Source organism: Vigna umbellata, chromosome 8 (genome assembly GCF_029865625.1).
Source record: "Vigna umbellata cultivar VRB3 chromosome 8, Vumbellata_1.0, whole genome shotgun sequence".
NCBI classification, from domain to species: Eukaryota; Viridiplantae; Streptophyta; class Magnoliopsida; order Fabales; family Fabaceae; genus Vigna; species Vigna umbellata.
The window spans coordinates 29,811,347-29,883,152 of record NC_142172.1 but is presented as its reverse complement, the minus strand read 5'-3'; the positions used below and the strand labels follow the sequence as shown (position 1 = coordinate 29,883,152).

The 71,806-nt window shown below is 31.2% G+C and overlaps 6 protein-coding genes and 2 long non-coding RNA genes across 11 annotated transcripts; 3 read left to right on the top strand and 5 right to left on the bottom strand.

Moving 5' to 3' along the window:
* Positions 1-4,127: 4,127 nt before the first annotated feature.
* LOC148194436 (arginine biosynthesis protein ArgJ family) lies at positions 4,128-10,463 on the top strand. 2 transcript variants are annotated; one of them, XM_088096472.1, is made up of 17 exons: positions 4,128-4,360; positions 4,520-4,624; positions 4,770-4,893; positions 4,965-5,038; positions 5,440-5,484; positions 5,664-5,714; positions 5,810-5,878; positions 6,046-6,104; positions 6,357-6,426; positions 7,184-7,264; positions 7,344-7,430; positions 7,684-7,806; positions 8,314-8,376; positions 9,113-9,190; positions 9,269-9,414; positions 10,029-10,095; positions 10,216-10,463. In XM_088096472.1, the coding sequence occupies exons 1-17, from the start codon at positions 4,295-4,297 to the stop codon at positions 10,255-10,257; spliced, it is 1,350 nt and encodes a 449-aa protein (XP_087952598.1). In that variant the 5' UTR covers positions 4,128-4,294; the 3' UTR covers positions 10,258-10,463. The 2 variants fall into 2 exon arrangements, with proteins under 2 accessions (XP_087952598.1, XP_087952597.1); XM_088096471.1 differs by having other exon boundaries at positions 4,131-4,360; positions 10,029-10,099.
* Positions 10,464-10,957: 494 nt separating this feature from the next.
* Positions 10,958-13,191, bottom strand: LOC124839792 (uncharacterized). Its single transcript, XM_047315718.2, has 3 exons — positions 12,672-13,191; positions 11,703-12,032; positions 10,958-11,549 (listed from the first exon to the last, which is right to left on the bottom strand). The coding sequence occupies exons 2-3, from the start codon at positions 12,015-12,017 to the stop codon at positions 11,163-11,165; spliced, it is 702 nt and encodes a 233-aa protein (XP_047171674.2). The 5' UTR covers positions 12,018-12,032; positions 12,672-13,191; the 3' UTR covers positions 10,958-11,162.
* Positions 13,192-17,037: 3,846 nt separating this feature from the next.
* Positions 17,038-17,695, bottom strand: LOC124839793 (putative histone H2B.3). Its single transcript, XM_047315719.2, has one exon. The coding sequence runs from the start codon at positions 17,603-17,605 to the stop codon at positions 17,186-17,188; it is 420 nt and encodes a 139-aa protein (XP_047171675.1). The 5' UTR covers positions 17,606-17,695; the 3' UTR covers positions 17,038-17,185.
* Positions 17,696-21,251: 3,556 nt separating this feature from the next.
* LOC148194435 (uncharacterized) lies at positions 21,252-24,209 on the bottom strand. The gene is made up of 2 exons (XR_015781414.1): positions 22,766-24,209; positions 21,252-22,694 (listed from the first exon to the last, which is right to left on the bottom strand). It is a non-coding gene; the product is annotated as an uncharacterized LOC148194435 (long non-coding RNA).
* A 2,730-nt stretch (positions 24,210-26,939) lies between these two features.
* LOC148194434 (uncharacterized) lies at positions 26,940-29,555 on the bottom strand. The gene is made up of 2 exons (XR_015781423.1): positions 29,408-29,555; positions 26,940-27,193 (listed from the first exon to the last, which is right to left on the bottom strand). It is a non-coding gene; the product is annotated as an uncharacterized LOC148194434 (long non-coding RNA).
* A 794-nt stretch (positions 29,556-30,349) lies between these two features.
* LOC124839790 (uncharacterized) lies at positions 30,350-34,470 on the top strand. 3 transcript variants are annotated; one of them, XM_088095836.1, is made up of 5 exons: positions 30,353-30,552; positions 31,506-31,730; positions 32,102-32,198; positions 32,799-32,928; positions 34,090-34,470. In XM_088095836.1, exons 3-4 carry the CDS (start codon positions 32,108-32,110, stop codon positions 32,921-32,923), a joined length of 216 nt encoding a protein of 71 aa, XP_087951962.1. In that variant the 5' UTR covers positions 30,353-30,552; positions 31,506-31,730; positions 32,102-32,107; the 3' UTR covers positions 32,924-32,928; positions 34,090-34,470. The 3 variants fall into 3 exon arrangements, with proteins under 3 accessions (XP_087951963.1, XP_087951962.1, XP_087951961.1); XM_088095837.1 differs by lacking the exon at positions 31,506-31,730 and having other exon boundaries at positions 30,350-30,552; positions 34,108-34,470; XM_088095835.1 differs by lacking the exon at positions 31,506-31,730 and having other exon boundaries at positions 30,359-30,552.
* A 1,901-nt stretch (positions 34,471-36,371) lies between these two features.
* On the bottom strand, positions 36,372-40,202 carry LOC124839789 (soluble inorganic pyrophosphatase 4). The gene is made up of 9 exons (XM_047315714.2): positions 39,980-40,202; positions 39,142-39,286; positions 39,012-39,040; positions 38,253-38,318; positions 38,065-38,172; positions 37,274-37,339; positions 37,070-37,190; positions 36,827-36,908; positions 36,372-36,648 (listed from the first exon to the last, which is right to left on the bottom strand). Exons 2-9 carry the CDS (start codon positions 39,275-39,277, stop codon positions 36,606-36,608), a joined length of 651 nt encoding a protein of 216 aa, XP_047171670.1. The 5' UTR covers positions 39,278-39,286; positions 39,980-40,202; the 3' UTR covers positions 36,372-36,605.
* Positions 40,203-54,048: 13,846 nt separating this feature from the next.
* On the top strand, positions 54,049-57,117 carry LOC124839791 (ras-related protein RABE1a). Its single transcript, XM_047315716.2, has 8 exons — positions 54,049-54,367; positions 54,903-54,975; positions 55,050-55,150; positions 55,912-55,977; positions 56,191-56,288; positions 56,394-56,456; positions 56,543-56,635; positions 56,810-57,117. The coding sequence occupies exons 1-8, from the start codon at positions 54,295-54,297 to the stop codon at positions 56,891-56,893; spliced, it is 651 nt and encodes a 216-aa protein (XP_047171672.1). The 5' UTR covers positions 54,049-54,294; the 3' UTR covers positions 56,894-57,117.
* The last annotated feature ends 14,689 nt before the right edge of the window (positions 57,118-71,806 follow it).

Below are 71,806 nucleotides of genomic sequence, written 5' to 3'. Positions count from 1 at the left end.
CTTATTTCATTTGAATATGTGGATGATAAAGTATGAGAGAATTTGAAATATGATGTGTATGAAATAGTTTGATTATGAACGAGTATTCCAGGGAGGAATATCTCAGAAAGTGGTTATTGATTGGTAAAGTATGAATGTGGGCAAAGCTTAGCGGGCGTTCATCCTGATATTCCATGATTACTCGTTCTCATGTAGAGAGGAGTAAGTCACGTGTGGGAATGGCAGGAGGTCCTAGTCCATAAGGTTAACTTGGACGGAACGGATCAACCTCGGGTGGCAGTTGTTGAGGGTATCCCAGTTACTACATCACCGGATGTACGAACGTCGTAGCTACACAAGATTCATACAGTCCGGACAGTCAGAGTCAAGTGGTCGCCCTTTGCATGCCTTGATGAATTGAGTGTTGTTAATTTAATTATGATTGTTATATGTTGTTATGGAATGAATTAAATTACATAAACTTATCCTGTTTATCATTTTTGCCTGTGTTGTGCGTCCTGTCGTTGTCCTATTGCAATGATCATCTGTGTGGATGTGAGCAGAAGGAGAAGAGCTGCTGGAAGAAGTATTGGAAGACGCAACGGAATTGAAGGCCGAACCTTGAGAGCGTCTGGTCTGGTGTTGGCTTTACCTTTTGTAAAGACCGGGCGGCACTAGTATATTTTGGTAAACGTTCGGTCTAGCAGTAGCTAGCGTTAGTTTTTAAATCTCTTGTTATTGTGTAAGGCCGTTCGGCCATAATCGTATCTCGTTCTATGTAGAACTGGTCTGTAGTATTATTGAAATGTGATGATTCTCGTATATGGTTTTATACTGTATTTTTGGGATGTTACATAAAGTAGATGACCTGATGGTTTAAAATATGAATTTGATTTATATGATATTTTTTATTAATTTTTATTTATATAAAGTAGATGTCTTGATGATTTAAGAAAATAAAATTTATTTATAAGACGAATTTTTATTTTAATATTTATTTATTTTTATTGAAATAAATTAAGATAAAGAAAAAGAAAATTAAGAATTGTTTTAGTTGTAATTTGGTTTGTAAGAAAAGTTAGTAAAAGTCATTAAAAGATTTGTGGGTAAAAAAAAGTATTGGTTATTTATAATTTATAATTTGGTAAATTTTTATTGAAACAAATAGGGTTAATAATAATGAAGTTAAACAAAGTAAATATATATTTTAAAAAGTGAAATTATTTATTGAAATAAATTGACTTAATAATATTTAGAAAAGCAAAATTTGTTTTACTTCAACTTTTGTTTTTAAGAAATGTTAGTAAAAATTATTAATAGAGGTGTAAGTTAAAAATAATAAAGTATTGATTGATTTTAGAAATTAATTTTTAAAAATTAACAAGTGTTTAATTATTAAAAGAATGGTAGAAAATTTTTTAATATTATTTGTATAAAATTTTGTTATAAAGTTAATTAGACAAGCTTTTGAAAAATGAAAAACGTATAAATCAATAGAATTTTTATTTATTGAAGAAAGAAATTATAAAAGTTGAAAACACTTAATTATGGGCGTGGATCCTTTAATGTTAAAATTGTGAGAATAATGATTTCTTGTGTGTTCTTATGTTTGTCACTATGAACACTTCCTTAGGTGTTCTCTTTCTTTGATATCCATTTTGGTTCCGATTCTAAACGATTTTGGTATATCTTTTATGTTCTTTTTTGTGGTTGAATTTGACCAAAGTTGTGGGTTTTGTTGTGGTGGTCAATAATCTTCATGTCTTAGTTCCTCAAACATATTATCATACACTTTCATGACCACATTTAACCTATAGTGTAGACTGATATACATGTTGAAGTTGTAGTGAACATGTTTACAAACTGCTAAGACATAAGAACATGGTAGATGAGGTTTTTGAAACTTCCCACAATTACACCACATTCATCCAACCTGACGACAAATTTACCTAGAGGTCAAATTTTTCTTGGGTTGACCATCTCCTCCATTCTTAATCTTGTGGTATTTATATCAAATTCAACCACCTTATGTGTGTTTGATTTTGAATAACCATTTTCTAGCCCCTTAATAGCAATTTCAAAATAGAAATGACCATCATTTATCATTGTAGTTATTTGCTTCCCTCTTTTTGTTAAAAAGTTGCATCTGGTGTATGTGGCTAACACTATGGAAGAAATTGGTAAATTTCGTGTTTTCTTCATGACTGAATTGATTACTTCGATTAAATTAGTTGTGAAGTGACTCCATCTTCTATCTTCATAAACAAGTGCTCATTGATGTCATGGTATTTTGTCAATCTAACTTGGTGCTTCCAAATTGGTTGCCCTTATGATGTTGTAATAATAGTTACATATGGACTCAGTCATTGTGTATGCTACACATATGGTTAAAAAAATTATAGTGATTAAATTTGGGGAAAATAATGAAGATTAAATACAATTAAACGTAATTTTGAAAAGTAAAGTACTTACTCATATTGACAAGATCCTTCTTTAGAGTTTGATTCTTAAATCTTCTAATGAAATGTTATACAATATGTCAAATGCAATACACATGCACTCAAGTTCCTTCACTCAATCATTCCTCGATTTTGTGAATGTTGCATTGATGGAGTTATGACGATCTAAAATTAAACACAAGTTATTTTAGGTATAAAATGCCTCTTGAGTATTTTAAGGAAAAAGAACAAAAGAGTTGTTGTTTCACTTTCAAGCAAATCAATTAAAGTGTCTTGTTTCTCCCATCTTGTGCAACAACCACTAGAAGAGTATCCATGGTTTGAAGGTCCATAAGAGTATTGTGAAATAAACTTGATTTTGCAGGACCTCCTCTCCATTACTTATTAGTTGTGTATTTAATTGGTATTTGAAACCAGGAAGAAATGTTTCAATTTCTTACATTAGGGTAGACAATTTGTTAGAAGGATTCATCGAATTGTCGTAGACATTTTCAATTACTTGTTGCTTTGACAACCTGGACATTGTTGTGTACCCCGTTGAAAACTTGATGGCAACACCTTTATGGGTGCAAAAGTCATATTGGTATAATTACAGCACCTAACTAGTTCTTATGCCTTCCGAAGTCATTTCATTGTATTAAGTGAAAAAAATACTTCAAAAAACAATGTTTATCACATTTTTATAACATTTAGAATACCCCAATTATGGATGCAAAAGTCATAATGGTGTCATTATTTTCGCTCTTAATTATGGTTCTTAGTGGCATTTTTTACTAACTTTTATAACACTTAACTTAATTCTTAAAATAAATACTTATGAAAATAATGTTCATCATATTTTTATAACATTCAGAATATCCCATTATTATGAATATATTATAATATTACTATTATACCATAATATAAATTCGTATTTACGGTATAATCGTACAAATTTTTTCGTTATTTGTGAAAAATAAACGTTTGAAATTTATTTTCGTTCTTCAGTTTTTCAAAATTTTTATCTTCTGGTTTGAGTGCTTTCTTTTGTTTCTTTTTTTTCCTTTGCTCTTCATTGTTTTCTTTTGTTTGAAATAAGCAAGCGTAGCGTAACTGCTGTCAGAATAAAATGAGATTCTCAACTTTGCCCTGGCTGGAAAATCTGCGCAGCCATCAAGCACCTTTGAAGCATCCCCATCAAGACCAATAAAAAGTTCTTTTAAATGAATTAGGCAGTATTTTATATATATTTTTTAAATAACTTAAAGTGAGAATTAGAATTAATTTTTTTTTCTAAATTTTATTTTAATTTAATTTTTTAATTTAAAAATATGTGAATATAATTTTTTTATTAAATTTATTTAATATTTTAAACATATTTTATAATACTTGATTTGGTTATCCTATTCGATATATTTTTTTAATATTAATTAAAATATATATTTAAAATTTTAAAAAATATTAATAAAATTATTTTAAAAAATTAAATTTATACAATTTTAAAATATTAAATTAGTTCAAAATTTCTAACTGTAATTAGTTTTAATTGTTACTAAAAGTTAAAGGTATTTAACTTTTTTTTATCAAATTTTACTTTAATACAAAAGCTTTATAAGATTTATATTGTCATAATTTTTAATTTATACTTTTATATTTATAAACTGAAAAGTATTATTTTAACTTCAAAATTCTGTTCATGTCACTTAACATGTGTTGAGTAGAAGTTCTTTTACAAAATTCCGGTTCTGAAATTTATTTTACCCGCTGTAGTGGAGATCCTCTGCCATCCCCAAACTCTGAGCATTAGCTACATACAGTTTCTCATCAAAATCAAACCGCTAAGGCCCTAAAACCCTAAAACCTTACACCACTAAAAAATGTATTCCTGCATTCCTCAGCACCTTTTCCTGCACTTTCACTTCGCATCTTCCCCAAACACCATGGTCACTCTTCACTCTCTCTCTCTCTCTCTCTCTCTCTCTCTCTCTCTCTCTCTCCCGGTCTTCTGATCATCGATGCTCGTTCCGTTGATGATCTTCAATGTACATTCGATTTCCTAGACTCTCCGAGAAAACTCATTTTTCAATTAACCACTTTTTCAGGCGTTTAATTCCTCCGCACGCGATATAAGGATTCGTGCTGCTTCAACAAATGCGAATTACATACCGGCCGCTCCAATTTTTCTCCCCGAAGGACCTTGGAACCAGGTATCTTTCTGACCACTGGAAATTTTTTGTAAGACGCCACAGTGTTACGATATTACTGTTTTTGTCATTGTAGCTTGAAGTCGAAAATATTTGACTCTGTTTTGTTTATTCGTATCTGAGTGTTTCATTTTGAGCATTTGTTCAGATCCCTGGTGGAGTTACTGCTGCGGAGGGGTTCAAAGCTGCGGGAATATACGGAGGTTTGCGTGCCAAAGGAGAGAAGCCCGATCTTGCGCTTGTCACGTGCGATGTTGATGCTGTGTCTGCAGGTTCGTTTTCTGAGAGATGCTAATTTTGCGTTTTGTGTGAACTGATCGTTATCGAATTGAATTTCTTTCAGGATCTTTTACTACAAACGTGGTTGCGGCTGCTCCCGTGTTGTACTGCCAAAGGACGTTAGATATTTCCAATACTGTAAGAGACTTTTTTTCCCTAGCTTGTGCTACGTTGTTTTCTCAATAAGCAGTTTCATTGTCTATAATTATCAGTGGATAAATTTCACCATAAATACTTATACAAGATGAAAAAAAGTATTCAAAAATAAAGTCTCACTTATAAATTAAAATTTCCCTTTGCACTTCAAATTTTTCAGAAGTTATATAATAGAGTTTCCTCAAAAGCTAATACAAAAGTACAGCGATTTCTTATATTCTCTATTTCTGTATGTATGAACGGGTTTTTGTGTTAGGGAATGGGTGTTTGTGCTTCTTTCGGCTAAGACTCCTGTATCATAACTTGTTTGCATTGTTACACTTTTGAAACTCAATATACCTTGCTTGATTTCTTACCAATTTATCAGTTTTGCAACTTTCCAGGCTCGTGCCGTGTTGACTAATGCAGGTCAAGCAAATGCAGCTACGGTATGTCGTCAAAACTTTTTTCTGTTTTGTGAGCCTGTGGGTAGTATTAAATAATTAGTGTACTGAAGTGCAGTCACGTAATGGAATTCATGAATGTTTTTCCATGAACTTAGTTCGTTTAACTTTTTTCCTGAAATTTAAAAATAAAAAATAGTGGTTGAGGCCTTTCATGACTTCAGGGCAAAGAAGGTTACCAGGATGTGGTAGAATGCGTGGAAAGCCTTGCTAAGGTATCCATCCTTTCATCGTGTTAAACTGATTTTGCTTATATTGGGCCTTGTCCAAAGAGTTTTTTCGGTTTGCTGCAAATGTTCCTTAATTGTAGCTGCTGGAAATAAAGCCAGAGGAAGTATTGGTTGAGTCGACTGGTGTAATTGGTCAACGAATAAAGAAGGTAAATGCAGAGACTGCATATTGGTTTTATATTGTATCCTTTGCGAGATTGCTTTATGTTACATGGACTAAGCATTCACGAAATTCTCAACGAGCCTGTTGAAAAGTATTCCAACAAACTTAAATTCTTTTGTTTTCAATGTTATATACTTTCCATTTTATTTGCAGGGAGCTCTTTTAAACTCACTTCCCACACTAGTGAATTCACTGTCATCTTCAGTTGAGGGGTAATTCCTGTGTTTTTGTGATTTATTTAGTTTTTGATTTTTATAGTTAAGATACAATCATGTCAAGAAACTCACATTTTTTTCAGTGATCATTAAATGACCTCTGGATTCATGTAGTTTTCTTGTTGGTTCCTTCTTTCACCATTTTGGTTTCTTATTCTTTGAAAAGTGTATAACTTTGAACAAAACTTGCTGTGTCTAATTTTCCTTCATTCAATAATTTATTATCAAATCTTATTAGCTTGCGTACAGGGCAGATTCTGCAGCTGTTGCAATCACCACGACAGATCTTGTTAGCAAGAGTGTGGCAATTGAGACTCTGGTATTACTTGTTACCCTTTTTGCTCACCTGTTTTAAATTGACAGAACTAGTTCATATTTTATTTTAATTACTCATTTGGTCCATATGGAGACACAATCTTTACATTCTAGTCTCTATGCTTACAAACTACTCATTTTAGTCCCTTGACACATTTTTAACTCATTATTATAGTCCCTATAACACATTTTTTTTTTATTTCCCAAAACTTTGAACATAGATTAAAAATATTAAAATTTTAGTACAGAGATTAAACATAAAATTATGCATGTGTGGGAACCAAATAAGTTATTAAATCTTATTGTTTTATAAGCACACATACATACATATGTATGTATGTATGTATGTATGTATGTATGTACGTATGTATATATCACACACAAATATGTATATTGATAAATACACACATTTGACATTAGCATGCATGGGTGTATTTAATCCTACGGATAAATCATAAATTTGCCTTGTTCAATTCACTTGGATGAGTTGTGGATATCTATAGGGTCAGCAGCCTGAAAGTTATAGGGCTAATGGGAAAATGACCAACAATTTGACTTTTGTGGAGATTTATACATTGATATGTATGATAACTCACTATAATTCTGAGTCTCTAATTTATAAGACAGAAACCTCCGCTCATGCAGTTTAGGAATTAATTTCGTGAGACATGTCTAGTTAATTCCCAAATTCTATTTTTCTAATTTGGAGACTGACAAAAAGTGCAATAATCTTATTCTACTTATTGTTGTGGGGTGGTTAGGTTGGAGGAACTAAGATCAGAGTTGGCGGAATGGCAAAAGGTTCTGGAATGATCCACCCAAATATGGCTACCATGCTTGGGGTATATCTAATTTGATGCTTCTTTCTTATTTGGAATATATAGATTATCCAGTTCGTTCTTTGAACTATATCTACTCTAGGTAATAACAACTGATGCTCGGGTAAGCAATGCTGTTTGGAGAAAGATGGTGCAGGTTGCTGTAAGCCGAAGTTTCAACCAAATAACTGTATGTGTTTTTATCACTTTTTTGGATATAAAGAATTCAGTTAATTTATTTTCATTAGTTTCCCCAAATTAAAATGCTAAAAACAATTGGCTATAATTTCACAATTCAAACTGCTAGTATTGTATGTCAAAATAATTCTCCAAATTTAATGAATTAAAATTTATTTCTTGCAAGGTGTGTATCTCCCAAGCTTTTGTCCCCATTTTGTGGATTGTAATTGATTTTTATGTTTTTTTACAATGTTTTTCTACAGGTAGATGGAGATACTAGTACTAATGATACTGTCATTGCTTTGGCTAGTGGGTTGTCTGGGCTAGGCTGCATATCTTCTCTGGACAGTGATGAAGCTATTCAACTTCAGGCATGCCTAGATGCGGTAAAGTTGACCTTAGTCCAGTTTCATTATTTTTTCATCTAATAGTTTTATTCTTTTCCTTTGAAGAAATTAATCTAGTCACGTACTTAACTTTTGCCGGAAGATTTTCCTTTCTAGTAAAACTGGCAAATGAAGTACTATGACCATTGTGCTGGAGGTAGTGTCACAGTTCATTTGGAATTAGATATTCGATAATATGCATGGGGCAATGTATGCATTATCACCGTTCCTTCTTGTAAATAATATAGTCCCCTGCTCCCGTTCATTGAAGAAAAAGGCCTGCAAAAAGGGCTGAATGTTCCTTCTTATTATCCTTTCTTTTCTGTAGATCTTGTTCCATGAATTACTTGAAGCATTTAATTTATTCTTCAAAAGTGATATGGCAGCAAATGTGATGTTTTAAATTTTTTTTCCTTTTAGATCTTGTTCCATGATTTACTTGAAGTAGGCAATTTATTCTTCAAAAGTGATCTGTCACCAAATGTGAAAATTTCTTGTTATTTTCAGGTAATGCAAGGTCTTGCCAAATCAATAGCTTGGGATGGAGAGGGAGCAACATGCCTCGTTGAGGTATGCTTTTTGTGTCAAGGATATTTGTGCAGCATGACTGTTGATTTAGTGCTGCTGTGTTCTCTTACACATCCAGTATTAATTCTCTACATTTCTCGTGCATGAATCTTGATTGAAAACATCTTTACTCTTTAAGAGAACTCTTAATCGGTTTCATCCAGCCTCCTTGTTTCCAAAGAACCTCGTGAATTTAAAAATTTGTTACTAACGAATAAACATGCCAGGTTTGACTAAGCTTTTTTCAAGTTGGAGACCAATATGGAAAGTGTTTCAACTTGTATAGTTAATTACCACTTTTTTCGTTGTGGATCTGAGACTGTCTGGATAGAACCAACTGTCATAACATGGATTTATCTTTGAGACCGTATTAGGATATAGCCTATGACAACAGGAATGAGAAAAGAGACCCTATAGCTGTAAAACAATCTCCCCAAGAGACAGCGGAGAAATAAGATTTGCCATTTAACGACCAAGTAGATTTGAGCAATTTAAAAGGAAAGAGAGGGAGGCCAATTATTTTTATTCGTACATCTGCTATTGCTTCTTTTCTGTAAGATAAACAAGCCATGCTGCTGATTTTATGCGTGGTCACTTAAATATTCCATCAACTCTTATCGTCTATTTTTCTGTATAATTTGGTAGACGTGTTTTTTATTTTGACGTAGTTGCTTATTGAAAATGTGGACTTATCTTGCTTGACATTGTTAGTCGTCGTCAATTCCATCTTATTTTGCAGGTCAGTGTGACTGGAGCAAACAGTGAAGCTGAAGCTGCAAAAGTTGCACGTTCAGTTGCATCATCTTCACTTGTAAAGGCATGATGGTTGAACTAAAGATTTCTCTTACCTTTGCAATCTGGCTATATATAATGATCTAACATAATCTTTCATCAGGCTGCTATATATGGTAGAGATCCCAATTGGGGTCGCATTGCTGCTGCAGCTGGTTACTCTGGGGTTTCATTCCATCAAGATTTACTTAGGGTGGAGCTGGGGGATATTTTATTAATGGAGGGTGGGGAACCACAATTATTTGACCGGTAGGACTTCTTTTTTTTGTTATTTTACTTGCACTGACAAATTAGTAAAAAAGTTGACACTTTATCCCCAACAAATTACTTAGTAAATCCTTAACATGCGCAGACACCAACGATTACCTTTTTCCTCCAATACCAGTTAGTAAATGTGCAATCTCTGATGCTGTGGAGGGTATCACTTTTCTTGAACGTGAATCATACAGTCAAATTATTAATATGCTTCACATAATAAAAAACTCAAGAATGAAAGCTGGGTAGAATAACATTTTAGGATTTTGTAGCAAGAGATTGGTGTAAGAATTGAGTTTTATTTTTCTGATATATCATTGCCAGATTGTCTTCCAGAAAGAGAATCGTTTATTTCCTCATCTTATCAAAATAGTAATTGTAATTTAATATTCTGATTTAGTTGCTAAAATGATTCTTATAGCTAACAAATGTCGATCATGTACTTTATTCATCCATCCTCCATCCAACTAATACCTGATCATGAACATTTTTATGAGATTTTTTATATATACGGGTCTTCTTTGTCCTTGCAACATAGAATTTGCCTATGCTTGCATTATGTGTTGTGCTTCATTATACAAATCTCTTAAAGCTTGTAATCGTGGCAGGCACGCGGCAAGTAGTTATCTCCGAAAAGCAGGGGAGACTCACGACACAGTGAGAATTCAGATATCGGTCGGTAAGTTATATCCCTAAGGGTAGTAAACTGTTTTCGTTTTCTTTTTTTAATCATATGGAATTAAAACCCACCTATATTATTATATATACTGATTGATATTCATTTCCTATTTACAGGTAATGGACCAGGACGTGGACAAGCTTGGGGCTGTGATTTAAGCTATGATTACGTTAAAATAAATGCTGAGTACACAACATAACCAAATGAAAATCCGAACACTAACATTTACTTAGAGATGGGGAGTGGATTATAATGTAGTTAGATATTATTTAAGAATTTTTTTTAATATTGATTTCATTTTGGGATATTATTTTGAATATACGATATTGGCTTGGATGATCTTTTAGATTTGATTTGAATTTTATATTGTGCTTATTGATAAATAAACTCAGTAAAAAATTTTGCAGTTTTTTATTGAAAACAAAACCCTACATTTTCTATAATTTTATTTGAATCATTTTTATTTTTTAAATATTTAGGACATCATTAAGATAAATTTATAATTCAGATTTGGGGGCAAGCTTATGAATAAAACATAATACATTGTTTCGAGTTAAAAATACATTCAAAAAATTAACTTTTAGATGACTGAAGTCGGAGAGTTCCCTGCAGTGAATAAAGTTTTTTCCCCTCGTTTTTCGTCTGACTTTGATTGCAGTGCATGTCTGGATATCAACTAGAATTGAATAATCTAGAAGTGAATACCAAGAAGACCGATGTATGATGTTTGAGGTATGTGTTGGTGCTCATAATGGAATCCCGAATTGCTGATTGGTAAATGAAAGCAATGGCTATGATGAACCATGTGGCCACTGAAAATAAAAGCTATCTACGCAAACACATCTACTCTCAATGGCGTGTGCAGAAGCTATAGTCATGTAAATACCTGCCGTGTAAATATCCTTCCAGCCATGTTACCTAAAAGCCTAATTAGTTAACAAAAAAGGATATGTATCGTTCATTATACTGCTTCCAACGGCCTTAGTCAATCTATTCATCATACAACAAAACAGAAAATTATCTTTTTAGGCAGCAGTCTCGATACATGATACGATCGATCGAGTTACAGCGCTTCTCCAATAGGCCAGTGAACCTCTGTAATTGCTTTTAAGTAGCTAGTTGCACAGTAGGAATCATGCTTAACTACTTTAAGGTCAGTGGAAGCTTCAAACACTTCTTCACCAGAATGCAGCCACCTGTTTCGATACTGTTTATCTTTGCTGCTGCTGCTGCTTCTTCTAGAGTAACTTACCTTCTGGCTCTTCTTTCCATTTTTCTTTTCACTCTTCCTCATCCTGGGTTTCTGATGTTTCTTGTGTTTAACAGTATGTGATGACAATGTCGGTACCGGATCATACACATCAGGGGCCCATTTCACAGTCAATTTAATTTGAGATCCCCTTTCTTTTTCACGGCTACCCTTCATGGCAGATACAAGTTTTGCAGGAGCCTGTGGTGTATATAGCAAAGAAAACATCGAAATAAATAACCAAAAATAAAAACTGCTTATAGTATACTCCCAAGACCATACTGCAGCCTAAAAGCGCAGCTAGCAGAAACCGGAACAAACCCTTGTAAAGAAATTAGAACATTAACAACTTACTGAGCAGTAGTTTTGACGAGATTGCTTAGAGAGTGATTTATCTGTCTCCTCATCAGAACAGCTTGAAGGAAGACACATATCAGGATAAGAAAACGTTGAACAATCTTTCAAGCACTTAATCTCTAATTTGGTTTCTTGCGTTTCAAAACCACCACTTGAATTCTCCTCCTCCGGGTAAAAATTATCAAAACGATCCACCTCATATGCTTGTTCCAACTTTAAAGCATCTTGTATATGCAGTGACTCAATAAAGGTACCTTCAAGCTTACTTATGATGTAGCCTGGTATATTACTAACAACAGCAGGCGTGCCCATTAATTGTATTAGGCTCTACAGGCAACAACAGACAAAACTGATGAATAATAAGCAAAAGAAAAAACACCACCAATAATCTACATACACAAGCATTAACAAATAAACCATTCCAAACACATTTTGTGCATTTATTCTCATGAATGCGTAGAAATCAAAGAGCTAAAAAAAGATATTAATCAATATCACGGCGCAAATATTAGCTGTAACAATGAAGTAGCAACAATAGAACAAGGAAGGATATTAATAATTGGAATGAATAAACATGTTAAGACTTCCGGCTAAATCTACCAGTCCCATATGTAACGTTTTCATATTAGAATGGCAGCATGACTCATTTAGTGAAATTAGCATTAAAACATAAAAAGCAACATTGTCCATCAATTCAAATCGGCCGAAAATTTTGTCTATTATAAACATAACAGGAAATTTCCAGTTTAAAATGTAGACTACTATTTAAATGCAGTAAAAAATAAAGCCAAATAAGGTGATAACGTTTTATACTATATATTATATAGATATTTTAAAATGAGCATACATGAGACAATCTGTATAAAAAGGCAGATAAAACGCCAAATAAACATCACTATTGTTCCATAAACACAAACAAACATGCCCCAACACGTAGCCAGTTTTTACGAAATCTAAATCAAGTACCTAATGGACGGCGATTACAGCTGCAAAATTTTATGGTCTTCGAAGTCAATACAACAGTAACAGAAACAACGGTCAAAAACGTCTGGATCCCGAATTTCGTAAACAAAAGATCGACGAAGAAAAAACTGAGAAAGGCAGGAACAGAGAAGAGAGAAAGAGAAGGAAGAAAAGTTGTTGTTAACTAAGACTACAACGCCGATCACTTTTTTCAAGATGCTTGAGACGACTAGCGGAGGATCCAGCGTGGAACATGAGGAAGGAAGGAACGAAATGGCGTAGAAGGAGTCCAAAGGGAAGCGAAGGCATCGTGGAAACCCTAATTCTTACACCGAAATTGGAAAGGCTCTGTGTGATATCAACTGCAAGGACATTCGATTAGAGATGGATGCAGAGAGGAAGAAGATTGGAAGAAAACGCGACAGGATGAGTGAGAGAGTTATTTGTTAGGAGAGATCTGGGTAACGTGGAGAGGAAAACGCGTAAAGATAAATGGATTTTGGAGAAGATGAGAAGTTGTATTTATAGTTGGTGCTAGCTTGGAGGGAATTCTATTGGATTGGTCTGAAGAAATCTACACCTACACGTTTCATTACCTTTTTAGACCAATTACCCTGTCAAGCCCCAATTTTGACTCTCTGGTACAGATAATTCCACTTTTTTTATTTATTTCACTTCACTTTTTTTTAGCAATACTATGTGCGTAACCACCCAAAATAATTAGTTTATTTTAAATCTTCTTCGTCAACGACAAAATTCACTTTTTTTTTTTATTATGTTTAATTAATTTATAAGTCTTAGTCCATTATATCTAAGATTATTTTATTATTGTTTTGAAATTTAAGATCGAGATTAAAGGTATAAGAGTCATTTAGGATTTAAAAATTGTATTAAGCTCAACATACACTTTATCTATCTCTTTATTTATTGGTTTTTAATAGATTTTTTATTAATATCAGATTAATTATAGTTAAATGGTTGATATTCACATTTTTACCTCTAAGTTGGTCAATATTAAAATTAATTGTCTTGAATTACGACCATCAATTCACTTACATGACGGTTTGGTCTTGATAATGACTTGTTTATGAAATCGAGTAAAGGTTGATCATTCGATTTGTGACTGAACGGACAATCATATGATACAATTATCTATTTAGTGTACAATATAAGATGTTAAACTTAATATAAAATAGAATTATAATTATTTTATTTTCTTATTTTTCATATGTAAAAAGCTAAAAAGTTATAAGATTGATATAAAATGATATTTTATATTATACAAATAAGATTTTATAATTAATATAAAGTAGATTGTGATATGTTTTTTTATCTCAATTTATTAAAAGATATAAGATTAGGTAATCAAAATAAAATAGTATTTCAGTTAATTATTTTTTAGTGTTGTTCCATGCACGTTTCAATTGATAGTTTTGTCCTTCACTTAATAAAATCTGAAAAAGTGTAATGATGGTTTATTAATTTTTCAACCACCAACAACCCTTAACCTTGTACTTGTACTATAAGTTTGTGCATGCACCTCCATCTCATTTTTCTAGTGTTTTATTTTTTTCTTTTTTGTTTCATTGAGTTTTATTTCTTAGAGGTTATATTATGAAAGTAGTGATACATTGGTGGTAATCATGGTGGTCTTGCTGTGGTGGTTCTTGGAAGAGAAAGGTGCTGGAAGAGATTCGCGGGTTCGAGAGTCTTTCACGATACACATTAGCACCCTTAACCGGCGTTGGAATCTCGGTTAAGGGTCGAACGCCGATTATGTAGTGATGCAGTGGGAAGTGCGGCTGTCGAAGTTCGAAGTTCGACACCCCTCTAACTCACTATGAATGGAACTCGGCGACTGAAAGTGTTTGCGCTAGAGTTCTAACCCTGTGCTAGCCATTTTTTGCAGAACAACCAACAAACTATAGATATATGTGCAGTGAGTGGGAGATTGGGATTGAGATTGATAGCAATGCGAAGAGAGAGGAGGTGAAGAAGGTGGAGAATGAGTTGATGGTAAGGGAGAAGGGAAAGAAGATGAGAGAAAAGACGATCTTGTTAAAGAAGAAAGCGGAGGAGGAACAAGACCTGTGGTCGTTCATACATGAGCTTGGACAAAGCAATTAAGAAGGTGTTGCTTAAGCAGAAGACATCATTCGACTGAAGGTTGTGTCTTTTTTATAATGTTGTTCTGTAAGATCTTCTCCTTTAGAACATGTTGCACTATGATAGAAACAATTGGGGCGGTTTGGAACGCCTTATAGAACTACAAAATATCTTCTTGACATTTCAAAGTGCCATTCATCCTAACTTAGCAAAGATATATTTAAAGACTTGTTATCAATTAATTAATTCTCAATTTATATATTTTTTTATATAACTCGATATTTTCACACAATAGGTAAAATGGACACTTTTATATCAACCCATAAACGAGAATCATTTTGTATGCTCCAGACTTTCAACATAATCACTATAAAAAATTCAATTAGTTTACGTGAGATCCGATGACCCTGTATGTTGGCGTATGATTTAGTAAAGCCTTCTGCTTATGTCTTCATTCTGCTACCATCCACGCAATTCGAAGTGCGGCTACCATCTACGGTAAGCACTTCGCCGAGCTTCCAACGCCCGACACTCATTCAACCGTCATTCAAGTGTGTTAGCCTCTCCGTCGCGCTTCCAACTCGGCAGCCACTCAAGCACCCATGAAAAACGAGATTCAACCAAAGCACACAGATCTAAGTATAGCATCAATACCATTTTCATACAATGTAAAAACAAAATTTTAGGAAAGAAACACCTACCTGGACGCTAAGCCAAACAACCACAGAGAGAAGAGGAAGAAGCACCATTGCACCTCACCAGCACTGGATCGACAACCACGGAATGGAACATCAATGGACAATGACGGCTATGATAAAGACTTTGCTGAGGGAGAGGAGAAAAGTGAGAATGAAGTGCGGTAAAGAACTCTGTAATGAGAAAGGGGCACAGGAGGTGTAGGGTTTTTGGTCTTTTAATGGAAACAGAATCTAATGCACGCGATCAAAAGATTCTTCTATGTTTGAACTTCTGACAGGGATAAACATAAAAATTTCAAAAAAGTTGAAGATGCAGGAAGATAGAAGTGAGATGGAGGAAGAAACACTCATTATCTTTTTAGTTGTAAAATTTTATAACTAATCCATCATATTAGTAGGAGATCCATGATGACATTGATTCATATTATAGAAGGGGTTGTCCTAAAGAAACTGGAGCATTACATCATCATGATTCATGAAGAACATAAGAATGTTATTGAACAACAAACTGATGTTAAACATCATGAATATGTTGTTCAAGAATAATATAAAGTAGATAAATTTTCTAGAAATTAACATAATACATCACTTTTAACAAGATAAATCGATCATGTTGTATATAGATTGTGATAGAACTAATTTAGTATAGAAGTTGAATATATATTTTTTATTTTAATAGTTCATTAGTTGTTTCAACTTTATATCTAATTATTTTGTTTAAGACCAATGGAAAATTAAGTTGGTTTCCTATAAAAAAATATTAAACAATTTTTTTTCTTATTGTTTACGATTGTGTTAAACTCTGATTTGATGCCATTATAGTAATGCTACATCTACTTACAATTGACTTACATTATTTATTAATAATATCATTGATTTATTTAATCACAATACAAAATGATATAAAATAAAAGTTATACTATCTATTTAAAAAAATATAACAATTTCATTTAAATTTTAAATATTTAATATATCCAAAATTTATTGAAAGTACTTATATTTTTATAAGTGTCTTATTTATTAAAAAAAAATAGATAGAAAAACTCAGTGATTAAACATATCACCCCGTTCATAATTTAAACTTTTGTAGTGTTATAAATCAACCTATATGAATTATGAGACGTGTCCTCTTTTTCGGGGTCCGTTAACCAAACAAAGCAATTCAAAGCCTCAAAATTGTTTGATTCAGTTTTCACTTTAAGAGAATAGGCAATTATTTTTTATCATATAACTGTGATCCCCTTATTTTATTGCAAAACAAAATACTTCGTATTTTCACTATTCTAAGACACACCTACACAAAAACCTATCAAACCGAGCTCCAAGTATATAAAGTAACAATTTTATTATAGTTTGTTGTTAAAACAAATTACCAAATTAAGTTTTCCCAAAAACACAACGATCACTACACCAAGCGGAACTTCTCTGCAAACCATAAGGAATCAAGAGAAACATATAATCTACAAAAAGGCGGTTCATCAAATTAACAATTAACAAAACAACAATCCAATTAAGACCTAACAATCGAATCAACGTTTAACGCAATAAAATCAAATCGAAAAAAGTTCACACATAATTTCGAAAGTATAATTATTCAAAGTAAACTTTCCATTAAAAACAGTTTAGATCATTACATGTACGAACTAAAGCACAAAAAAAAAATTGATCCACATGAAACCCTAGATCCGCGAAAGAACCGCCTAAAAACCTAAATCAAGAACTAGTAAATTTGGTAACGGCCTTGGTGCCTTCAGAAACGGCGTGTTTGGCCAATTCACCGGGCAGCACGAGGCGCACCGCAGTCTGTATCTCCCTTGAAGTAATGGTAGGCTTTTTGTTGTAGCGCGCCAAACGAGAGGCTTCCTGTGCAAGCTTCTCGAAGATGTCATTGATAAAACTATTCATTATTCCCATGGCCTTGCTGGAAATGCCGATATCGGGATGAACCTGCTTGAGGACCTTGAAGATATAGATCTTATAGGTCTCAACGCTCTTCTTCACGCGCTTCTTCTTCTTGTCGCTACCGCCCTCCTTCGAGATCTTCTTCTCCGCCTTTGGTTTCTTCTCCGCTGGAGACTTCTCCGCCGCTGGCTTCTTCTCTGCCGGCTTCTTCTCACCCTTTGCGGGCGCCATCGTATAACCGGGAAAGTCGAAAAGTTGTTGTGATTTCGTGGGCAAAGGAGGGTGACCGAATTGTGATGCGATGAGTGAAAGGGAAAGAGTGGAAATATATATAGGGATAAGAGATGGATTCTTATTGGCGAAAAGGGTTTCACACGGATCGTCGACGTGTCCTGTTAGATGTTTGCTTTTAGTTCTGTTAGTCAACGGCTGAGATTTCACCGTATCGTTTTCTGCTTGAGGAATTCGCTTTGGATTTTACCACTTGGTAGGAGTCCAAACTGTGGCACGTTTTCAAGTTTTTGTTTTTATGTTTTTATTTTTGTTTTTGGGCTCGGGATAAATATCGAAGGCTAAAAGGCCAGCCCGAATAAAGCCCACGACAAAAACACAAATAGGCTTAATTTATTTTTATTTAATTTTTATACATATATTAAAAAAATAAATTATTAGCAAACAATTGTCATCCTAAAACCCCTTATCCTAACCCTCAAAGATTAATTATCTCTTATACTCTGTGCAAAATCATTCCAAAAAAAATACAACACTTAACAAATAAATCAAATTTTGCCATGTATGGATATTTCAACATCATTAAAGCACCAAGTTAAATTAAAATTTTATTTAATTTATAATTTTTCTATTCAAAACTTAATTATATATGTTATGATAAATAATTATTACAATTTTTTAAGTAGATAAGAGAGAGAAAAAAAACTATAAATCAATCAATTTCATGGAATTTCAAACTAAAGAGTTCCATGAAAGTTAGGCATAAATCATCTATAAAATTTATATGTTAAAACGTTCTCATGTGTTTTGAAGTTTAACCAAATAATATTAAACGAAATGAGAATCTGAAGGTGCTATAACTAAAATAGAATAAGCAAAAACATAAGTGTTTGGTTCAAAATCCCTAATCATCTAGCAACATAGGAAAACACTTAAACATATATGAAATGTAGAACAACCAAAACTAAAACATCCAGACACAACACGACTCTTAAGTCAAAGCATCTGTGATACTTATGTTAAACGCGTAAGCTATAATATACAAAATGGTAATTAGTTAAACTCTCAAGAAGTGATAAACTGTCGAGGCAATGTTTTTTTGCTAAACCCTTTAAAAGTTTCAAGTAAAAATCCAAAAACATGTAGAAAACAAAAGCGTGTTAAACGCTCTAGCTAAAGAAAGCAATTTCTTAAAAGTGCTTACAATAGACTAGACGATACCATGAGCTAAACCCATCATTTCGTCCAACGATGAAGCTCTTATTCAATGTTTGATATCTTAGAAAAAAAGCTTAAAATGATAAACACTACCTCGATAGTAAAAAATGTAAAAAACACTTTGTTCTTATGAATAAGCTTTAAATGTCATTAAATGTTCAACGTTAAAAAAAAACAAAAGTAATAATAGAAAAGATACATTTGTTCCATGCACAACTACTCTATTTTATGCATACACGTATTCACCTACTTTATTTGAAATATATTTGAAGTGGACTTAAGAGACAAAGAAGACATTCACGAAATGTTCTCACCATTAGAAGTCGTGCCAGAAAAATAATACAGTCTATTTTTATCAAAGTACTGAAAAAGCAAGTCTGCTCTGACAAGTTGACTTTAACCAACGACTGTTTCACACGACAAGACAAATAAGACACAAGATTCAAGACAAGAGCTCAGTCTAAAAGATAACTTTGAAAAACCCTTTAAAAAGAAAATTTTTCGAAATAAGAATCAAGAGGATAACTTATAATGAAAATATCATCCTATGAAGAGAAGAAAAATCATTTAGAGAAAAACACAAAGAAACTCAATCTCAAAGAGAATATTTGAGAAGATAAAAAGCAAAAGTCAATAAGTACTCTCAAGCGTCATTGTAATATCAACTTACGATTTGTAAGAAGAGAGAAAAGAGATAAAAAGCTATTGAGTTTATAGACTGTATTGTATTTAACATATATCCTCTCTGTGAGAGTAATCGTCTAACAACTTGTAAGCAATCGATTGATTGCAATTCTGAAGATAATTAAAACACTTATTGTATAACTCAGGCGATTAAGGATAACTAGGCAGTGTATGAGAGTGATGACAGGATTATCTAGTGGAAACCAGAAGAATGTGAAACTCAACTAGACGGCGTATCAGGGGTGATACCAAAAGCGTCTAGGGATACTAGGAGTGATGAGAATATTGCACAACCAAGAGTGGGTAAAACTCAACTAGCCACCATATCAGAGTGATACCATGATTATCTAGGGATACCAGGAGTAGTGAGATACTCAGTTGTAATCTTGTGAAAGATTATAGTAAAACCCTCTATGGGTAGAGGAGACTGGACATAACTCAGTTAGACTGAACCGATATAAAAATCTTTGTGCATTTATTATTTAATTTTATTTCAATGTTTATCTTATTAAACCTGTAGTTGCATTTTCATTTTAATGCAAAAGCTTCCTATATTAAACGATTATTTATTAAAGAGAAAGTCTTTATCAAAAAGAATTCTTCATTTCTAAGTGATTAAGTGAATTCTTCATCTCTACTTATAATGGAAATGCATGCGTTCGTACATGCTCACGATGTCATTTTTCATTTTTGTCTCCTGTGGTGGGTGAAGGAAAGTGATTTATAAAATCAAACTGGTTTCTTCTATTCAATGATTACTTCTCGTACTTCTTTCCTTTTATGTTTATATATTAATGTATACTAAATTGAAATAAGAAGTGAGATAACTAAGAGAAAAAAACATTCATGTATAGTATGAACTGACTAGATAAGACAACCATGAGCAACGAACCAACTTAGATGCCATTGATCGAATGATCAACATCATTCTCCAACTTACCAAAAATGCTTAAGAGTAGCAATTCGGCGGTCATGTTGATCATTCATTTGGAATATGATTGATCGATTCAGTGTCCGACATGACTAATTAGAATAAAAGTATTGCAAATGAGCCAAGTAATTGTATTAAGGTATGATTTAGCCATAATTAAGTCGATGGAAAGTAAAAGTCCATTACAATTCGTATAAATAGGAAGTTTAGGTAAGATAATTCATTACATTGATTATTCCATCTAATAACATTGCACGTAGACACTTACTAATTTAAAATATAAAAGCATCTTCTGTAGATACTGTTAATACCCAATTTCGTCCGGGTAGTTAAAAATATATATAGAGTTAAGAAGGGGTAATAAGATAAAATAAACGGGCAAAGATAAATTTAATACGAAGTCTCAAAAAATGATTTTTGTTCCGTTTTCCTTTTTTATTATTTTTGTTCTTTTGTTTTTACTTTGTTTCGTTTTTATTCATTTTCTCTCCTGTTTATATTTTATTTTGCTTTATTTTATTTTTATTTTCACTTCGTTTGGTTTTATTTTATTTTGTTTTTTTCTCTTTTTTCTTTTTTTATGTTGTTCCATTTTGCTTTATTTTATTTTATTTTTTATTTCTGTTTTTTTAGGGTTTATTTTTATGTATTTTACTTTTTTTTTAATTATTTTTTATTCTGTTTTTTCCCTTTTAATTTCGTTTTTATTTTTATTTTTATTTTTTAAAAAAAAGTTCAAGAAAAGGTTACCTTTTATGTAAAAATTTGCACTGCAATGTTAAAAAAAAGGAAGTGAAAGAAAAAGAAAAGGGAAAAGTAAAATCCCAAGGTCAATTCTTTCCCTCTTCCTAAAGCCATCAGTTGCAATTGCAGTGAATGCTTAGAATGTGTTTGCGTGGTGGCAGCGTGAAAAAGTTACTTGTTTTTCTTGCTGAAATTCTTAAGCGGCAACATCAGCCATTTGCCAACTGCAAAGTGGAAACATGAAAAAAGAAAAGAGAAAAAATCTCGCGCCAGTGGAGATCCCAGAGTGTACAACAGAAAGGAGGGGCTTTGGTTTTGAAAAGGGATAATCACATTGGAGAGGGATCACGGACCACCATCACTTAGAGAGTGAGAGACCTCGGACCAAAAAAAAGAGAAGAAGCAACGAGTGTTGTGTGAACCTAGCTGTCCACCCCACTTCACTTTCCGGGGCCTGCAAGATCATTTCGGTTTTGGTTACTGAAAGAGAAGTTCGGCCGAGGAGAGCAAATGGGATTAAAATCCAAGAGGAAAGGCATCTTGAAGCTGGGAAGGTAAGTCTTCATGTACTTAAGCTCTTTGGTCATGCTCCACGTATATATGCTTTCCTTAGATATACTTTCCTTATGCGTGCTGAGTGATGAATGATTGATGTTGGATCAATGTATATATTTGCGTTTGCTTCCCTTTTAACCAAAACTGCACCCAAAATGTAGTTTCGGTGCTTTCATCTATTTAACTAACAATAGAAGATTGGCATACACTTCCCTAACATCAACACTGCATACCCCTTTGGCACCCAGAAAAGCTGCAAATAAAAGCAAACAGACGCATTTTCATAAAGTAAAGCAAATCCCATGCCAATACACTCAAAGCATTCACCTCCTCAGAATTTCCCCACATCATAGGAGCCTATCATTCCCCAACTTACATCCTCATTCTACTCACGGTAACAGTAGAGACTCCAACCTTTGTCTCCTTCTCTCGCCTGCCACCATCAACCGTTTGGATTCTCCACACTGCGCTCACCTGTAACTGCCTCAACAAACATAATCCATCACCCACTTCACCATCCAGATTCACCCATGGCCATATCTTGCCACCGTCACTCCCAGCCACACGCCCCTGCTAAGTCCATTTTCTTCTCCGTGTAACACCCTCTTCGAACTCCATATCTTTCTCTGCTTTCATCTTCGATTCCTTCGAGTCACCAACGCCTATCATCTTCATCTTACTCTTCATTCATCATTCACCTCTGACCACTCTCCATGATCTCCAACACCCGTACCCGTGATCACCTCCAACACCCATCATCTTCATCCTAACACCTTATCCCACGGCCAACGCCCACCATCTTCAACCCTTCTCTGCTCATCACCCTCAACCACACTTCCCTTTCGCGCACAATTCACACAACAAAGTCACACCCACCGAAACCATTTTCTCCGTCACGCACGTCCCAATCCTCTCATTCAATCTTCAACCGTCATTCACCTAACAACTTCCTTTCATCTGCAAGAGACAAGAAACCCATTACTTCATCACAACCGGACCCATTACAGTGAGAAGATGAAGAAGAGAACCTAGGTGTGTTTCGCAAGGGTTGTGGGCGATGGCAGCCGCGAAAAGAAGAGGGAAAGGGCTTCCTCTGTTTGCAAGCGAGGAGGGAAGGAGGATGTTGACGTGGTGACCGGAGGCATCTCTGGCGACGACCGGTGACGTTAGTGGAGCCCTGGCAAGCGCGGTGGCCGAGCTCGCCCAAGAGGCGATTCACGAAAGAGGAGACGGTCTCTCTTGCGAAAGGGAGAAGAAGAGGGAGAGAGGAACCGGATTCTGGGGCCGGCGACGATCCTGATGGCGAGTGGCGGTGCTGGCGACGCCCTGGGTCGCGTCTCGCAGTGGCGTTCGATGGCGGAGGCAGCCGTATGCGCGCGAAGAAACGGAGAAGGAGAGAACTTCCCGCGCGCGAAGAGGAAGAGGAAAGATTTGATGGCGGCCCCGGTGGCGCCTGGTCGCCGGTGACGCTTTAGATTGAGCGGGGGTCCGTCACGGTGGCCGGCCGTTTGAACGGAGACTGAGGCAGAGTGGATGGTGAGTGCCTCTAGGTTTTCTCGTTCAAGGAGAAGAACTCGAGCCTCTGGGTGCGTTGGAAATGAGTTAGGATGTGAGAACCCCTAGGGTTTTCCAGATCTGAGAAGTGAAAAGGGCCTTGGGCCTTCTGATCCAAAAAAAAAATAATAAATAAAATAATAAAACATTTTCTCCTTCACGCACCCCCCGTTTTTCACCCGCGCACTCCCTATCCATTCTCTTGGCCTGGCCTCAGACCTATCCTGGTCCTAGAAAAAAAAAAAAATGAAAGTTCTTTTCTCACTTGTACCCTCTCATTCTCATTTTCGCACCCTTATTTTGCTTGGGCTTAAGCCCATTCTGTTTATGCCAATAAAATTAAAAAAAAGGAATTGGGCCTTAGCACACTATCTCGGGATGCACCTCTAGTTTCATCTTTACACCCCTGACTGATACAAAGTTGAAAAAAAAGGGTTTGGACCCAAGCTAAAGAGCCTCAATTTCACTCTGCACCTCTAGTTTTTATCTCTGTACCCCTATTCATGTTGGGCTTTTCTCTTGCTTTATTTTTTTATGCTTTGGTTTTCTTTTTTAGTTTTTATTGCATGTAACTCCTTGTATGATAGCCCACACCCCTTTGTTTTATTTATATCTATTAGACTTGTTGTTTCGTTCTCCATAAAAATTACTAAATAAAAAAAAATGAAGAAAGATAAAATATTAAAATTATAAATATTTTAAATTAACAAAATATATTTTAAAGGTTAAGCACATGTGTGATCGCACGCATCGTTCTTGTGCTAAAACCTTTTCTTCTTCTTTTCTAAAAAAAAATAAACAATAAAATGTTTTAAAGGTTTAGGCACATGTGTGATTGCACGCATCGTCCTTGTGTTAGAACCTTTTTCTTATCTTCTAAAAAATAATAAAAATGTTTTAAAGGTTTAGGCACATGTGTGATCGCACGCATCGTCCTTGTGTTAGAACCTTTTTCTTATCTTCTAAAAAATAATAAAAATGTTTTAAAGGTTTAGGCACATGTGTGATCGCACGCATCGTCCTTGTGTTAGAACCTTTTCTTCTTCTCTTCTAAAAAATAATAAAAATGTTTTGAAGGTTTAGGCACATGTGTGATCGCACGCATTGTCCTTGTGTTAGAACCCTTTCTTCTTCTCTTCTAAAAAATAATAAAAAATGTTTTAAAGGTTTAGGCACATGTGTGATCGCACGCATCGTCCTTGTGTTAAAAACCTCTTCTCTTTCACTTCCCCAAAATCCAAAATCATTTCAAAACAAATTTTCAAACAATTTCCAAGCAAACTTCTCAAACAGTTTCAAAAGAACTACGTAACCCTGATTTCTCATTTTCAATGAGAATACGTAGGAGCAAGGTCAATCCTTGTCGGACCCAAAAAACTAAAAAATATATTTTGTTTCTTTAGAGTTTTATTTTAGGGGATAGTTAAACATTTTGAAAACCACATCATATTCGCGTATTTAGTTAAAGGTACTGCCTTAGAGCAGGCGTTGTAGGGTGCTAATACCTTCCCTACACGTAACCGACTCCCGAACCCAAAATCTGGTTTTTCCTAGACCATGCCTTATCATTTTATGGTTTTTCCGTAGTTTTCCAGAATAAACTATGGTGGCGACTCCAAATCTCTTTTCGAAACCCGTTTCTTTTTTGGATCGTCGTCCCGTCGCGATTTCGATTGCGACAGATACCACCCAAACAGTATTGGACGAACGAAATATATTAAAAACTAAACAAATTAAAAAAAAAAAGAATGACTAAAAGACCGAAACATTAAGAAATTGTGAGTGTTTGATCGGTCTTGTAAAAACAATAAAATAGTAGTATATGATAGATCACATAAGATATCAGCACTAGTATACTTAATGATAAACATATTAAAGTTAAGACCCAAATATTAATTAAACAAGTTGAATCTAAAAAAATATTTATTTCTAATTATGAAGTTGGATTTTTAAATTAATATATATATATATATATATATATATATATATATATATATATATATATATATATATATATATATATATATATATATATATGTATATATATGGGGTTTGCTAACGCGCGTACGCCTGTTTTTCAGTTGGTACATTTTAGCAATGTGTACCGGTTTTAGTAGACAAAAATATCCTTATATACCATGGATTCTAAGTTTTAAGGTTAAGGGTATTTTAATAATTTTCATTCTCAAAACTAAAAAAAAAAAAAAACCCGAAACCCTTACTCACCTCTCATTCATCTCAACCCTTTCTCTTTCATCTTTCTCACTCCAATCTTTTCTCTGTCATCCCTACTGTAGCCCCAATTGAAAAAAATCAGAAACACTTGCCTTTAAACAATTTGCCTTTGTAAAGAGTTGAGTCATTGACATATTCACCTTCAGGCAAAGGTTCATTCAAGATCTCTTCAATTTCACCATCTTCACTAATCTCTCTAATTTCATCATCTGCGTATGTTGAATCATCATCTCTAAAAAAAAACTCTCCAGGCCAATTACCAATTCTTTGGGATGTCATTATGCTTGTGAAAATTAGATAAAATTATATACGACAAAAATTATAAAATGAAAACTCATTATAAAGTCATTTTTTTTAAGAAATTGTTTAACAACGAGTGTTTCTGATTTTTTCCAGACCAATTACCAATTCCTTTGATGCCATTATGCTTGTGAAAATTAGATAAAATTAGATAAGACAAATTATAAAATAAAAACTCATTATAAAATCATTTTTTGTAAGAAATTGTTTAACAACAAGTATTTCTGATTTTTTTTTTCCAGGTCAATTACCAATTCCTTTATACTTGTGAAAATTGGATAAATTTAGATAAGACAAAAATTATAAGATCAAAACTCATTATAAAATCATTTTTTTGTAAGATTATTTAACGGTAAGTGTTTTTGATGTTTTCAATTGGAGTTACAATAGGGATGACAGAGAAAAGATTGGAGTGAGAAAGATGAAAGAGAAAGGGTTGAGAGGAATGAGAGAGGTGTAAGGGTTTGGGGGGTTTCTTTTTTTTTTTTTTTAGTTTTGAGAATGAAAATTATTAAAATACTCTTAACGTTAAAACTTAGAATCCATGGTATATAAGGATATTTTTGTCTACCGGTACACATTGCTAAAATGTACCAACTGAAAAACAAGCAAAACCCATATATATATATATATATATATATATATATATATATATATATATATATATATATATATATATATATATATATTTGTTTTATTGTTGATAAAAGAATTGTGAGAGATGTTAAAAGAATATGTAGTATATTAGAACTCGGTAAAATAATATCTTTTTTCCTAATATCTTATTATTAGGACTAATTGCTCGAGATAATGTAATATCTTAGTTTTTTAAAGTTATGTTACTTAGTTTTTTTTAGTTATGTTACTTATTTTTTACGCATGAAAAAACCTTCAAGTTTTTTTAATTCTTCTTTCATTGTCCAATCTTCATTATTCCTGCACTTCCGATTAAAAATGAAAAAAAATCCGCGTTTACATATATCTATAAATAAAATTCATGACGAATAGTTTATATCCACGAATATTTATTATCCGCGAGTTGCGGGTAGCAAATATTTTAATACCCGCATATAAACGGGTGATGTGACATCCCAATTATATACATCATTCATATATAATAAAGACGTCATCATGCATAATATAGGAAAGCAGTCAAGAGTAATTTAAGGATTACAGTCATCCTCATAATAGTACGGAATTGACAACAAGAGTATTAGAATTTCTCCATGAAAATCACGGAGAATTTAAAACTTAAAACGCACACGAGTTCTTCCAAACATTAAGAATTTCGAAATAATACTAGCTAATCTAAGCTGCAGCACTTCCGTCTCCATCAAGGGCTGCTTCCAAAGTATCCTCTCCGTCATCTGCTCCCATCCAAGTGGATGATCATCGCCAAAGAAACATACCCAAACAGCACATAACACAAACAATGCAAGGGTGAGCTAGATATAAAAGCATGTTATACATACAACACAGTTAATTCATGCAATCAAGAACAATTAAAGCATAATCATTGATCCATATTTCACACACTCCCATGACATGTAAACATTCATCCAAACATAGTAAACTGACATCACGAGACTTGTTACTTTATACCCCGACTCGTCCGGACTAGAATGATTACCGAGCTATGGCGGGTCTTGCACTCGTGGTGGCTTTATGAAATTTGGGCACTCCCGCCCTGGCACTACCGCCTTGTGAAACTTTGGGCACTCCCGCCCTGGCACTACCGCCTGGTGAAACTTTTGGGCACTCCCGCCCGGCCACAATCACGAGGTTAATCCGTTATCACTCACCTTGGATCATATGGAAGCATCCAAGACTAGGACCTCCTGCTACTCCTCACCACATGTTCAATCCTCTCTACATGAGAAGAAAGACCATTGGAGATTCAGGATGACCCCCAAAACTGAGCTACCATGTAATCATTCTATACAACCCCAAAACACCACCATGTATCCTCTCCTTGAGGATCATGGAATTACGTTCATGAATCATACTGTTACTTTAAACCTTAACCCAAGTCATGAATAACCAGATACCTCCATAATATCACATTAAATCCAACGTATTTCATACATTCACATAAATCCCATCACAATATATCTTTTCCAAACATTTTGCACATAATTCAATTCAAGAGAAATGAACTTAAAACCCATCACCATTTGCTGACCATTGGATGGGCGAACACTATTCACCGAGCGTTATAAACCGAGCGCACTGTGCCAATTGAACGAACGCTCAGAGTATTAACACAACTTGGACGAACGCTAAAGCCGAACGCTGAATCACTAGGCCGAACGCTAAAACCGAACGTCATATTGGATTCAACACTATTGGCCGAACGCTGATTGATACTTAGGACGAACGCTATTTCTTAACAGGCCGAACGCTATTTCACTGATGACACCATTAGGCCGAACGCTTAAATTAATACCTAGAACGAACGCTATTACCAAAAGGCCGAACGCTACTATGCGAACGCTATAAGATTCAATAGGTCGAGCTACTATGATAATTGGACGAACGCTATAAGATTCAATAGGTCGAACGCTAATATTGAATATCTAAAACGAACGCTATTAAATCCATTCTGACCGTGCGGTGCTTAATCCACTCCAAGGAATATTGATCCGAACGCTATGATTTCTAATACTCCAATACCGAACGCTCACATCACAACCATAGGCCGAACGTTCAAGAATTAACCTAAGAATACTACTCAATGTCGAACGTTCATAATCACAACAGTAAAAAGCCGAACGCTCACATCATAATCATACCAAGGCCGAACGACTAAAATTCCAACTTATAATACTAAATAAGACGAACGCTCACAATCAGATTTAGATGAAGGCCGAACGCTCACAATCAGAATTAAACGGCCGAACGCTCAAGATCAATTAATCAGGTCGCACGCTTAACTACCGACACCAATTTCAACACTTTGACGAGCGATCAAAGATTAACCTAGACAAGACCGAACGCTTACTATTTACACAGACAGAAACAAGGCCAAACGCTCATTAATTCACTAAAACCGAACCTTTAAATTTGAAACCTAAGAATCCATATCAAGGACGAACGACTTCAATCGCTAATATCCAATACCGAACGCTCAAGATCACTCTCTGTAATTACTGATTTAGGGACGAACGCTCAGGATTGAAATTTAATTTTACCAATATAAGAACGAACGTTCACACTAATATACCAAGACCGAACGTTCGGGATTACTTCATCAGAATACAATTTTGAGGACGAACGTCTAAATTACTAATTCCTGTATACAGATGGGACGAACGTCTAATATATCACTGTAAACGAACGAACGCTCGTTAACACAGAACCGAACGCTCAGGTTATTTTGGCCGACCACTAATTGGTCGATCCATTTGGACGAACGTCCAATTTGGAGCCAAATTGGACGAACGCGCGATCTGCAGAATTCTGCAGAATCGTACCAGATTTCCAGAAAACCCAGAAATCCAAATTTTTCATCCCTTCCTTCCCAGATTTGCATCAAACACAACATATATCATCAATCAAACAAAAGATCTAGCTCCCCTTACCTCTTGAAGACTTCCTTTGTAAAATCTTTGGATCTATCTTCTCCAAGACTTGCAGCACCAAGCAATTCCAACACTCTAAGCTTCACCTCTTTCACAAACTTTGCAGCAAGAACTTCTCTCCCATTTCAGAACCCAACACCCCCTTTTATCTCCCACGTCTCCAGCTTTTGAAAGGTGCCAGCAAAGAGAGTAAAATCCGGACGTTTGCTCCCCTTTTGCTGCAGTTTTTCAACATCCAAGCTCCCCATTTTTCCAAATAAGACAAAACCTACCTCCCTCTATGTCAGCTAGTGTCTCCCAGCATTTAATGCTCCCCACCCCTTTAAGAAAAACGAGGCCCTTACAAGTGATGTATGGGTATTATACTATCCGTACTCGTAAAAAATAAAAATAAAAATAAAAATTTAATTTATATTTTATTAAGTTAAATTTAATTAAAATTAATATTAATTTATATTTTATATGATTAAATTTAATTAAAATATATTTTATATATTTTTTATAATTTTATTTTAATAATTTATAAAAATATATTTTTTAAAATATTTGCGAATATATGTGAGTATCCGTGAGTTTTAAAATATTCAAACAGGTATTTTTTCAGACAGTGAAAATAGTGAAAATTTTTTTGTCGAATCAGGTTAGGGTAGACACTATCCCCACGATTGTTTTCATCCTATCCCGATAGTGTAAGATTCGGAAAATCAATCTGATAATGTTTATAAGTTTCTTAATAAAATATTTTTTTTAAAATATGAAGAATATGAAACATAAGTATAGGTATTGTTGTATAACTTAATTGGTAAGAGTTTGTTGTGAATGTTAAAGATTACACGTTCAAATCCTAAATCCTAAATGGTGCAAATAATGCTGGAATTATTTTTATAAATGTTTTATTTTTTATAATGAGTCAGTGTATAAATTAAATACTTATTAAATAGCATTATAACTAAAACTCGTGAGTTGACGTAGTGGTAAGGCTGTTTGCTATGTTCTGGGGTACGAGTTGGAAGAGAATCTCTAATTTTCCTTCACCCGTTCGTTATTTTTTTTTATTTGCCCATTTGTGAACCCTAGGTTACGAGAGGGAGAGAGGTTTGAGGCGCGAGAGCGAGAGAAAGGAGAGCATCAAATGCTCAATCCAGGTATGGGAAGTTAACTCTGTCTTTGTGTGCTGAGATACCTGATAATGATGATTTCTGTTGTTTTATTATTTGCCGATGTGAGTTTTGCCGTTCGCATGTCTTTGGGGATTAATTGTGATATAATGTGGTGTTGTTCAATTGTTTCGAGCCAGAAAATGTATGATCTTGTTCGGTGTTTGACTACATTGGTTTATTACACGGTGATTGGAAGCTGTGTTGCTAAAAATTAGAATTTTGAGATATGCTCTGTAACAATCAGTTTTAACGGTCACTCGACTCTCTTTGGATTGCTGGATTTCTTAATGGATGGTCTATATAAGCTATTGTTAGGGGATGTACTCTGATCCTGTATAAATATTGCGGGTTTGTGACGTTGCATGTTTAATTGGTTCAACTGACCATATCTGTTTAAATTTACACTTGAAATTAGATGCAGTAAATCTGTAAATGCTGAATTGCCATGTGATGTGATGAGACCTTCGTTTTAGACTAATCTGTACTTGCTGATTCTGACTCAAGTTTAAGTTTAATTGATTCCAGTGGTGGCTGTGAACTTGTACAGGTTATGAACTTACTTTTTGCCATTTATTACATATGTTTGCATGCATTTTGGTGTTCGGGTTTTGATGCTATATGATTTGTATGGTAGGGTAATGAAAATTAAAAAGTGCAGGGACTTAGTTAAACCATTGGTCAAATTAGGAAATCATATCTGAAGCGGTACATGGATTGTTAATGGTATTATGTTCTGTAATGAGACAGTTTGAATGCTGATGGTATAAGTGGATAGTGCTCGTTCTTATTATGGTTAGAATAGGAAGGGAGGTAGTGTGGTGTTTGGATGTTACTGCTGTCAGATTTAAACATGTTGAACGGGTACTATGGTATAGTAATATTGCTTGGAGTAATATTGTGGTTTAACATGGTTAGTTCTCTCTCTGTATTATCTTCAGGTTTTTGGGTAACATCAGAGGATGAATAAGAGAGAACTGAACTGAAGCTCCCTGCAATTTGATGTTTTTGTCGGAAAATCTCGAAAACATGGGAATATGAGTGCACTGTGTTCTCTCTCTGATTTTAAACCATTTCCTGAAGTTAGTGATTATTTTCTTTAGGGTCGAGTTTGAGTTGAATTCAATGTCGATCTGATAATCAACATTGAGCAGTGTACAATTTAGGTAATAATCATGTGTTTGGATCTTGGGCAACTGTCTATTCGCTTGTCTTTTGGTGAAAAATCTGTTGTTGATATCAACTCCAGTGTTTAATGTGTTAGATTTTTCAGAATCTCAACGTGTCCTCTGCTTCCTTCAATTTGCTCCTTATCTGGCTGTAGTTATTTCAAATGCTTCTAGATGATAAAAATGTTAATCCAATCATACATTAGTTGAGATTGTAGTCTTTCACAATAAGTTTATACTTGAACAGTGTGCTATAACTTTAACTATTTCTTGCAGCTGTGTTATATTAGAAGTGGTGTTGAATTTGCAATTAACCAGTTGCGTATTCATATTTTAACTTCAATAATCATTGTTTCCATTTCGTTCAGTTGAAAATGAAGTTTCTTGATTGGTACTTGAAGATTGGGTTTGTATCTGCTTTGGTTGGGGCTTCTATGGAGGTGTTCATGATCAAAACTGGCTTCTGTGTGAGAACTTTCCTCTCTTGTTCTCTAACCTCTCTTGCCCTGCATTACCCTTTTCTTGATTTTCCATTTAATGCTGTTGTTGAAGTGGGTTTCTAAAATTTTTAATAAAATTTTCATTCTGGTTAATATGATATGACCTTTTGAGTGAAGAGCTATAAGGTTGGTTTGGTATTAAAAATGGAATGAAGAGTGGGATAGGTCGTGGATTTGAATACTCCTCTAGTAAACATATTAAGGATTAAAAAAGAAAAAGAAAAAGATATGGCCTTTTGAGTTGTCTAGTACTAGCTGATTATTGATTTTGGTTTGCTAGATTAGTATCTTGCATTCTAATGTAGTGATGTTTTTCGCGGACCATCATCATGGTCTTCCAATGAAAATGAAATTCCGAAAATATCGTGTACTCTGTTATACACGTCTTTCACGTTATTTGTCTTGGCCAAGTTGCCCACTAAACACGATATTTTGCATATGTAGAGAATTTAATAATTGTTTTCTAAGGTATTGCGATAACCCCCATGATTGTTTTCACCAAAGGATTTTGACTTTATAAAAGTATGATTTTGTTTCAATTTTTCCTTGCCTTCTATTTGTACAGATGACAAAGTAACTGTTTTGGAGTCAGAAAAGCGTGCCTGGGAGAATTCCCCGGATGCTCAGGCAATTAGAGAAGCTCTCAACCCCTGGAGACATATTGATGCCGAAGAAACAAAAAAGTCCTGACTCAAGTATGAAGCATTTTCTTAAAATCCATTAGTCATTTTTTGAGAACACAAGATTTATTCGAGAATATACTGGAATAAAATGATAACAATTGGACTAGTTATTCTATTATGAAACTGAATCTGGTATTGTCCATCCCACAAAGTGGATTGCTTGTTACATCTTGTCAGCTGGACCCCAAATCATGGCAACTTTGGGATGACGCACACAACCTTCAACTTTACCATCTGGCTTTGAATCTTTTATATATTTTATTTGACTTTTGAAGAAGTGTTCAGTGTTTTCTTGCTAATATGATACACGTACCACACCAAGACGAGTGCAAGTGTTCTCAACCAAAAGAAACCGCAAATGTTTCTTAAATTGCTTCGTTACCTCTTATATGCAAGTCTTTTTAATTCTACAATTTCAATTGATATTTGATATTTCATCTCCTACACCCGAAGGAGAAACACATTTTGGGGCTGCTTCTTGTGGCCCCATCGTAGAGCTTCAACAATGTTTACATGGACTGTCATAATCATAATTCACTAATTTCTTTTGGTCTTCATGACTGTCACCTTCTTTGTCTATTATTTTTGAAGTACATACTAGCTTATTTTCATCATGAATCTATGATAGCCATAGCAAGTAGGAAAAGTATGAACTATGGTTGGAGGTGCTTCACTTAAGAGAAGTTTGATTTATTTTATTTCTTCTATAAGTGTTCTTTGAGAGCTTTATCCAAATTATCTTAGAGTAGAGTGTGCTTCACAATCTGCTAAGTGCTTAAGTATCAATGGTTTTTTTTTTCTATATGGTGGTCCCTTACTAATATGGAGTTCGAATTACAGTTACCCCTTCGCTGCCCCACCCTGTCATTGTGTGTTTTCGTCAATCTTTCTTGAGCTTGAATGCTGTGGTTTGCTTATCGGTTCTGTATTAAGAAATCTTCTTTCCTTCTCAGCTTAATTCCTTTTGTTTGTGTTCTAAAGTAATTTGTGGTAACCCATATCTGTGTTTCATGTTATACTTACAAGTCTAAACTGATGTCGTTCTGAAACTTATTAACAGAAAAGCACTAAATTTAAGTGACGATAGCTTTCACACTCACTATCTCAATAAAAAAATTCCCAAATTTTGTTAGTTTAAAAATGTAAGGATTTTAATGGATGAGATTGATGCAGATCGTTGAAAAATTGCAGAGGATCTTGGTCCCCAGCCATCATCTGTGATGTGTAGCCCGTCTCCAAATGTAAAGTATGCAAGCACTTGCAGAGTTGCATGTCTAGCCACCATCTGGCCTCTGACTGATGACATACTGAACTTAAACTGATTCGTTCCTCATCTGCAACGTGCCATCTGTTTTGCTTAGGCTTAAATCCAAAATTTGATCAATTGCGCCATTTTGTTACTTTGTCAAATGTTGCCCCGTGGATCTTGACTGATGCATGCTGGATTTTATTCGCTTTTTTGAGGATTTTTTTTTTTCGTGGTTAATCTAGTAGTTAAGAACAAGATTCCAGTTTATATACTAAGCTTGAAGAAAACACATTAAAAAACTGTAATTTTTTAAAAAATTAAATGAGTCTGCTTGTTTAATTTTTAATATGTGGTGGTTCGGGTTGAACACTTTGTTTTTAAAACTAATTGATATGTGGGTCAATAGGTCACCTTAAAGTTTGTTTGTATATGTGTGAGGATGATGGATTTGAAGCTTTTCTTGTTTATATTTGTTCATTTGTGAGGAAGTGAGAGTGGGGAAATGCGAGGAACAAGTCCATGGAGTCTCTTGCTGTTCTGTGAAAAAGTAGAGGAAAAGTCCAAACTGGCCTTTGCTTTAGACTGCCCATGACAGAGATCTGTCCTCTGCAGTGGCCATGCAAGGAGAGATTCTTGAAAAGAGAATTGTTTGACCATGCCTGGTAGTTCAGCGTTTGAAAACTTTATTAAATACTTGTGAATGCATTTAGTTGAGGTTTTACCATTTCTTCCTTCTTTGGCAAAGTTTGTGATTGTTGGTATGAGCTTCTACATGACTACCGTTCAGAGTTTAGTGTACTAATAAAAGTGGCCGTCATTTTTATCCATGGATTCAGCAAACAAAGGAAGTAAGCTCCTCCCACAAATAGAATCTCTTCAAGCCACTAAGCTCAATTAAAAACGAGAGTGATGATATAATCCCAAACATTATACTTTTTTTTCTTATGACATCATATTTTCTATAAACATTATTTTTATTTTCTCTACGCAAATTATTTTTCAAAAAACAAAGCCTAGCACTTGAACCAACGTACATCACCTCTCCCTTTTGAATCGGATTCCCCTTCTGCCTTGCTTAACCAACTTTGATGCATCGTATCCTTCTAATTAATTTCAATTTTGTTTTGTTTAACATCATACAATTAACTTTACTATTTTTAATATCAAATTGTCCATTCTAATACTTGAATTGAGACTAAAAGAAATATTTCCTAAGTGTAAATATTTTTTAATTCGTTTAACTTTAATTTGAACATGAATAAAACTTGGGTATGTTTAGATTTCAGTTGCAACACTCAAACTAATTTTCAGTTTTCATTAAACATAGAAACATATTTAATACGTTTTGTCCAAAATAAGTTATAAAGCCAAAATTCCCCTCAAACTTAAATTCACTTGAAAGCTACAATAAATTTCTTTCCAACTCTAGCTGGGTTCAACTTAGCTTAAAATAGATAGGAAATAAAGCAAACGTTTATACATAGAAAAATGTCGTTTAAATTAATAGAATTCCAATTGAAAATTCTTTTTGATTTGCTTGATTTTATTATTAAATGAGGGAAACTGCTTAATTTTCATGTCAATAGAATCTTTTTAATTCTATGATTCAATTGGCAATAAGAAATGAAAATGTAATACATACATCTTAAATACATATTGTTCAAGTATTTGGATTATATTCTAAAGGTAATCGCTTGCTTTTTGTTGGTTGCATGACTTGTTGCCTTTGCAAAAATGGAAAAATAAAAATGATCAATTTTTATTATATAGGAAAGATAATCAACATTTGAAGTAACCAAAAAATCTATATGCATATGCTGGCTAGCCCTTGGGTCCTTGCTTCCTATCATTCAGTTTTTTTTATTTATGTATTGATCAATGTTCTTGTGTATAGAATAAAATTGTCTTGCTATACCGTTTTCCTATTGATCGCGAAAAACTCTGCAGTAGCATGCTCAAATGCACCTGTCAAACGTGTAGAGTGTCCAATGGATCACAAGAAATAAATATTACTTGAATGAATATCTGTCATGGTAATATAAACATCCCGCTTTGCAAGCTTAAGGGTGTCTATCGAGAACATTAACACAAGCCAATTTCTCCATATTTGCGTGATAAGCAATCAAATAATTTTTATCCTTTTTATTCTACGCGAATTTTCTGGGAGAACCAATGAAAATAAGCACATAAAGCGAGGCACAATAGGTGTTGCAGAAATCCTTTATAAGATGTAAGATTATGGTCCAAATATATAATATAAAACTTTGATATTAATAAATGAAAAAATCATTCACTCAAAATTAAGAACATGTATAGAATTGCATGTTGCCTGCCCTGAGACCAATGCACACGCGACAAGGATAGAAAACTTTTGATTTCGTCATAATCGTAATTATAGTATCAGTCTTCACAGCCAAACAAGGTGCCAAAAGCATCGACACTACCGCCTCAAGCTCTCCACAACGTAGTCTGCGTACAAAGTCCTTCACACACACAAAAAAAAACATTATAAGCCTCCATACCATTTTAGCACATGAATAAATAAGTAATATATTAAAACCATACAAATATTTCATAATTTTATTAAAATATTATTTCAAAAGGAGTATCAGAACTGATGTCAAAACGGTTTATTGATAATATCAGATTGGTATTGCTTACATGGAATGCTTGATCGCTTCATAGGCAGATGAGGCAGGAAGAAAGTCGTTTACTGCAACTTCCTTGTTTTCATTCTTCTTGTCTATAATTCCTTTATGAAGGGAAACAGAAAAGAGTTTGACACATGGACGCTAAATGATACTTTTGCATTTCGATATATATATATATATAGACACACACACATATAGATGCTAACATATAAGAAGTACTGAACAAACGTTTTGAAATATTTGGAAAGGATACAATCTTCAAAAAAGCGACGGATTTCAGCTAAACGGTGGGGAGGAAGGTCCTTGATATCATTGTAATGACGATACTCGGGATCATCAGCACATACAGCAATTATCTTGTCATCTTTCTCACCCTGAATTTCATCAGAATAGTGGTTGTTCAGTAATCGAAAGACAAAGACTCTTGCTATGAGGAAAAGGGGAGTGTCTGATATACCTGGTCGATCATAGGCATGAGTCCAATAGCTTTGGCCCGAAGAAAGCAACCTGGAAGAACCGGCTCCTGTGCAACCAAGTACAACCAATGCTTAGTACCACAGAAGCAGTAAAAACATTAAACAAAGGTGTGCATAATAACTTATTGCTAAACTAAGGATTTAAAAATGTAGGATGATACTCAATCATGCAATACGAAGTCCTTGGACTTGGAAGACCAATTCATTCATTCTCATATTGGTTTAAGAGAAAGCCAGAGTAAAACATGATAAAGTATTTCCTGGTCTTCTCCACGAATTATTACAACAGATGTGTTCTGGAATTGTATTATAATAGATATATAGAATAATTTTACCCAGGTTCCCACTTTAAGATCACCTTGAGCTAGCTATATTTTGGACTAAGACTAACTTTTAAAATGATAAAGATCCCTTTGTAAGACAATGGAATCAAACAAATTAAAGAAACTCCATTGAAGAGAATTTACTTAAAATATTGACCTCGTTACTTTAACCACCAACATGTGTATTTGTTATTGCAGCAGTGGAACGAAAATAGTTCACATGTTACAGAATCCATTTTAAAAAATATTGCTATTTTAAAAATCAGTTTAGTAAATTTGCCAAGTGCAAGAACTCTTACGGAAAAACATTGAAAAAGTGCGGTCCAAATGGGGAGGAAACTTTTTCAAAGTACGATGTAATTTGTAACTAAGTGAATCAGTGAGAAATTCTCATAATTACATGCTTACACACCGTTAAGAAGTAGACATTATGAGCAAGATGCAATTACCTGCATAATAACCAGGACATCCATGGGGTCACTGTCCTCACAAATAGTACGAGGGATAAACCCATAGTTGTGAGGATAGACAACTGACGAATAAAGTATACGATCAACCTGCACAAAAATGCAGGTTCAGCAATGCCCTGAAGCAACGAATGCAACAAGAGAAGAAAACGCTAGACAACCACGATTACCTTGATAAGTCCAGTTTTTTTGTCAAGTTCATATTTCACCTTGCTTCCTTTTCCAATTTCGACCACCTGCATGATTCAGCCATAGTTCATAATATTCAAATCTAAGTACTTAATGAATACCTTGTCTGATGCCCTTTAGAGAAAAATAAAATATCATAACAATTTAAACTCGTATCATGATATGTTGATTAGTAAAACATTATAATAGGACGTACACAAATTAGGAAAAGCTTCGATTTGTCATTCTATAGCATCAAAGACAAACAAGACAAAGTCAAAGAAAGCAAAAACAATATAATACAGGGCCAAATACTTCCACTTCACAACCAATAGTCTTACAATGCCGGTTTGCTTAAACCTTAGTACACGGGTAAACAAATTCCGTCAGGATCCCGTACAAATAATCAAATAATGGCCTTCCAGCAAATCAGTTATTAGTGGCTATTTCCATTAATAAGACAGCAAGCCGAGACGGAAATGGAATTAGAATTATCCAATATGTTTCCTGTCCAACCATCGGCCTATAAACCACCAATACTTGCATTTTCTTACCATAAGATGTCCAATACCAATGTTTGGGTGCTTGATACCTATTTGAATTTCTTTTTATACACACAAACATTGCTTCCTACTTCTTTTAGGAATGGGCAGTTAGTCTCATCAAACAAGCATGCAATTATATCTGTGCATAACATCTATTAGTAGACTAAACATTTTGTTAATGTTTAGAATTGCAAGTCTCTTAGTTCATATACTTACACAGTTGAAGATCTTTGGAGCTTCGGGTCCTGCATTGTGGGGAAAACACAGTTAGTACGGAAAATAAAAGCAAAGGAGAAATGCGTTAGGATTAAAACCACAATCACAATTTTAGAACGATATTGCTTACCTATCTCAAGATCATGCCATGGGTGTGCAGCAACAGTCCTCCGGGTCAAGGATGAAAGAATCCTCTCGTTAAGAGGAGGGTGTGGGGTGTGCTGATAGCCGGAAACCTTGTTTGGGGTCTCAATCGGTGGAGCCATTTCTTCAGCCTGAAATGAAATAATAAACATTATTTTTTGTCATTAGATGGTATTTTACACAACTTACCAACCATTAAAATCCCAAATTTGACCTTTGACATTTCAAGAATCACCCAGAGAACAGTCTCCGAAAATTAATACCAAAAAAAAGTCAACAATCAATCCATTTCATGCGTTAACTACGGAGAGAATTCGCAGAACATTTTTTTTTCAAATGTGATATTCAGAGACAACTAGTTCTCACTTTTCCAATCTCACCAACAGAAGAGAAAATCACTTCTTCCAAAATCATCGACGTTCATCACGATTTCATTTCAGTCACGCGCATTGACACCTCAGAAAAAAAAAGTTTTCGCATAGCTCACTGAACTTTTTCCGATTCAGAAGCCGTTTTGCTTCTCCCTGCCGTTACAAGCTAAACGGCATAGCAGGAACAACACACACCGGCAGGGAAAAGCCAAAACGGCCACGGATCTGAGCCAATAGTAACAGTACAAATTACCACACAAATCATTCTTTTAAAAAAAATCAACCGAAGATCAGAAACGTGGACTCTACGAAACCGTGTGTAGTAGTCATTCAGAATCCTAACAGATTAACAAGTAATTTCGAAAATAAAACATTTCAGCAACCACGGAAGGTGGGAAACGACGGTGAAACCCTAATGACGGAGGTGTGGAAAGAGAGATACGAGGAACTCACCGAGAAATGAAGGAAGTTGGGTGAAGAGAAAAACGAAGGAAATGAAGGTTGTGAAGGAAAAATAGATCTGAAGGAAAAATGAAGATGTTTGAGAATGGTGAATGCTTGTTGAGTGTGCAAAGAATGGGATGCGAGGGCGCTTATGTAGAGGAGGAGGATGTGATGTCTACGCAACGCGTTCCCGCTCTCTCTGCTGTTTCACAAACACAGACTTAGCCACTCCAACTTTTCATAATCAATTACAAATATCGAAGAAAAGAAAATAAAAAGAATCGGGAGAAAGAATCAAAGAATATCTGTTAGGTAAGGTGCCCAATAATAATACTGTAATGAAATTTAAACAAAAATTAGTAAAAAACTATTAAAATTTAAGACTTTTCTCAATTATAATAATAACTATTACCCAGATTAATTACAGTGTTTGATGATGCTTAGATATTCGCGTTCTTAAATTAGAAAGAACATGCAATACAAAAGAACGTTGGTAACATTTAATTAAAAAAATGAGTTTTATATTTTAATAATTCGGAGCGAATGTGATTTAAAATTTTATAATTAAAATTTAAATGAAGTTAGCTTTTCTTTTTGTTTTAATTTATCTTTTTAAGGAAGTATAATTTAATTGAGATATAAATTCTATATCACCAATCCAATTCTTAGATTACTTTAAGAATGGAAATATTTTACCATGGTAGAAAATTAAAAACTCAAAAGAACAAAAAAGTTATTATCTAAAATGAAACTTCGTGTTGATATTTATATTGTTAAGTTTTTCACTAAAAACTATAGAAGAGATTCGATATTAATTATCTGTAATAAATATTTTTAATTCATCTTAAATTTTTAACATATACTCTTATTTAACTAACTTCTATATTAAACATTAATTGTGGGTTAAAAAGGATTAGGTTATTTCCTACTCAGCATGGATAAGCATTCCTTACCCGTTATCCGTATATTCTGTTGGGACTGCAAAATCGCGTTCGCGGCTAATGCTAAATCAAATGCTGACTGGGTCTGCCGTGTACGTGATGTGGACCCACGTTGACTAAGACGGCGTTCCTAACGGTCGTGCGGTGCAATATGAGCCCTTTACCTACGCTACGTTGTCTTCTGACAGCAAAGAAGTTTGTTACAGTTAACTAAACGGATATTCGCCCACGGCGATTGGGGGATCAGGTGCCGTGGTCTACACCATTCACTTTTCTAATCTTCCGAGTTTTATTACTTTTACATTAATAATGTGATATAATAAATCCTATTTCAGAAATAACGGTAGAACTAAAATATTTAAATAATTATTATAATTAACTGTGTGTATTCATTTTTTATAATAAAAAATGATGAAATTACAAAATAGAAATAAATATTAACAACTTTTAAAATTTAATTGTAAATAATTTTAATTTATTTTGTAAATTATTTTTATTTATTTAATTTGTAAAAATAGTTAAATTTAAAATAAAAACAATTAAATTTAAAAATAAATTGCTTAACTTTAGGTCATATTTAATTTTTTGTCTCTAAAATAACTTGCTTTACTTTAGGTCCCCTAAAAATCTATTTTGGTCATTGATATTTTTAATCTTTATATTTTTTTTTTGTTTTCATAACTTTTTTAATTTTAAAGTAGCCGCTTTGGAAAATATTTGATAAGAAATAAAAATAAATTATTTACACACTAGAAAAATAAACTATTTAGGAGAGTAAAGCAAACTAAAGATTAAAAGATAAAGAAAAAAACTATAGATCAAAAGTCAAACTAACTTTTATTAGGAATAAAGACATTTCAATTTAATTATGTTTCGCAATCTGTAAGAAATTAGTTTTGTTTCATACACTAGAGTGTGAAAATAGTATAAAATTAGACTTGAACTATTAACACATAAATGTATTTATTTTTGTAGTTGTTGAAAAAAATTTAGCAATAGCTTTCTAAGAGTTTTCAGTACAAAACTAGTTTTAAATGTGTTTGAGTTAATAATGTTTGTTTCTGTGTTTATTATAAAAGATTTAAAGGTTGAAGAAAAAAATAATAAATATTTTTAAGTTTATAACTACATTTGAATATAAAATGAAAAATTATATAATAGTTTAGAAAGTTAATATGTTTATAAAAGTATAACTAATAATTGTTTGTAAAAATATTGTTGAAGCATGTAAAAAAAAAGGAATGTAGACTCTCTAAAATTATAAAAAATATGTAGAAATGTGTAGAGTAGATTCGCTAAAAATACAAATTAGTGTATGAACAAACTAGTCTAATGTGTACTAAACGTGTTTAATTAGTGCACTGATAAGTAATTTACAAAGTATTGTTAAATTTATCTAATATGTATTGTTAGACTCATCTAATATGTGTTTATCGATAGATTTTCCCTTTAATAATTATCAACGGATATAAATTTTTATCGATAAATGTTATTGACTACATTTTTATTAATGAATTTTAATTTGTCAAAAATAGATTTTTGATGTTTCTGACAAATTTTAATCATTGATAATACTTTTTTTTTAGTACAAAAGAGTTCGTACAAGTCTATAATAGTGAACTAAATTGAAAATAGAATCTACACATTGAAACTACTTTAAATTCTAAAGTGACTAGTTAAAACTAAGAAATGTAAGCAGTTAAACTAATGTATATGATTGCTAATAATGCAATTCTTATGCAACAATAATAGCTAGTGTATAAATGTAGATTTAATGTCAAACACCAAAGTACACAAGTCATGACCAAGGGTTATACAAAAAAAAAAAATATATGCCAGCTGATAGTTTTATAGACCAAGTTATAATTCAGGTTAATTACTATCAATCTTATAGTCTTAATTAAACTAACTCCCTTTACGTGACAATCTTATGATACACTACCTAATCAAATAAAACATTGTTCAAGACTTATACCTATGAGAATAACAACAATCTCAGCTAATTAACCCATGGAATCATATGTTACTTATAAATAGAACCATAAAAGAAGTCAAATGATTGAGTCACCTCATACTTAATGAGATGTGTTTGAGAAAAATATGACAAACAATTTGAAAAACTCAAATAGAGTATAAAGAGAATATAGATAGAAAAAGAGTTAAAAAAATAACTAGAATTTAAAACCTAATAACCAAATAATTAAATTCTAATTTCTACAAAACATAACTTATAATTTTAAACTATCTTTTTGAAATCATCCTTATAAATAAGAAGGACTCAACTTTTATAATTTTTTATTTTATTAAAAACAATTTTAGTTTTTCTTTTGCAACAATTATAAGACGAAGGAATATACTTTAAAATAAACAAAAATATAAAATAAAAGTAATCCTTAGATATTTTTGTAGTCTTTTAAAACATTAAAGAGTTTTTATTTTTATTTTTATGAAAACTTCTTTGTTTTTATCTCTATTAAATTTAAAATTATTATTCGTAACCCTTATGAAATATGTGAATTAGTTTTGTTTATGTAAAATATTTTTCTTTGATTTATCTTCTTCAAATTTTAAATTATTGTTTTTGTTCTAATATGTTAAAATATATGAACGACGTTTATTTTACCTATCTTAAAAGATCTTGTGAGGTAGCATGTGTAGAAATTATATTACAAAATCAATATGACATGATCATTAAATTTACTATTTTTGTTTAAATATAAAAAATTACTTAGAGTTGTATATTAGAAGTGGTAACTTTTAATTTTAAATGAACCATGTTTTTTTTCACATAGGATAAAGCAAAAATTTACTCATTTTATAGTAAATGTAAGTCTCTCTCTCTCTCTCTCTCTCTCTCTCTCTCTCTCTATATATATATATATATATATATATATATATATATATATATATATATATATATTCCAATATTAAAGGTATATTATTAAATTAATAAAAATCAAAACTAAAACTATAAATATCACAAAGATGAAAAGTCTGGAGAAATATTTTAGAAATAAAACATAAATTACAACTATACTCAGAGCAAATATATACTTTAAAAAAAAAAACTAAATGCCTATTAATTCCCTATCTTTGAGTTGAATTAGATTATCACCCTGGCTACCTGTTCATCTGCTTATTAGCGATATGTGATCTATATATTCATCTTTAAACTAAAAGTAGTTCATTTGTCTACATATGTTCATGACAATCGATACCTAATAACTTGATATTTGATATAATGTTATAATGATCTTAGATTGATTTGTCATGCCATAATTGCTTTATTTTATAATTACAAGTTTTATTAGCTCAATTTAGTAAGTAAATAATTTTTCTAAATATTTTGTTTAATATTTGGTGGTGTAAATTGATTTCTTTTGAAAGCAATGTGACCTCTTCAACAAATTTAATAAATGTGACATTCCTTTATTCCTTATTCAATAACAACTAGAAAAAAAAAAGTGACATTCTTTGGCACCGTCCACAAAGGATGCGCGACCTTGCACTATCTCTGTAGAATGAATCAAAGGAAGTGACGTAGAAGCAATGAAAATGTGTTCCTCAAAAAGCAACAAGGGACATTTAGGTATGTGAATTTTAAAAAGAAAATACTCTTATAACAAATATTCCCAATCATTAAAGAAATCTTATGAGTTTATGAAAAAATAATAAATATTAACATTACATATAAAAAAAAAATATAAAGTGATTAAAAAAACATCTTATAGGAGTCATACACTTGGTGAAGTCATTAAATTCATACATAAATATTAAAATCTTATAAGTTTTTATTATCATTATTTATTATTTTTTATTATGTAGGTTGGTAATTTAATCTCTTTAAATACTTGTTAAATAATATTTAAATAGTTCATATATTTAATTTATTTATTTATCAAATTATGTAGATTGACACTTTAATTTTTAATTAGTATTTTTTAATAGTTACTATAAAAAAGTATGAGTATGCTCATGTTAATTGTATTATAATAAATATATAAAACAAAATAAAAGAATAATATATCAGTCAATCACTCAATTCACCGACACAGATAAATCGAAATTACTTATCAAAAAGTAATTCAAAATTGATTAAACTTTAACTTAAGTCGTGATGAGATAACCCGTAAGTGAAGTTATAATCCTAAACATAACATTAAAAAAATCAGAGTATCACAGGATAAAATATTAATTTTTATTAACAACTAAATAAAAATAGTAGTGATATTATGGATTTATTATAAGATTTTTTATTTAAGTAAAAGTAAAAAAAAATGTAACTTATAAAAATTTACAAAGTTATATATAAGGACTAAAAATGAAAACATGTAATACTTAAAAGTCCACAAAATTTACATTAAAGAATGATATAATGATCGTTAAACGAAGACTCTTCTAGTCGATAACTAATGTTGAGAATATATGAATGCGAATTAAATATACATTATTGCATTCACAATGGGTGGCTGGCATCTCATTATCGCTTCCTTTAACCACATTACAGCTAGTACCGTTTCAATTCTGATTAATTCAGCAAAGCATTATTAATAAAGAATTGGCAACTATGGTTCGAAATTCCTTTGCCTAATGGGAAACACGAGATTTGAATGAGGAGAAGAAAATTTGAATAAGTTGGTGTTTGGAAATTAAGAAGAAGACTAGGTCGATGAAAATTAGTTTTCAAAGTCTTATTCCACGATTTGTTGTTGGTTGCATTGCATTGCCTCCAATTATTGTGGATCTTTCGTTGGTTGTCGTTTTCTGTCTTACGTGTGTGTTAATATTTTTTTTGTATAAAATAAGAAAGAAAAATGTGTAGCGAAAATGAATGGTAGATGGAAGACAAAGGTTAAGGTGGTACCCACATCGTATCGGGTGGAGCATCGTCTCCTCGAATGAAGGAACCTTCTTTTACATAAAATAAATAATAATAATAATAATAATAAGTAGAGAAGAAGTAACGCTTTTTAAGTTTTAAAGGTACCGGTCCGATTGATAGTTAACCTCAATCTTCAATTAAACATATTAATTGCACTTTTGTATCATGTTATAATTGTATGATTTTTATTGGTTAGTTAAATTTTAAATTTATCTTAAATTTGGAATTTTTAATTAATTTGTTTTATTTATTAGATATTTAATTTTTTTTTATTTTTTAATTGATTTTTTGTCATTTAATTTTTTTGACATATTTCTTTCTTTTTTCACTTTGTTTTTCTATTTTTATTAATAAATTTTATGATTAATAAAACTAACAATAAGTTATTTTTATTGTTTCAGTATTGTTGTATATTAATTATAAAATACTTCTTAGCAGGGTTGATATAAGAAAACAAGATGATGGAGCAAAATTTAACGAAAAGGTTGAATAACAAAAACTCAATTAAGAAATATCAGAATAAACAAAAGAAATATAGTAGAAAATGTGATGAAATTTTTCGATTTTCTATTATGATATTTTGTAATGTTATTTGTTTTCTAATTATTTTTATTTTTGTCTTGTTACATTTGATTAACTATCTCTTTCTTTAATTCATCTATGATTTTCTCTTATGCTTTTATACTATTGGTCTTAATTCAATTTTCTATATGTTTTATTTTTAATTTCTTATAATTTATTTTATTACATTATTGTTAGAAACTTCTTGTGATAACAATTGAGTCAAGTTTCTCACAAACTTTCAATTGTAAAAGTTACGTATGGTAAAAGGTTTATGATTGTTCATAACCTCATTCAAAAATGATATCATATTCTATTTCGCAAGAAAGACAACATATAATGTGTCGTAGTAAGGACTAAAGCATTATTTGCTAAGGCAAATATGGTATAAGACAAAAGTCAGCTTCGAAATAGGTATAATATAAAACCTAATCACAAGAAAAAAAACAAATTTAAATATTCCTATTCCAATCGGTCTAACCCTAACTTTAAGAAGAAGGAAACTTACTTTGCCTATGAAAAGTTAAGCCATCTCGCACCTCAGTGCAGACATATATTGAAGAATGACAATCTTCCTTAGACAAATATAATTGAAGGAGGAAATATGATTGTTGCAGTCATTTCGCAAATAAGAATTATAACTAATGTCAGCAAACGGGTAGTAGACTTTAAGGTTCCCATACACATTTTGTGCAAACAAAAATGTGTTTTTAAAAGTTAGAGTCATAAGAAAGTGAGATAGTATATTACTATCCAAAGAGCAATACATCGAGAAACCTTTTAGGAAGTTGGAATATTATGACTTCAAATCAGTAAATACCTCTTATGTTGCTAACTCTAAATTAAAGAAAAATAGAGAAGAATTTATTTCTAAACTTTAGTATGTGATAATGTTGTCGTTGACGCGATCAAATTAATATTATTAAACTATAGTAACTTTAGTATTGCTAATATAGTAGCCAACAAAATAGAAATGATAAATTCAACCATAAGTCGTCTTTCAAACACGAAATTGATTTATTAGAAATTAGCTCTTATAAAAACTATGCAAAATGGGTTAGTCAAAAAGAATAATAGAAGTAATTAAAAGAAAATAAAAGATTAAAGAAAAAGAATAACAAAAGATAGAAGGAAATTTATAAAAAGATTTAAAAAGATAAAAACAATTATAAATAAAATAGATTGATTTAACTCATTTTTCAAAATAGGATTCATCATTGGTTATCTAAAGATTATTGTTAAGTTAATCACTATTAACCAAATAAAATAGATTGATTTAACTCCATTTTCAAACTTAGATTTTTAAGTTAATCAATGTAAATTCTCAATTAATTTGTTCGCATTCTCACTGTTAACCAAAGTACATTCTCAATTGGTAGCAAAAACCCATTCAATCACATAAAAATTTCCAAATTTAGTCAAAGTAAATTCTCAATTAAAATTAAAAACCTTTGGACTCATATGATTGATATGTTATGTAGATTTAACACCATGCTTACTTGCTATAATGTAAAAATCATTACTTTTACTTGATTAAGAAGCAAAAGACATAGATAAAATTAAATCACAACAAGAATCAAAAGAACAAATATATTTATTCATCTAACCTCATAATCCAATTAAGAAATTAGAGTAAAATCAACCCTGGAGGTTTAACACTCTATGGAATGTAGAAATAATATGAAAATAGAAGAAGAAAGGGTGGAGAACATGAGAGAAGAGACGAAATTTGAACCCTTAAAGGGTTCCTAAGTCCCCTTAGTGTGTTTCCTTACGTATCTTTGTATAGAAATTGAATTGGGCTTTGTTTGAAACTTTTCTGTTGTTGTAATCTTCTTTATGATAATGTAATCTTCTCCGATCGTCTTCTAAATAATCAATTATCTTCAAAATATATTTGATTGTTGTGGATATCTAAAAATACTTGAGAAGATATTTGCTAGATTAAAAAAAGATTTGATAAATATTATCTTTTGATATTTATTGATATAGTTAAATAAGTTACTTATTTAACGATATCAAATAAAATATTTTAAAATTTATTTTTCCCAAATGATCTTTAATAATAAATATTTATCAATTATCAAGGATCTTTTAGTAGAAACAATAGAGAAAACTGCAAGATCCAATTTTTGTTGCTTGTTCCCTCTTCTCGGCTTAGCCAAATTTCTTCACTTTTCATGTTATGCTTGGATTGACTCCTAATGTTCTTGATTATTTGCTATTATTGGATTTATCTTTAAAGTGTCATGAAACTTTAACCAATTTATTCCACACCTCAATGAGCTCAACTTAGCTGCAGTTGCAGCTGCACTAACACACGTCAAAATATCCAAAGAACATTTATGCAACTTAAAAGTTATTTTGAACATGTTTTTGTATCTCATGCTAAATAAATCAAATTATAATAAATCCTAATTAAAATATTATATATAATTACAAAAACTAATTAAGAATCTAATATTAAAGACTAAATGAGGGCATAAATATGCACTCATCAATATGCTCAAAGTATTGAGAGTTTATTGCATTTTATGAGATTTTCTATACTACATATCACTTTCGCAGTAGATAGTCTGAGTAAGTACACTCAATGTCTTAATTAAGATCATTAGGATGCACTTACAAGACTCATGAAACAATTAAGAGGTACAATAAATTATGTTGTTGAATATAATGAGTTTTTCGTTGTATTAGAAATGTACAATGATGCTAAGTAGATCTTTGATTTAGATGAGACAAAATATACTTATAGTTATGTGTTTACACTTAGGGTCATGTAATTACATTAAGATTAGACAAACAAAAAATTATTGCAAGATTAACAATGGAATCAAAGTTTGTTGCTTTTTAGATGACTGAAAGTGAAATTAAGTGGTCAAAAAACTTCTTAGCAAACATTTTATTAGGAATGAAACCAAACTCACGTATTAATGCATTGTGATTGCCAATTAACAATAATTATAACAAAAAAAAATTTACAATGGAAAGAACATATCTATATGAGACATGATTTGTATAAACAATTGCTAAAGAGTGGAACAATTTTCATTGATTATGTTAAGTTAAAATAGAATCTGGAAAATCCTATGTTAAGTTAAAATGGAATCTGGAACGATTTATAGTTTTAATATTTTGAAAAATACTTTCTGAGATGTGTTAAAAATTAACACTTTCATAAAGTATTTTATTAAATTTAAAAATATTTAAATTTATTTTAAGAAAGACTTTATAGAAAAAACATTTTTAAAAGAAGGCTTATTATAAATTTAGAAGTGTGTATAACAATTGTCAATTATGTTGTGCATTGGGCTTAATAGTGAACCTTCTTAAGCCCGTTAACTAAGGGGTTTCTCCCTGCACCTCCAAAGTTTTACCTCAAAAGTTTAAAGATTTGTCCTTGAGTAAAAATTACATTTACTGTCCCAAAGTCTTCACTCTTCTTGCTTTTTCTATTGTGCCTTTGCTTTTCTAGTAGTTGTCAATAGCAAAATCTCTGCTTTGCTTCATTCAGCTTCTTCTTCTTCTTCATTTCACTGATATATTTAATGTAGTCATTGAATTTCTTAAAAACTTTTTGGATTTCAAAATTTAATCTGAAAAATTACTAGATTTTGAAATCGATTTAGTGGATAATTAAATTTTAAAATCAGGTTAAAAAATTCACTAAATTTTAAAACTAAATTAATTTTAAAATCCTATTTAGAAAATTACCAAATTTCAAAATCTAAGAAATTCATCAAATTTTGAAAATAATAGAATTTTAAAACTGACTAGATTTCAAAATTTGACACACACTTATCTCATATTTCGAAATCCAATAGTCAATTCTTCTAGATTTTGAAATCCAACTTACACCTCTTCCATATCTTCAAATCAAGTTTTTCTTTTCTTTTATTTTTTTTTTAAACTTGGGAATACTAATTGAAATCTGATTCACATTTCTTTTTATCCTTTTTTATAATTAACATATATTAAATACTAATAATAAAATTAATAATAATAATAATAATATTAAATTATATGAAAATATTATATTAAACTAAATATTTTTTAAGTTTTAACTTAAAAGCAAAAATTTTAAAAAACATGTTAACCAGATTTTAAAATCCAATTAAAATATATTAAATTAAATTTATTATTATTATTATTATTACTATTATTATTATTATTATTATTTTAAATTTTAACTTGGAAAACAAAATTTAAAAAAACATGTTAATTGGATTTGAAAATCCGATTAACATATATTAAATTTTTACATATGCTAACATATATTTAACTTTATTTATTATTATTAGTATTAGTAGTATTACTAATTAATAATAATAATAATAATAAATCAAATTTAATTATGTTAACATATTCAAAGTTTAATATACGTTAAACCAGATTTTCACATCCGGTTAACATGATTGTTTAATTTTTCTTTTAAGTTAAAATTTAAAAAATATTTAGTTTAATATAATATTTTAATATTTTTAAATATAATTTATTAAATTAAAACAAATAAATCACATCTAAGAAAAATTAAAAACGAAAATATTCAAAAAATAAAAATAAAACAGTGAAGTGTCGGATTTGGAAATGATTACCAAATTAAAAAAATTAATAAAATGATAATTGGATTTCGAATTTTAGAATAAATTTTAAATGAATTTTAAAATTTGAAAAAATTATATTTCGAATTTTGAAATCAGTTGAGTTTTTTAATTGAATTTCAAATGACATTTGAATTGGATTTTGAAATATGATTTCTTTAATAAAATTTTAAAATTCTACAAATTTTAGAATTGGATAAATTTTAAAATTAGATAAGTTCTTAAATAAAAATTTAAAATTTAATGATTTTTTAAATTGGATCAAGTGAAGGGAAATATGAAGGCTAAGAAAAACTTGATTGTAGATTACTGTAGTAATTATGGGAGGAAGAAAAGATGCAGCAGAAGTCCGTTAACTAATAGATTGCAACCAATGGACCTCCACAGCATAAAATTATATAAACGAAATTCCTTATTTGATGTGTAGAGCTTTTTTTCTTCTAAAATAATTAAAACATAATTATTTTTTTAGAATATAAGACACACAAGTTCTAACGAACTGTTCGGAATGATTCAGGTTGTTGTTAAAGGAGAGGACGAAGGACATTTGTGAGCGTGAAGTTTACATTGTTCTTTGCGTATTGAATATTTGCTTAGAAGAAAGATTTGCAGAGGGAGAGGGAAGAAGTAAAAATGGAAAAGGCCGAATAATGAACCATGTGCTCCAGAGTGACCCTTTTCAGTGCAAAATCCTTACAATTTTTAGATAGAATATGTTCAGGAATTTTATTTTTCAGGTTTTAATTGTTTTTAATTTTAAATAATTTTTTTTACAAAGAAATATTCATATGCTTGGAATATTAATTTAAATTTAATAAAGTCTCCTAATACTAAGTTGTTTTCATCTATACTTCTATATTATTATATAAAGAGTTCTCCACATTTGTTGTACATATTTTTCCAATTTTATTTTATTTTTTAAATTAAAATAATTATTTTATCAAATTTACCTGTTAAATGACTGTTTTTTCTAAATTTAACGTTTTTTTTCAAATTTGACCATTTTTTTTCATCTAAATTTTAACTATATTTTAAAACTAAAATAACTATTATAATAAAAAATTGTAAATATTATTTAAATTTATTTTTATAACGATAATAATGGTTTTATAAAAAATGTGATTTGCACATAACCACCATTGACCTATTCTATGCATTTTTTCTAACTTTTAACACTCATAGATTGTATTATACACTCAAATGAACCGAAACAAATGTATATAAATCAACATAAACTCATTTTAACGTGATTGATCACAAGATTCCAATACAAAATTAACCAAAATCTCACTTTATATACCCAAATTGAATTCTACCAGTTATAGCTTATTTTTAAACAACTTAAGGACTCTATCAAGTCCTAAGTGACTTACTAACACCCTCCAAAATGACCATTTATACACAGAACCTAAAATTTAAAAACTCACTAGTTCAAACCCCCAAAATGATTCTTAAAACTAAACAAAATAACACCAACTTACTACTTATTTCTAAACCAAATTTTAACACATTCACCATTTTAACAAGTCTTAAACAACACCAAACCAACCTTAGAAATTCATATTACTCCAACAAACCACAATCTCACCGATTTACCACATGCAACCTCCATTTTAGACCAAAGTTGACCTATAGTTCTACTCACACCTTTACTCTTAACCTTTCAACCAAAATTAACACCAACACAATCATATCAACCGCATTCATAAGGTTACTCTAAATTCACACGAGGAATCAAACATCCTACCATTTATTCTTCTCAATCAAACACAATTAACACCGACACAATCATTTTAGACATAGCTAACAGTATACAATAACATACATACCAACACTCACAAGTTCATGCACTATAATCCAATTTAAAGGCAAACACTAACTTCTCTTACCTCTCAAAGAAACAACCCAACTATAAAATCGCTTCGCCAATTACTTAATCGCAAGGAATATCTAGACGAACCTACAAAACACCAAATTGAAAACAGACAGAATCCTTAGAACTCTAGATGAACCAATAATGAGTAGGAGAGGGCTATATTCCTCTAAAATAGATTTGGAAATGGGAGGGGAAAAATGAGTCAAAACTTACTTGCTCTATTTTTGAAATTGATTGGCTAGATTTGTAGACCTTGATGCTGTAATCAGATAGACACTTCATGATCGTCAAACACACGACTAAAAAGCAAAAATACTTAGAGAGAAGATAGAGAACTCTAAAAAAGTGGTTTCTAAACACTTTAAAATAATGAAACTAATTTATTATAAAACTATTTATAATAAAACCATTTAACATTGATAATAATCAAGTCTCACTAATTCAAAATCTTTAATATCTTTTATTAAAGAACATTCATTACTTTCTTGTCTTACATATTGATTTATTTTTTGTTTTAGTTTGTAGTTTATAAAATGGAATGAAGTCACTTTTTTTTTTATAAAAATAATTATGATTTGAAACTTTTGTCTAGCTTTGTGATTTTTAATTTAAAACTATAAAATCAAACTACTGTCACACAATAAATACTCAATATAAAAGTTTAGAAAGAACTGAAAAGTGAAGTAAGTAAAATTTTTATACAAATTCAACATATTGATAATATATTACGCTCGCATAAATATTAAACATAAACTTATTCAGAAATATATTAATGTTGTTCTTAATTATATTTTGTTAATTTAATACTTAGAGATAATGATAATAATAATAATAAATATTTTATTTATTTTTTCAAATGAGATTATAAATATTGATTTTCTTTGACTTAGTCGTATTATAATTGTGATTGTTTCATCTTCTTTGAAAAAAAGATGCTACAAATGAAGTCAAACAAATTAGTCGTTATTCCATTTACAAACATTAATAATGTGAAACAAAAACTAACAAGAAAGTTAGAAATGAAATGAAATAACATATAACTATATATTATTTTACACTATCACCAAATTAAAAAAAATTAAAATATAATTTCAAAAGAATAAAATTTGTACATATAATAATATATATAATTAACGATAATTAAAAATATTGTTTTAGCAGTGGAAGGAGTTACGGAAATCGGTCGTGGAAACGGCCTTATAATTGAGAAGTGGGAGGTAAAGACGCACAGTGTTTGGCATTTCCTTTCCCTAAAAGAAAAAGCGCTTTTCAACGCCCGACCACCACAGAGAAGAGAACACCCTTTCCCTTTCAGATCTCGATTCTGCCTTCTTCTCTTTCATTTTCTCTCTTTCTCCAACCACTTTGAAATCGCTTCTACTTCACCCCACAAAATCTCATCATTTTCAATTTCATCCCAATTCCTCCCTGGATCGCCTTTTTCTACTCTCCTCTTCTTCTCCATGGCTGCTATTCCTGCAAGAGCTCGAGCCGATTATGATTATCTCATCAAGCTTCTCCTAATCGGCGATAGCGGTAATTTATTCACATTTTTTTATATTTTTTCTAAGTGTTGTGCTATAGCTCTTTGATTTCCTTGCTGTGACTCGATTTGATCTGGTTTCTGATAGTGGATTGTTTTATTCTAATGAATGTTTGTTTGTGGTTAAAATTGACCTTACTTGGGTGCTTACTGCTCTGTGATTTTAAGCCGTAAATAGATGATTAGTACTTTTTTTTCAAGTGAATTCTGTGGTTGTCAGTTCACTGTGATGAATGGAGCTAGTGGTTAATTGTCAATGAAGTTGCACATGAAAGTTTGTTACTGCGTATTAGTTGTTCACTGGATTGCTATCGAGCTGTCAAACGTTGGCAAATTTGGGAACATTTTCCAGTCTAATAGTGAAAAACTCGGTATTTATTTGCTAAGTATGGGATTACTTCTTAAATTCTAAAATCCAATTTACCTGTGTGGTTGTGTCTGAAAATCACTTATTGACTAAAATGTGGCAACTCTTCACTATTGCGGTTGTATATATCACTTTATTTTATTTTTTCTTCATATGGTCAGGTGTGGGTAAGAGTTGCCTTCTATTGCGGTTCTCGGATGGATCTTTCACTACTAGTTTCATCACGACCATTGGGTAGTTCTTTTTTTCGTGAAACCTCGTACCTTGTGAGGAGTTGCCTCTGATGTCACCAGAATTATTTTTTTCAGTATCGATTTCAAAATAAGGACCATAGAGCTCGATGGCAAGCGAATCAAATTGCAAATATGGGATACAGCTGGTCAAGAGAGGTTTCGAACTATTACAACTGGTTAGTATTTTAGATTGTGTGTGTTTTGTTTCCCCTCCTCCCGGTATACATAGTGTTTGGTTAGAGCTTGTGATTCTTTACATCCAACTTATAATTAATCACTTCTATTGCAATGTGTACTTCTCACAATCTTGTAATTCAACAATGGCTGTTTATGTATTCATCTACATTTTCTTTTCTTTCGATTTGTTTAGGAACTAGTTGAATGTAAATTTTATTTTATTTGTTTAACCTCAGTTGATTTCATTATTGATTGTATCTTGCTGACAATTTAGTTCATTTATTTATTGTACGTGGTTGTTACATTTGACAGGATGAGTTGCATACTGGTTTATAAACTGGATCATGGTTCTGATGACTGTATTTTGGCAATTATTGTTTAAGACATATATATTTCTCCTTTTTCTTTAAATTGCTAAACCATTGTATCTTAAACCCGTATGCTATGATTTGGTGTTTAAATTTTCAGTTGCCAGTTTAAATGTCTAATATGATTGATATGACGTGGTGGTATTTTATATTGGTGGCTCTTTGAGATGATAATTGTATTGCATTATTCATGAGATCGTTGTTTGAAGAATTCTGTGTATTATTAGGCTTGTACCTGGGTTCCTTGCTACTATCTATGAATGTAATATTTTGCTCATGCTTTGTTTGTCAATATGATTTCTATCATAATATCAATAGACTATTCCGCCTCTTTCAAGCTTGCAAATTTGAGCTTCTTTCCTTGTTTTTTAATTTTGATCCTTCTTTTGCAGCCTATTACCGTGGAGCCATGGGTATTTTGCTTGTGTATGATGTTACTGACGAGTCATCTTTTAACAGTAACTTCTCCTTACTCTAATTTCTCGGTCTTCTGTTATCCCCCAACCCACTATTGCTCTCCTATTTGTGTTTCCTTAGAGCATTATGTATTAGTTGAACAATTATTTTTCAGTTAAGTCTAATTTTCAACTTTATAATTTGAGTAGATTCTTCACTTTTAGTGGGTTTTTAAGACGTAACAATTTGCCCTACTAATTCCATTTCATGTCCAGACATCAGGAATTGGATTCGCAATATTGAACAGCATGCTTCTGACAATGTCAACAAGATATTGGTGGGGAACAAAGCTGACATGGATGAAAGCAAAAGGGTTTGTCCTACTTACTCTCACTTGTTCTTCGTCTTTCGATTAAGCTTGGATGTGTCTCCTATGGTTACTATGCACTATTTTGATGCGGGACGATGTTATCCTTAGGCTGTTCCAACTTCAAAGGGCCAAGCTCTAGCAGATGAATATGGCATCAAGTTTTTTGAGACGGTAAGTGGCAGTATGGCACTTATTGCTCGTGTTGAGCATGGCAAAATTGCTGATATGTTTTTAATAAGGAGATTATGCTTATGCAGAGTGCAAAAACTAATATGAACGTGGATGAGGTTTTCTTTTCAATAGCCCGGGACATCAAGCAAAGACTTGCAGACAATGACTCAAAGACTGAGGTTTTTGTTTTGAACTTTCTCCCTAGTGATGATGAGTGTATCTTGTGACAGTTGATAATGCATCATTTTCTGATTACAAACTAACTGATCAATGCAAGAGTAAATCATGATTTTTTAAGAGTACAAGGTTTTGTGTTTGGTTGAATGAGAAAGTTTTCGTTTGTCATTTTGCAGCCCTCGACACTGAAGATTAACCAACCTGACCAGGGAGCAGGGTCTTCCCAAGCCGCTGAAAAATCTGCTTGCTGCGGTTCGTAAAGGGAACTCTCTAGCTGATACATTTGACTGAAAATGTTAATTTTGGTGAATGACTTCCATGGGTGCATGTATTGTTATTATGTATACTCATTGGGTGTGAATGGTAGATACTGCACATGTCGGCAATTAATTATATATCAATTTATTGTTGCCGAAACCATGAACAGCCTACTTCATTGCTCTTAGTCGGTTCTCCAATTCTATTTCAGACCCTTCAATGCACATATTTCGGCAGTAACCTAAAATTTTCTGAAATGTTTCCACAAACACTTGTTTTTAAAGGAAAACTGAAAATAACTTCAAATGTAGTTGTATGAGTTTTTGTCCTTTTAAAATGAAGAAAATTCTTGCTAACAGGTCTATTGGAAATAATATTAAGGCTCATCTGACTTTTGTAAAAGTTTTCTAAAGTAAGGAATAGTATAAAACAAAATTAGAAATTAATACAAATATGCCAAAACAACGAGAAAATTGTACTTCTTGAGTATAGATTTTGTCTTCATTTTTTTTACATCAATAAAGGATTACATCAGGTTTTTTAATCAATAAACTTAATATTTTAACGAGTCTAAAAAATATGCGGTTTTAAAGGAAGTTCATTATATAAGAATTCATTTGAGATATATGTTAAAATATTGTATTTTTATGGTAAAAAAATTACGTAAAGAACTTCTATAGGAGATGTCTTTAAGTTAAAGGAGTTAAAACATTATCAGCTCATCTTGATTCCAAAGTCCTTACCATTATTACTATTATGATAATCGCTTATAGAAAAATTGTCAATTATTTCATATTGGCAAATAATTTTTATTTTTTTAAGTAACATTATGTAAATAAATAATTTAGAAGTATAAATTCAAGTTGAAATAAATTTTAAAATAAAATGAAATTAAAATTCTATTATGGAACATGACTATAAATAAGTATAATATTTTTGAATAGAACATTTTTAAAAAAGTTACTATGGAAAGTATCTAATTTAAATCAGTCAATTTTATTTTGAACAGGTTGATATAAGTGTATTACTCACACAATAGTAGCAAGAACCATATAGAAGTAATCGCATAAAGAAAGAGACAAATGATGAGTACTATAAATAAATAAAAAAAAGTATCAAGAGTTATAACGTCTTGAAAGAAAGTGAAATTATTTTTGATAAAAATTTAATAACTTGAAGTATTTTACTTTAAATAGAAAAAATAATTTTGTACAAGTTTTTTTTTTCTAACCGTCTTTGAATATTTTCAATTTAAGTTATTAAATAGAACTATAAATGTTAAAATATATGAAATCGATTATGTCAATTGAATCTATAAAAATGATTTTCATGTTTATTTTTAGGAGATGTGTTTGATTTTTACACTATAAAGTGTAAAAGTCTAAAAAATCATGTTTTAAAATTGATGGTGTATTTAGAATGATAAGACTATATTATTTTAATAATAAAAGTTTGAGGTATAAATAGAATTATTATAAATGAGTTTCATTATTTTAAGAAGACAGTATCTTTCTAAACCCTTTTTCTTCTAGAGCTTTTTCAATTTTCTCAATGTCAGTTCATCTGTTTAAATATTGAAAGACCACTGGATGATTCTTGAGGTGAGCTTTCCACTTTTGTCCAATTAGTTTCTCAAATATAGTAAATTGATTTTTTTTAACTTTTTTCTTGGTTGGTATATTCTTTATGTGCATATGGACCATCTTGATTCACATGTAGTGTCTGGGTTTTCTATAAGAGTCTTTGTTGATCAATGATCTTAATGGTGTGTTCTGATTGTGTTTGTGTTGTTCATAGGGGCAAATAGGCTTTCTTGTGCGTCTATAGGTGTTTTTAGGATTCCTTGAACATTTGGTCAGTCTTTCAGGTAAGGGAAGCTAATTGCATTGTTTTTAACTGATAGATAAAATGTAATAGTTGATTGTATGCTTTTATGACATGTGGAGTTGAGTTAGGCTTTTAATTCTCTTTAGTGTTTTGGATGTTGAAATTTGGTATGGTGTATGATTGATATTGCAATTGAGATGAATTAAGTCATTGAGTTGTATATAATCTAATGGTTGGTATGTTTTGGAATCTATGATTGTTGTTTGACTGATTTGCAGGGCTTTAATGACAAATATGCAGAATTCTATTATGCAGAATTATGCAGACTTGTTGGACGAAGTCAAAGTTAGAGAGCTATTGACTTGGTAATCACTGGGCGAGAATACACTTATTGGGCGAGACCAAAGTCAGAGAGCTAATTGAATTGACAGTCGTTGGGCGAGACAAGTCTCGTTGGGCGACTTTTGTGAAAATTCAAGTATGTAAGTTCCAATGATACTCTCGTTGAGTAAAAGTATTATAGGTTAACTCCAATTTCGTATGTCTCTTATGGTATATTTAATATGTGTGATTTTGTGGATGTTAAAATGATGGTTGGTTTATAATGTAATTTGAGAATGGTTGGAACTAATCCAAGGAGGATTAATGGTGGTTAAAATAATGTTTGTATTGATATATGGATTCCGTATTGGGAATTATCCTATCGCTAGGGTGGGGTATCTGGTGAGAAGAGTTAGAGATCCTAATCTAGAGGTTTTACCTTAGGGAAAGATGTTAATGGGCTAATCTTGTGTATGGGTGGGTGAAACCCATTGACAATGACTCTGCATAACAGTAGAAGCCACAACAAGTTCATAACTGACCAGAGTTTGATATCAATTCACATATTCGGATTATCGAGTTTAATATGAGTCTTTTATATGTGACATGTTTTTTATTATGATTGATTTATATGCGATAATATTTCTATATTTGTTATATTTTTTCTCTTTTTGTATATTAACTTACCTTTTCTTTTGTATTTGTTATCTTTGTGTGTTCCCTTTGTTTGTAATGATCACTTTAATGGTGTGAGTATATGAAGATGTCATAGTTGATCCAGTGTGAGATGAGGGTGATCCAATGACATAGTTTTAGGTTAATGCACATTTCGAGTGACTTTTATTTGTGATATTCGTAATTGACTTGACTTGTCGATAATATTGTTATGACGACTAATGGTCATTTTTTAGTTCTCTTATTTTGATGATATTCTTGTTAATTCACCCTGTTTGTTTGCTGTTTTGTGTGATGATTGTATAACTTGAGTTATTATACAAGAGGAGGTGATCTTGCAAATGTTCTTGATGCGAAGTAGAACGAAAAGAGAAGTAGAACGAAAAGATTATTGGGAGAATTTTCAAACTTGCTTTTGGATAAACATTGTTAGATAATGTAATTTCTTTTTGATTAATTTCTTTGAAGGTTTTGAACACGTTTTTTTAATAACCGTCATATTGTTTTAATTTGCGCGTTAGAATAATAAAATTTTTATTAATTTTGAATTTGGCGATGGTGTGAGAGCTTAAGGTTTTAAAAATAATGAAAGCTTTATACTTAGTAGTGGCATCTTAAATAGAGTGTTACAAATGACATCACTACTCTTCTAGATAAAAATAAAAAATAAAAAATATTAGGAATTTGACTTACGTCCTTGGTTTCGAGGTGGCGAGGAGCTTGAAGGGCATACATCTCTACCAACGTAAATATGGGTTGGATCTTTTGCATGAAACAAGAATGTTGGCCTCTGCTTTTGTCTCAATACCAATGAATTTTTCTAATCATATTCCTACCAACAACAGAGACTTGCTACTTCTGAAATGAGAAGATCTAGCATTGGATAGATTGTGTATCTAGGACATTCCCCCATCTCATGGAAATCAAAAAAGCAAAGTACAATATCCAGACATTCTTCTGAAGCTGAGTACAAGGAAATGAATAACGCCTAACTAAGTTGTATTTCTTGCCACTGTGTTTTCTGTTATTTTCCTTCTTTCTGTTTCTATGTTGCGTCTTTTATATATTCTCTTTTCTTCTTTTATTCTGTAATATTAATTAACCATTTTTAATTCAAACTCAACGCAAGCTAGCACATTAATTCATCCATAGCTTTTTCATTTTGTTAAATTCACATATTTTTACTTGAATGTAAGCATATCAATAATGAAAACAATTACTTTCTCTCCTATATATAATCTAAATTATAAATTGTCTTTTGAATCAACTACCAATATTTACTCCATTCTTATATTCTCAATTTACCTAAACCCACTTGAAATAAATATATAAACTAACTTCACCGTCTCTTTTACCAAAGTTCCACAAGAAATTATTCCAAAGTAAACTAAGTTACACATGCTTACTAACTCTTGGCAACATGATTCACAAATAGAACACATCAAATAATATATATATATATATTAAATCAATTAAAGAGACTAGAAGAAAGAAAAGAAATTTCTTTTTAGTTTCAGTAAAAATATTTTGTTTTAACTCAAGTGAAATTTTGATAAAAACTATATTAAATCAATTAAAGAGACTAGAAAAAAGAAAAAAAAGATTTCTTTTTAGCTTCAGTAGAAATATTTTATTTTAATCAACTCGCTTAAACGAAAATTTGATAAAAAATGACACACAAAGAGAGACAAAAACATAAAAAAAAAATATCTTGCCATAAATAAGAAATCTTTACCATAAATAAGAACTTACTCATTTTAAAATTTTGATTGGGTAGGAATGTTACTTAACTCATTATTATGATGAGATGTAATTAGATTTCGAAAGAAATTAGGTATGAAGAAATGTTTCTTGACTTGAAGTAATATTATTTACTTAATTAAACCTGTAAATAAAATGATTGAAAAAAGCCAGCGTGGCAAGGCCTTAAAGGTATACATGGATATGGATAAAAGGTTTGGAAAGGCGTGAGGAATAATAAAAGGTTGGTTTGATGAAAGACGTTGACTGTTTTAGATGTGATGGATCAGAAACTATAGCTTTTGAATGGGATGACACTGAAACTCACATGATTTTTTTGCTGATGCAGAAACCAATTTTCTATTTCAAAAAGTATAAAGCAGCACCATGATATGACACAAATTTCAAGTAATGGAAAACAAGACAACATTACTATTGATTTAATTATTGAAGTGCTTTGTGAAATCATATCTATGGATTTTAAGAATAAATATACTTTTGTTGCTCATTATTTTAGAGACATTAGGATAAACATTTCTCCCACAATTCCCCACACGATCTTAAAGTTTTAAGGAGAATGCCGTATCTATTTGATGGACATTTTCTTATTTGCTCTGCATTATGATGTATCCAAATTCAAAATTCAATTATTCAATTTCTTTCCCTGTTCTCTATTCTTATCCTTTCAGTTCATTCCCTCCAACAATACAATAATCAAACAATAAAATTTAGAAAACTAACTCTAAAGGGTTTTAAAGGTGGCTTATCTTTTGCAATAGGAAGCCTTTTAGACCTTGTATAAACAAACTAAAACAAAAAGAAGAAAAAAAAAGTCTTTGTCTTTTTTACTTTAAAAATCTTTGATTGAGGAATAAGAATATTAAGCCATTTTAATCACAAAAGAAAAGTTTATATGGATTGATTTTGTTGAAAGTCCCAAATCGATCAGAAATAAATAAGATCAATTTATAATATATAAATGAGTGCAAATCTCTGTTATAAAATGATTAGATTTGAGTTAAGTTTAAAGTTTACTTCTTATCATGATATAACATTTTTATTTATTTAAAAACATACTTAATCATATAAATATTTTTTTAAGTGTTTAACTAGTTAATTAATATATCTAATTGGATAATTAAGATGATTATTATCTTATATATTGAATTATTCTATTATAATTAATAATTAAAATTTATTTTACAAAATATCAATAACTTAAATTATATTTTTATTAGATTCTTTAAATAATATAATATAGAAAATTAATATTTTAAATATTCTTTATTTCAATTTTATTTAAGAAAAGGAATAGGTTGAATTAAAAACACGAATTCAATCTGCAATTCTAAATTCACTTTACCATTTTATGATTTATCTTTTGCTATTGCTCTTGCTAATGTTACGTCATAGCTATTTTCTGCTCCTCCTTTAGTGCTAAAAGAAAAAAATGAAAACAATTTGTCAATGTTTGCGTTGACGAACTTTCTTACGAAAACAATGTAGCATTGCAAAAGCCAAAAAGAGTTCAAGAAAACAAGATTGGAAGCAGAATTTCCGTGAAAGGAAAAGTCGTATTTTGATGTTATAAGGAAGAAGCAGATACATTGACGTTGAAAAAAAAATCCCAAATTTTTACTTCCATGTTATTTGGTAATTGAAGAACAATCGAAAACCCTTACAGTAAACAAAGAAAAAAGGAAAATCAAAATATATGTTAGCATAAATTACCATTAAATTAGCATTAAATTAGCACATGATTATTTAAATGACATTGAATTTAATCTCTTTAAAAGCAGATTCAAGTTTTACAAATAAATATAACATAATTAAAAAAAATTATTAAAAATGATGTGTTAGTCTTATGACATATATTAATCATCACAAAAGTTAATAAATTTTCTATGTTATAATATGATTATAAGAAAATAAATAAAAAAAATCCGTTATGAGATTCTTTAAATAAAGTATCCCATTCAAAGTTTGCAAATAGCATAACTGAAAAAAACTAATACTAAATAGTTTGTTAGATTTTCTAATAAATACATTCAGAAAAGTCGATAATTTTTCAACACTAATAATACGATTATAAAGAAAATTAGCATGACAAAAAGTATTGTTCAGACATTGTTGATTATTTAAATATATATATATATATATATATATATTATATCTTGAAATTAAGTTTCATCCACGTGCCACGAACAAAATTTATTATCTTAGAATATTTTTTTTCAATGAGTCTTACTCGAACAAAATGTCTTCATTAACATATATGGATGTGGTATTAAAAGATGTTTATATTTATCTTTATATAATTTTGTTTTTGTAAAGTTAAATATACTATGTAAAAATGTTCTTCAACACTTCTTTTAACAAACTTTAGCCTTCATCATTTTCATCTCTTTATATCAAAATGTCTTACTACCTCTTAAAGACCAAATGAAAATATGTTTACAAAACACACTCTTATGCTCAAGTCAGTTAAATGTATTAGATGGTAATAAATGTTGTAATAATATAATGTAATTAATTTATCTAATGTATTTTGTATGTTTATGGGCTTTTTACCTGGATGGGTCTAGTCTACGTGGTTAATCTTGATTAACTTTCTCTAATACTCTACTAATTTGTTTTAGTAATTTCCTTAGCTTAATCACAATATGTTATTGTTAATGATTTGGCCGATATGATGTTGTTCTATCCAAGTACACTTAGGCCGAGTACATCTTAGGTCAGGTGGTCAAGATGTTCTAGGGTATATATAGTACACAAAAGCACCAAAATCAACATGTTATATGCTCGAGTCTTCGAATTGTTGCTATGATGCTAATATTGATTTAGCTGATATGTACAAAAAAAATCTGTATTTCTTTGGTTTTCTCACCTTATATGTATAATAGCCCTCCAATCTCAAGAAATGTAGCGAAGAAGAAGTTTGATTGATAGGTGTCAAGTTTATAGAGATAGATGTGACATTGGGAATTCCAACAATCGTGACCCTTGGCCCTTGGACCTGAAAATATCTAACGATTGAGATAGAAAAGATAGGAAACAAAAAGACGTCATGAATTTACTATAAATAGAACATACACTTATCTTATTTGACCACCTTGCTATTCCATTCTTCCTTTTGTTGCCGATATCTCCTAAAGAATTCCTAGTGTTTATTACTGAGTAGTATCAGGTATATCCTCTAGTGGATCTAACATGTCTTCTTATGTTGAGGGTGAGGGTTTAGGTAATGACGAGCCTAGATCTGATTCTTCCTTTAGTGTGTCATCTTCTAGAACTTAGCATGTCACTACAAAAACTAAAAAAGAATTAGTCACTAAAATAGCAAAGTATACTAGCCAAGGAGAGAGGGTACGATTGGGTAGACCCTAAGTGAAATTGTACTTTTCTAAATTTAGGTGGTCATCGACCCTCATGTGATGGTTGAATAGTAAGTGTATACATGTATGATAGGGTCGAGGTAGAGGATATTGTCTCCTTTGAGAGAGTGAGAACCATAAATAATGTGTTCAAGCACTTTAGCATAAGGACTAAGTTCCCTGTAAATTATTTCTTTGCCAATGTGTTCTCTTCTGAAGTTGAGCCATAAAGCACACTTTCTACACTTCTTTTTTCTTCATACATGTTGTCCCAACCATCATAATAGTAGTTGTCCACTTTGAGACATTTGATTGCTTCAGCGATGTTTACAATGTTCAAAACCACTTCTTAGCTCAACACTTTTGAAACAATCTCTTCTCTTCTAAGTTCTAGTTTAATCTAGAACTGTTGAATCAACTCAGGGAGAATGGGAGAATCCCACTCAAAGAATCAGTGAATGCTGCAACTGTGGCATCCAATATAATATTATAACCATGAGTTCTGAGATCTTCAAGGTCAGCCCAATGCTCTAGGTAAAAAGTAATTGGTTTATCTTCAGTGCATCTAACAAATGATGTTCTCTTGGCAGCAACAAAAGCTTTATCAACAGTAAGAACTTCTTCAGTTTGAGCGGCCATGATCACATAATAGTTTCTGGTGGTTTAGGTTTTGGAGGGTGAAGGATCGAGAGAAAGATTGCTTGAGGATTTGATAGATTAAAGAGCACGATGTTTATTTGTTTGGCGGTTATAAGGTGAGTAATAAAGGTAGGATCTGGGAATTGTAACCGTTAGGAATTTTAAGAAAATCACCATTGCATGTTTATTCCTAGAAGCTACATGATATGTTCAACGGAGTGTGTTCAATGCATTTAATGAAAACATAACAATGTATCTTTTGTCACATAATTAGTTTATGCTAAGCAAATAATGTCATATGCTTTTGCAAACAATTTATATCATTATAAGGAGTGACGCTTATACCTTTCCTCCCAATGTCTGTGATGTTGTCTTTTATATTTCTTTTTTTTGTGGTTGTTCCCTTTTCCTAGTCCTTTCAGCTTGGGGACATACACCTTCCTTTTGTTGTGCACCACGAGAATCCATTTATCAGGTTCCATGACTGGAGTTTCCTTTTGAACATCCAGAACATCAACAAGTGGAACAATTTCATTTTTTGGGTACCCATCTAGCTTTGGGTCCTCTTTTGTTATTTGTACGCATATGTTTCTTTTCAGGTAAGGATGCATAACTTGATCTTTGAGTATTGATAGAGTTATTGACTATAAGTTTAGAGACATAATATGTGTTAAAACTATTGTATTCGAAACTTCGTTTGTTTGAAGGATGTTTGCAACTTTTAATGAGAATTCTTAAACATTTGTTTCCTTCAAATGTTTTCTTCAACACTTGTGGCTTGTTCATGATGGAGCAGGTGGATACGGGCAATAGGTATCTGCACAGAGTAGAGTAGAGATGTATGCTGGTAGATATGTCCTTTTTCTTATTACTTTTTTTGTTTGCAACATTGTACATTTAATGCTTTGCATTGCGTGTTCAAAACAACTTGATGCTTGTCAATTTTTCTATACATGTAAATGATTTAAGCACTTTTGAAAAGATACCTAGTATTGATTCATAAGAATTTCATCATTGGATGAAAACACGATTTAGTATAAGGTATGTTTAACCTTTTAAAGGTGTTTAGTAATAGCTCATCGTTTATGGATCTGTGTTTAGTACAAGAGCATGTTTAGGAAAGTGTTGTTCAACACATTGTTTTTGAAGCATTGTTTAGAGCTTTAGCGCGTTTACAAAAAAACATTATGTAGCACATTATTGCATTGTTCAGTGAGGTATAGTAAGAGCGCGTTTAGCAAAGATATCATGTAGCATATTGATATGTTTACTAAAATATCATTTAATAACATGTCTATTTCCATAATAGCATGTTTACTAAAATATCATTTAATGACACATTTACTAAAATATCATGTGGTGACCCTTTTATAATAAATCATCGTTTAGTAATAGTGTGTCTTCTGTCAATAGGATCGTTTGGTCCTAGTGAGTTTATAAATAAGTTGTAAAAAAGTCACAATAAAATTATACATAACGAGAATTAATGGAAATAAAATCAATTTTCCTTAAATTTAAATTATTTTTTTAATAAATTTTTATGTGATGATTAAGGATAAATATAGTTTCGATTTGTCAACTTAATAAAAGTATATAATGATACTTAAAATGAGTGTTTTTAGAAAAAAAAAAACAAATTTTATGTAATTTAATTAAAAAGCTACTGTAAAAACTTCTATGAATTAAACCATTTATAAATTAGTTTTATTTCGTAAAAAGTAGTTTTATTTCGAAAATAGTAGTTTTATTATTTTCTTTTTATAGAAAGACCTATAAAAAATCATCCAAACTAGCTCAAAATTATTTGAGAACAGAAATAAACTTTACATTTGGTTTAACAGATGAAAACAAGACGAAGAGACGTTTTCACTTTTGTTTTTCTCCTCTAAGTTAATTGAGTACACGTAAGTGTTGATATTGATACTAATGTTTGTTTAAGCTTATATTATTGCGGTGCTTTGGGTTATAATTTCTGTTCTGTTGTGCTTAACAACTTTTAGAAAAGAAACTTTATAAGGATATTTTGAGTCAGCCTTTGTTTTATTCACACTAATTCGTTTCTGAGCAATGGCTACACCTTTCCCATCATCATAATGCATTTTAAAAAATTAACTAATTTATAATACCATTATTAAGAAAAGTTTAAAGTTCACTAATTAAAATATAAGATACCATATCAATTCCATTATTACACTAATCCCTTGACTATTATTAGGTAAAACTAACATTAATTTTAAAGATATATAAAATTTTAAGAAGGTTAAAAAATATTAAAAAATGATGGGTTGCAAACCACATAATGTCTCCACCAAAATAGTGACACAAATAAATACATTGGCACAGTAAGTGAGGCAAACAGTGCTCTATTAATTTGGCCCTCTGTGTGCTTGATTCAAAAAATTTCAGTATTCAATGAATTTGATTCTTTTATAATTTCAAATAAATTCAAGCTTATAATATTTTAAATTTTAGTTTGGATGAAATTAATAATTTCATTTTTATTGTACCCAAAAAAGTAAAATACGTTTGAAATTTGAAATTTTAACTAATTTTGAATATTTAACATATATGAATTTGAAGAAAATAATACAATTTCCAAACCTTTAAAAATTATTATTTTAAAATTTGAATTCTTATCAAAATTCCCTTATAATTTTTGTAATTATTTATCTAATTAATATATTTTATAGTAAAATATTTAAAAAATTTATAAGAATAAATTATTTTCTATTTTTTTACATCCAAACGTATACTGAGATCATTTGTAATATTTCCATTATTCAAAAAGAATTCTTGCACCCTATAACTTATTTGATCATCATCTCCTTTTATCCTCATTCAAAAAATGAATACCATCTTATATTTTCTAGAAATAATGTCATCTTTTCAACACCTCACATTTAAATTTGTTGTGACATCATTTTTGAAATTCATATTTTAATAAGTTTTTCATTTAGTTGGTGGTAGAAAAAATTACTTTTACAATAGAAAACTATTTTTCTTATTTTATGATCTAAATTTTATTTAAAATCTAACATCTTAAATTTTATATTATATTAACACACTTTAATGAGAAGTTTTCTTTATAATTTAATTTTTTGGGTAACCTAATCCTAAGAGGACTAATAATCATGTCTATGAGAGCTGGAAATAATTTAACTATATTAATCAATCCTACAAAGAATTATACAATGAAAAGTTTATAATCCATGTGTAATTAATTTTTAAGCCATAAACCAACCAAACTGTCAACATAAATATATAACCACATACATAGTCACGATTTACCAAACACGATAATGAACAAATATAGGCATCATCATATCTATTAGAGGGGGGAGATATCTAATAAAAATAACAGATTGATTAATTACAGGTTTAATTAAATTTTAAGTTCATAATTTATACACTTTTAATTAAATTTTTATTAAAAAATATATTTTTAATTAATTTTTTGTTGTTTGATGTTGTAATTAATTAAAGTGATGTAATGATTATTCTGCATTTTCATTACTTACGACTTTTTTTGTGAAAAGTAAAAAGTATTTAGGTAAAATTTAAGTTTTGTATAAGTTTGAATATGTTCAATTAAATTTGTGTGAAAAAAAAATATTTTATTGCAAATTCAAAATCTTTATCTTTTTCAATAATGTCTCTATTGTTAATTGTAGTGATAGTGATGTAACTATTTAATTTTTATAATTTCAAGTAGAATACCATAACATATACAATAAATGAAGTTTTGAAACCTTAATAATCTTTATTAAAAACAATATAGTTTCATTTTGTAAATTAAATAATAAAACAACAATCAAAATATGGATACCTGAAACAATGACAGTTGTAAAGATAATTAAGATTTTCAAATTTCATTTGTATTATTAATAAGTTTGTGGTATTCTTTTGGATTTCAAAATCAAACAGTTACATCATCTTAATTAACTAGAGTCAATTGAAAAATATAAAGATTTTGGACATTCAATATAATAATAATTTTTAATATGGACAAAACTAAAATTACTTAAATTTATGATGAACTTAAAATTTAATTAAGTTTTTTTCTTTCATATGGAGATATGTGTAAGTAATAAGGATTTAAAATATCACTCAAATCATTCCATTAATAAAAATATTAATTGTCAAAATTTAATTGAGACAATTGAAAATAATTAAATTTATTTGAGAGATAAATGTAATTAAACCTTTAAAATTAATTAATATTTAATTAAATTAAGGGCATGAGCGGTCACAATTAGCCATGCAAGTTTTAAATGAAGCACATACTACCAAATTGAATTAAGTTGTGTACCATGGTTAGAACATGTGTATTTAATAAGAGTTCACTTTCTTACAAATAATTAATCAGTTTATGAATGAAATCAACCATATGTTGGCGATGTTAACAAAATTTTAGGATACGAACCTAAATATAGTACAATTAGTTAATTAAATTGGCTAAATATACAGTCATAACTAACCACAAACTTTTTCTTAAAACAATTTATACCTATCAACTTCAATTGACTTTTACGTTATTAATGGTCAGTAAATGTGATTAAGGGATTCAGACTTTTTCAACAACGGTTTAGTTCAATAAAAAAATGGGTTGGAACCCGAGGTGATTTAATCCGGTTCAAATTTTTTTATACGGGTCAATTTTCAACCCGATTCACTCGGGTTGAACTCACCTAGTTTAATTTAATTATTTATTATTTTGTGTTTCAATATTATTAGTTAACATTTTTTTTATTGTATTGTAAATGGGGAATAAAGAAAAAGATGTTTCAAGGGAGAAAAATATTATAAATTTATCCATTCAAAATTCTAATCTTATAAATGGATAAGTGACACAAAAATTATCAATATTATAAACTTATTTATTTGTTTTTTGAGTTTTCTTTTAAATTATATTTGAGTTGTATGTTAATTTTTTATTTTGAATTGTCTTTGGAGTTTAACATCATTTTAGAGTGAAATTATTTAAATTTGAGTTACAAAAAAATTGTAATTTTTTTGGATTTAAAAAAAAAACTTATAATTAAGTGAGCTGGTGAATCAACCCGTTTAACCCATTAACCCATGGTGGGCCGGACTGAGTTCGAATTTTTTTGACTCGGTAATAAATGAGTCAGGTTGGGTTATCTCACTAATTGCCAACCCGTGGTGGGCCAAGCCAGGTTGGGTCGGGTGGCCCGTTTGACAACCCGTGTTAAAAGCAACTAAGTATGGTTATACTTCAACTATAATATGATATTTAGTTCAACAATAGATCATGCAAGATCTAAGTGTTCCATTAAAAAAAATACAAAATTGTGCAATCCTAATTTATGTTTAATAAAGCATGGATATGCCCAAATGATATGCACATATATTTAAGTTATCTTTAAACTACATGAAAACATATATATGGTTATTCTACGTTAGAGGAAATGTCTATTACTTTTGTTTGCCAATAAAATATTTTTTCAATAAGTAGAGTTTTGGGCTAGTTCCTAATCTATTTTAGGGGCTTCAACAGGTTAAAATCTAAAATAGTTGGTTTGGGAAGAAGCTAAATATTTGAGGTTTGTTTTTGAGTCATTTGTGACTTGTTTAACCACTTAGATCACTAAAATTTGGTTTGTAACACATAGAATTTAAGTTTTGAGCTTTTGAGTTGTTGGTTTAATTGAATGAATCTCATTTCTAACTAAATAAGCAAATTGATACTCAATTCTAGTTATAAACATGTTTTTGAATCAATTCCAGTGTCATGAATACCAATTTGGTTATTTGGATTGGTTTATGGTGTAACCTAGACAAAAAATCAAGTTGTTGTCATCTAGTATAGTGCTGAACGACCCTATGTGACACTGAGCGTTACCAAAACAGAGAGCCATTGAGCTCCAGGATGCTAAGCGTCCAATTTGGGCGTTGAGCATAGTGAAACCCGAGAGCAATTGAGCTCCAAGGCGATGAGAACCAGTATTTGGCATTGAGCACTACGAACCAGATAACTCTTTGGTTTCTAGGTGTTGTGCTGGAATTAGGCGCTAAATGTCACCTTTCCACTGAAGGTCTGGACCTCTTTTTCCCTTAATTCACTAGGTGACAGGTCTTATCGCTAGGCAAGAAGTGTGACTTGTTGGGCACCTTATTTCTGGCATTTCATGTTGTGTTCCTAGCTTTTAATTTCTAGTTTGTTTTTAAGCTGGTTATTATGATGAATGTATAGTTTTTTATACTTATGAATGTCATGTGAATGGTAATGGTGGAAAGTGTTAATTAAGTATGTTGTGAAAGGGATTCTACGAGGAAATCCTTATTGTTGTTTTGTTAGTGTAATGTATTGAGGTAGGG

Coding starts and splice junctions, on each gene's coding strand:
- LOC148194436 (XM_088096471.1), top strand. CDS start 4,295: ATGTATTCCTGCATTCCTCAGCACCTTTTCCTGCACTTTCACTTCGCA. Junction 4,361..4,519: donor CATCTTCCCCAAACACCATG/GTCACTCTTCAC, acceptor CCACTTTTTCAG/GCGTTTAATTCCTCCGCACG. Junction 4,894..4,964: donor TGTTGATGCTGTGTCTGCAG/GTTCGTTTTCTG, acceptor AATTTCTTTCAG/GATCTTTTACTACAAACGTG.
- LOC124839792 (XM_047315718.2), bottom strand. CDS start 12,017: ATGGGCACGCCTGCTGTTGTTAGTAATATACCAGGCTACATCATAAGT. Junction 11,550..11,702: donor CTCGTCAAAACTACTGCTCA/GTAAGTTGTTAA, acceptor TATACACCACAG/GCTCCTGCAAAACTTGTATC.
- LOC124839793 (XM_047315719.2), bottom strand. CDS start 17,605: ATGGCGCCCGCAAAGGGTGAGAAGAAGCCGGCAGAGAAGAAGCCAGCG.
- LOC124839790 (XM_088095837.1), top strand. CDS start 32,108: ATGAAGTTTCTTGATTGGTACTTGAAGATTGGGTTTGTATCTGCTTTG. Junction 32,199..32,798: donor CATGATCAAAACTGGCTTCT/GTGTGAGAACTT, acceptor CTATTTGTACAG/ATGACAAAGTAACTGTTTTG.
- LOC124839789 (XM_047315714.2), bottom strand. CDS start 39,277: ATGGCTCCACCGATTGAGACCCCAAACAAGGTTTCCGGCTATCAGCAC. Junction 38,319..39,011: donor CTCCAAAGATCTTCAACTGT/GTAAGTATATGA, acceptor TGAATCATGCAG/GTGGTCGAAATTGGAAAAGG. Junction 37,340..38,064: donor ATGTCCTGGTTATTATGCAG/GTAATTGCATCT, acceptor TTGGTTGCACAG/GAGCCGGTTCTTCCAGGTTG.
- LOC124839791 (XM_047315716.2), top strand. CDS start 54,295: ATGGCTGCTATTCCTGCAAGAGCTCGAGCCGATTATGATTATCTCATC. Junction 54,368..54,902: donor TCTCCTAATCGGCGATAGCG/GTAATTTATTCA, acceptor TCATATGGTCAG/GTGTGGGTAAGAGTTGCCTT. Junction 54,976..55,049: donor AGTTTCATCACGACCATTGG/GTAGTTCTTTTT, acceptor TATTTTTTTCAG/TATCGATTTCAAAATAAGGA.